Raw genomic sequence first — 72089 nt, 5'->3', positions numbered from 1 at the left:
GTTTTATCGATTTAATTTCATTCCGGATGACCCGTGATTACACAAACGATTATATTCAAACATGAATGACCACACTTCACTAATTACTTTTTATTTCCAATTCTCTCATAGCAAGACTCCAGCTGGGAACTTTTTTACCTGGTACAGAGTATAATCCCTTTTGGCAGACTTCACATTTCACTTTCGCTCCGCGTCGCTTGCTCAAGCCACCTCGCTCATCAGCTGCACGCAAACAGGTTCGAACACAGCACTGCTGACTACCACAACACTGGACGACTGTTCTTTCGCTCGATTCTAGAGAAAGTCCGCCACTCACACAGTCAATTCACTTGGTGACTCCACAAAGCGAACTACTTACACTGATAACTAAAGCAGCGGCCTCACAAGAGCAACAACTCAGCAGTGCTAACCAGTAATACGATACCCCTCACCACAACGTAACTCCACCACTCTACTCACACCACTGTTCCGCACACAGACTCGATGTCGGTCTATAGTCCACGGTAATACACACGCTGTAATCCGCTCAGCATTCTAAGGCAGTACACACAGTAATCCACTCAGCGCTCCACGGCAGTAAACAGAGTACTCCAAGGCAGAAATCTGCCTGTCGTAGGAGGCGACTAAAAGGGGCGACCAAGGGATGCTGAATTTTGAACCATGATATTACCTGTGATTAGTACCATCACGCGAGAAACACCATGAGTCGACTTTTCTTGCAGTTAGGAGCACTATGTGAGAAATTCTCGTTGCGTCTTCCAGGAGAGGTCTTTTGATTTGACTCCCGTAGGCGACCTGCGCGTCGTGATGAGGATAAAATGATGATAAAGACATCACATACACCCAGCCCCCGTGCCAGGGAAAGTAGCCAATGATGGTTAAAATTCCCGACCCTCTCGGGAATCGAACCTGGGACTCCTGTGACCAAAGGACAGCATGCTAACCATTTAGCCATGGAGGCAATGAAATATATGATTTCATTTGAAAGGCAATGCCTTATTCCATTTGAATACACTTGAATCTGTTTTAATCATGTTATAAGAAAATAAGGCTTCGCAAAGTTGATCCACTGATTATTTTAATTTCGTAATGATTTTCTACATCGTCATCTTTTAAATTGTATTAAGTGGGTAAATTTTAATTATTATTATTATTATTATTATTATTATTATTATTATTATTATTATTATTATTATTATTATTATATTTCGTTTCATTTTGACCATTAGGGGCCGATAACGTAGTTGTTAGGCTCTTTTAAACAACACGCTTCTACATCATCAGTTGTCTGTATCTGTCGGATCTTGCGGGGTTTAAGTTCCTATGATATTTACAAAATAAAATTATTCCTGTGAATATCAACTTATTTCCTTCCTCCCGATGGACTTCTGCAAAATAGAAAATGAACAGCGGCGGTTGATAAGATTAAGTAGGGTTTAGCATTGTTCTGTTATTTATACATAATGAATAATTACCCCAATATTTTAAAATATTTCTTAAAACAAAACAATATGCACGAGATTAAATTCAGAATGCACATGGAGCATAAAGAAAAATATTATTCAATATTTATTTTAGGTATGAAATTTTAAATTCCTTGCTTGCTATTAAACCCTCTTCGTTCGCCATTGCGTGGTACTTTGGAGAACATCAACATCCTAGCTTGAGTTATCAATGGACATGTACGGAAGTAATGTCATTTATATGATAAAGAAAATGTGATGTAAAACGATGTGGACAGCTGATGTACTTTAGACACTCTTGAGATGATAACTATTTATTAATAATTGTAATATAATCGACAGTTAATGTATTTAATTTCAACCATATTTAACGCTATTCCTAGACTAAGATTGTACACAAATCGACTTACTTTGAAATGTATATTCGTCCAGTCTATAGAGGTAAATAAAAATATTTATTTTATATTTGAATCATTCACCCCAACAACGTTGTATCCAACAAAAAGTAAATTCTACAGGACACAAATAGTTTAATGGTTAACCACTATTATTTTTGAAAATAAACTCGATACATAAGGTAACGCCATCATTGAACAATGCAATGTAAAGTTGTCAACACAGTATGGTAAATTTACAACATGATTATTGGCAACATTAATATTTTCCAGCAGTAATAACTTTGTATGTGGGTAGTTACAACATTGTTCTTCTGAAATACACTCACAATATTCTCTGAAATCCCTTCAACAAAATAGAACACCGCAGTTAAAATAAACAGAATATCTGGATAGAGTAATATCAAACTTCTGCAGAAATCTTGTGTCACATTATCGTTGAAAAATTGGTTGCAATGCGCTATAACTTGTAAAGTCAGATAGTTATTGTTCCGGGGTATCTGTGGAACGCAGAGGTGTAAGAAGGTGCCGGGGTGAATGGGTCTAACTACAATGTCAAGAATTGAATTAAAACTTTAACAAAGGTTATATTTTTTCATTATAAAAAAAACTTAACAAATTTCCACAGGGGAAAAATAACAATCAGGGACAATGCCAAACTAGAAATCAGATCAGGAAAAATCCAAGATTCAGAACCTTAACACTTTGGGCTTTAAGCCCCTAGTTTTACAATATTACAAATGGAAGAAGAATTACTAGGTTAAGGGCAGAACTCCCCTAATTTACGGAGCACTTGCTCCCCAAAATACAATTTCTAGCCTTCTAGAGGCACTATTTACAATTACGAAACTAGAGAAAGAGCTAACCGGCTCTCCGTTTCTTTCAGCTTCCTCGAGGTAACCTCAAAAATCTTACACTCTCTGGCCTTCCATGGCCCAACTTACAATTTGAAACAGGCGCATCTTGTACCCAACCTATAGGGCCTATGTGGAAACGAACAGGTTAATTAAATGGACCGACACACAATCTGAATGGAGGCTTACACTGCGCTCCAATATATTGAGAACTTAAATTCCTAAGGGGCTCTAGGCCGACGAAACAGGGGCTATTCCGAAACTACTGAGGTGACTCGTATAGAAATTACTTTACCACATTTACAGAATGAAAAACAGTTATAAAAACGTAGTCACCTCAAACCAAGATGAAGGTGAGCTCGAGAGGGTAATTCACTCTCTATCCCCGATTTATAGTTAAAGATTTATGACATTTTTTACATTAGTCGAAGAAGATTTCCATTTTAGAATTTTTTTTACGTAACAAACAAGTCGGACCTTTCCCTCGGGTTAAACTCCGGAGGTAGCAAGAAGAAAGAAGTTATGTGGCCATTACCTTGTAGATGTTCTGTTGACCGACGAAATAGGCCGCCTGCCTCCTGCTTTGACACACACACTCAGTAAGATGACGATCAATTGGCCAAGAAACGAGAAAAGCCGCAGCTTATAAACCCTCAGGGAAGGTTCGAGATCATTCAAGAATAAACTAGCCACGCCCAAAAGTAACACTCAGAATCGAACAAGAAGCCTGTGATAGGTGGAAAATTAATAACAGAAATTAGGTATTGGCTAGATTCAAAACTGGCGGAAACAAAAAGGAAATATTGCCAACCCGAAAATAATGAACATCACAGTTACAAAAACCTAGAAATACAAACTTCTTTAAATTATAGGTTCTTTCACTTTGCACCAGAGGGCATGATCATAAAGTTTATGTAGTGTCATCTATGAGAGAATGTCCAAACTTCTTGATGAATGGCAAACAAAACAAGGACAAATTCTCTCAATTTAGGCAACTGCACAATGACAAATTTACATCATATTTCTGCGGTGACATCTTCTGATTATAGTTCCAAGTTGGTGTTGTTTCAGTTTCACTGTTTTACCAACAGAGGAGTTCATTTAGGCGTTGAATTTGAATGCGCGGCTCTGGGGTGTACCTCCCGATACAGTTATGATTGAATGCCACCAAGAGAAAAAACTTTTATACACCGGGGTGTAAAACATTATTCACTTAGTAAGTTTTCATAGTAACCTCTATTTTTAGCAGGAATATACTGACCCACGTCCAACAGATCCTGTTTTTTTTTTTTTTTTTTTTTTTAACTCTTGATTGGTAAAAGTGTTCCATATAAAACCCGAAAAGCTGAAATGTTCATAGGTTGCAAATTTATGTTTCTAGTTCCTCTTGTCTTCTTTGCCAAGCATTGATATACCCTGGGTTGTAAAGTATTATGATTTTTCCCCTCTAAGTGTAGTGGGATCATCGGACGATATTTGAAGCCATGCATATTTCGTTATTTTGGATGACCCTTTGCTTAAGCTGGTATCCAGTATGGTAAGATAATTGAAATCACTTTGCACCATTGCCATCATTTTTTGGCATTTGCAATGACAGGTACCCATTTGAATGGCTCAGACACGGAAGGCATTTTTGTTCCTCTCTATCATGGCGAAGTCACAGGGCAAGAAACTGTGCCCTGTGACAAGGAATGTTTGATCCACAGCAGTAAAATATTTGCAGACGATCAGATTCTGTTGCTAAGCAATCATTCACCTGTTATTATTCTGAACAATGCAACGATCAGACCAGACTATCAACTTATCAGTTTCACCAGCTTTAAGTGGCTTGAAGTGTGTAGCAACATATTTCAGTATGCAAGAAGATATTTCTGCTGACCCCCTTCTGGCAATAATTTCATGCCAGAAACACGTGAAAGCTGTATTGTTACCCTTATTATGGATTGCTTTGTAGCACCAGTACTAACGTTGGTAGAACATAAGAAGAATGGTGTAATTGTGGACAGAATAGCACTTGATGAAGATCCGCACACAAGGTCAGTACATTTTTGTTAGTTTTGCTATTATCAGAATCAACGGCAAGTATTTTGTATGCTACTTCAGCCCTAGTGTGGGGAATTGTGCTTTCAATTTCAGTTTGTTTACATTCTTCTTCAGATGGGGCTGTAGTCAGCTGAATGAACAATCTGTCACAGTACGAACAGGAATCGGGCCTAGCAATTCCAAATTTCAATTGAGAATCACTTCTAAAGGTGTCTCTATATGTGCTTTCAGTGACATTAACATTAGGATATACTTCTCCCGGAAAAGTTCATACATTTTCCGCACATAGTGTTGTGGACCTAAGAAACAGTTTACACTCTTATGCCTGGAGCAGTGACTTTCCTGTTTTGGAAATTATTCAATATGTCTTTTTACTAAGTTTTTGTCACATTCAGGAATTCTGTTTGGCCTGTTGGAATGCTTTCCTCTTTTGTCCTGTAGAGGCAAGTTGACTCCCATACCGAGCTCGATAGCTGCAGTCGCTTAATTGCGGCCAGTACCCAGTATTCGGGAGATAGTAGGTTCGAACCCCACTGTCGGCAGCCCTGAAAATGGTTTTCCGTGGTTTCCCATTTTCACACCAGGCAAATGCTGGGGCTGTACCTTAATTAAGGCCACGGCCGCTTCCTTCCCACTCCTAGCCCTTTCCTGTCCCATCGTCGCCATAAGACATATCTGTGTCGGTGAGACGTAAAGCAACTAGCAAGTAGTTGGCTTCCATTTTTTCAATCAAGATTTGCACTCTACGAGGTGTAATACTATATACATTGCACAAAGTCTTCTGACAAACCTGTACCACCCCCTGCGGGTGGGGGACGCACATGTAGAATACACCCGCGGTATCCCCTGCCTGTCGTAAGAGGCGACTAAAAGGGGCGACCAAGGGCTGACTGAATTAGAACCATGAAACTAATTTTGAATCGTACCATCACGCGGGGAACACCATAGGTTGCCTGTACTTGCGAGTAGTACCACTAAATTCGGTACGAAATAGGTTTGTGATTAGTAGCAGTTAAAGCCTGGCCTGGAGGATTCCAGTACCCGTGCGTCGTACCCATGTGTGCAACACCGCGGGTCTGGGCGTAGCCTGTGAGTTGTACCACTATATGAGCAGCACCGTGGGTCTGCGTTGCCTGTGATTAGTACCCACTATGTGAGGAACGCCACGGGAATACCGGCGCCCGTGTTTAGTACACCTAGGTGGGGAACCTTCTCGGTTTGCGTTGACTCTGAGTTGGGTCATTGTGTGAGACACACCATAGGTCTGCGTTACTTGTACGTATTGCAATACTTGTGAGTAGTACCATCTTTTGTGGAACTCCGTGAGTCTTCGCTACTTCTGATTAATACCCCAACATCACACATACCACGGTTCTATTTTACTCGCGACATGTACCATTCTGTGGGGCCTTAGACGTGGATTTTGCACCCCCTTTAGACACCAAGCATCATTGTGCTTTATAAGTGGTTCCTTGGTCGGTAATAATGTTATTTTCGATCTGTATTGAGTCCGATCCACTGGTTTTTGTTTGTTTTGTGTTTTGTTGAGTTCCTGTCCCTCCATTCAATCTTCATGCCATATTTTATTTTTATTTTGGTCAGTGGATGCCTTTCCAATTTTTGTTCTTTCATTTCGTACCATTAGGGGCCTATGACCTTCGATGTTAGGCCCCTTAAAACAACAAGCATCATCATCAAACCTGTACCCTGCCATTTTCCAGAGGTAAGTAGTAATGAACTTGTTGTAACCAAGGTTGAAGTTTACAGAACACAACTTTATTTGCTTCACTTTATGATATTTACACAAATAACTGAAATTTATTTTGAAGCAAAAAGGAATATTGAATCTTGAGAAAAGTCTGTCTTTATACAATATGTACAGGTTTGCAGTCTTTATATACACTTCTATCTTGAAAAGATAGTCTTTGTGAATTGACACTTTGATAGTCGAGAACTATCTGGCACACTAACATAAATGTTCATGAGAGTCCTTGTTTGTTGAAGTGCCTGAATTCCTAAAAAGCAAGTTCAATTGATTGAAGAAATTCCACCTAGCGAAACTAAGGGAGCTTGCATAAGTTAGGGAATGAAAATGGCTTGTAAAAGAATTACGGAACATAGGCAGCGGAAACAGGTAAGGGAGCGGTGACCAGAGGTGAGACCTCGTACTGCCAGAAATTCAGTCCACCTGGTCGAAGCACATTTTCAAGAGGAGTAGCCTCCGTGCTCGACGTAGGGTGTATTCTGGAGCTGGACACCGGGGCAAGTGGGCAAGTGAGCTGGCAGGGAGCTCCTATTTATAGTACACTCGATGGTCAGGCACGCGCACTGAGGGCTGCGCGTCGAAGCTAGCAGAATGATACACAGGCGCGCGTGCAGCTGGCTGGCGGAGCGAGAAGAGAGCGCCGGACATACAACAGAACTGAACACTGGCAACGAGATACTTCTTCTGGTGTAGTCCGTCTCTTTAATTCCCCTACTTCAATGCATTGGTGAGCCAAAAACGTTGTTTGGTTATCATATTTAAACACGTAGAACATCTGTAACAACTTATAGTATTCGCAGGTAAATTTCCACATAAAAACTTGCAGTGGCAAACATTTTCCTGAAAATATTACCAAACTTAGAAAACAAAATACTGTGTAGTATATATATGTACTTTGTCCTTGTGGCAGCCTCCTCATGGGGGAAGTTGTATTAATAAAAAATTAAAATAACAAAAGGTAATAAAAAATTAGGCATATAAAAGCTCATTTGTTGTTTGTGTACTTGAGGCCAATTGTTTTGATCATGAATATGAAATCATACAATCTGTACTTTTGCAACAACAGCTACATAACCTAAACATGTTGATGTGCCCATATTTCAAAATATAATTGCTCTGTAATCATAATATTATTCCAGAAGTGCATCAGGCTTATATAAGAATGGGTTCTAAATATTCCACATAGGTAACTTCAATACTGATCGATGATAGGGATCATGATAGGGATCGGTATCAGTTACAACGCTGTTCTACTTACCCCACTTGGTGGTAATGTTCCGGGAACAGGTTGCTTATTTTTCGAAATATATGGGTGTCCGCTATCCTTCATTGCCTTTCATCTGTTATATTTCCAATTAGCAAGATTAACTTTCCGTCTTTTACCTTTAATTACTCTTTTTTTGATCACTAAAAATGAAGTGGCGTATGGCTTTTAGTGCCGGGAGTGTCCGAGGACATGTTCGGCTCGCCAGGTGCAGGGCTTTTGATTTGACTCCCGTAGGTGACCTGCGCGTCGTGATGAGGATGAAGTGATGATGAAGATGACACATACACCCAGGCCCCGTGCCAGAGAAATTAACCAATGATGGTTAAAATTCCCGACCCTGCCGGGAATAGAACCCGGGACCCCTGTGACAAAAGGCCATTTAATCACGGAGCCGGACTTTTTTGATCACTGTTCGTTAGCAACACAACAGTAGAGTCAGCCATATTACTTGTAGTTACAACGTTTTTCTGCTAAGTGAGAACTTGAAATATCCATCATGGTGCCAACTGTTAGGCCTATTTCCTGCAAGAACAAAGTTTCCCATTGCATGCAAGATACCATATAGAACGTTATTCCATCTTCAACTCACTTTAAACAACACTGTTTGGATGAATGATTCATTTTTATAAATCTGAAATATTATCTTCAAAGAGACAATGGTAAATTAATGCTCATACAAGCAGAAAACTTTTTTTTTTTGCTAGGGGCTTTACGTCGCACCGACACAGATAGGTCTTATGGCGACGATGGGATAGGAAAGGCCTAGGAGTTGGAAGGAAGCGGCCGTGGCCTTAGTTAAGGTACAGCCCCAGCATTTGCCTGGTGTGAAAATGGGAAACCACGGAAAACCATTTTCAGGGCTGCCGATAGTGGGATTAGAACCTGCTATCTCCCGGATGCAAGCTCACAGCCGCGCGCCTCTACGCGCACGGCCAACTCGCCCGGTAAGAAGAAAACTATAACATACACAGTTTAGTTACGTAACTATTATTGTAATTATGTAAATTGGAATAAATTTTAAATACTACGAAGACTGAAAAGTGTTATGCTTTAAGGTGATATCAGACTCTTGTACCGACAATGCTAGTTTTTGACATTTTATGATTATCTTTGAAACTATTGAATATATAACACCAAATAACAACATTTCTTTTACGTCTGTATGGTTCGAATTCACTGACCTAGAACGAGGAAAGTACACTGTTTAGAAAGTGAGGTGCATGTTGTTTTTACACCTACCCTTCTCTTGGGAAAAGTATTTAGTTTTTATACAACACAGAACACATTTACATCTCACAAAGAAAAGCTTATTATAGATCCACGTAATAAAATATACCAAGTGAATATTATCCACAAATTGTAATTGACCTAAGAGTAGTGTGTCTCTCGGAAACTTTCCAGTACGTAGCAGGGGAGAGGTGATATTCCCATTTGGCGCGTGTCAGGTGGCGGATACGGGAATCCTAACCGCCTTGCCGGCGGACTTGAGCGAAATAAAATAGTTCTCGGGGACCAAACACACAACCCCCTGTGGGTGGGGACGCAGACGAAGAATTCACCCATGTATCGCCTGCCTGTCGTAAGAGGCGACTAAAAGGGGCGACCTAGGCGCGGACATGGATTGCGGTTTGGTATAATGTGTTGGACCTCCTGTGGATGGGAGGGGTTGAATACATTCACAGGAAATCCCTGCCTGTCGTAGAAGGCGAATTAAAGGGCCATGTGGCCATGGTCCCCTCTTTATTTTTTATTGTTTTTTTAGGGTTAGTTGTAGACCATTTCAAAATTTTTTATGTGCGTTCTGCTCGGAGAGGGAGCTTCTACGTGTGCGTCTACGCTCGAAAGCCCGTGTCAGCAACCACCCTGGAAGCGGCGGATGGGAGTGTCATGTACCCGGGCAGTAGTATCCGCCTGACAACACAGGTCCCCGCACAGCCGAATGCCAGAAGGACATATTCTTATTATTTTTTAAAACTTATATTTAGTGCTCTGTACACGCTATGGGATACATGTTATTGCGGGTGACTGGAGGAAGGGGGTCCTCTGCTCATTGCCTCAGTCCTCCCGTATTAGGCATCGTCCAACATCGGAGCTTGGGCAATAACGGCTATGTCCAGGTGGGTATTGCCTTGGCTGCTTGGTTCGGCTACAGAGACCCCTGATCGGAGTGGGTGGCATTCGGGGAGGATGATTTCGGTCATGGCGTCGAAACCACTTCCGCCTGCCACCTCGGGTAGTTCGCTACCCAAGTCTTTAACATCAGATTCCCAAAGGGGGTATATCCATTGGGAACAAGCGCAGCGTATTGGTCTGGGTTCCTGCTTCCCTAGGTTCCTGGTTTCTACCAGAACCGATGGAGAAGATTTCAAGCTGGTTACATCTATTCTTTTTAGCCGTCCCATCGAAGGTGTCTACGGTGAACTTGAGGATCTGAAGAAGATGCGCAATGGCGTTTTGCTTTTAAGGATGAGCACTGCGCTCCAAGCAGATCGGTTGCTCAAATGCGACCACTTTGGCGACATCCCCGTCAAAGTGGAAGAGCACAAAACCTTGAATCTGGTTCGTGGGGTTATTTTCCACAGAGATGTTATTCTAAACACTGACGATTAATTGATGGACGACATGAAGCGCCGTGGCATGACACACGTCCGGAGCTTTACACGCAAAGTCAACGGTGAAAACCTTGCACGGATGCGTTCATAGTCTCCTTCAAATTGTCAGTGTCGCCAGAGAAAGTCAAGGTAACAATCTATCGTTGTGATGTGAGGCCGTACATCCCGCCTCCTATGCGCTGCTATCAATGCCAGAGATTCGGACATATAGTACCTCGTTGTTCGCATCAGTCTGTGTGTGGTACATGTGGGAAAGTAGCTCACGGCGCGGAGGAGTGCACACCTCCGTACAAGTGCACTAACTGCCCCGGTCTTCATTCTCCTCGAGAGCGGAACTGTACGACTTATCTGAGTGAGAAGAAGATCCAGGAGATCAAGACCCTGGATTGTCTTTCCTACCACGAAGCGCGCCTCAAGTTTTATTCTCTAAATGCACCGGCCAAGACACTTGACTTCAGCTTGAAAGCACAGTCCCTGCGAGGTTCCTCATTTTCAATTGGAACACCGATCCAGAAGATCGCTGCGCCCAAGACAACAAGAACAAGCTCGAAGGTGGGTCCATCCCGGCCTTCGACCACCAATATACCTGTGCCGGCTAAGAAACAGACGCCGGCACAGAAGGGGAAGAAGACAACGTCTCCTTCCCCTACGTGGTCGGCGAAAGCCGAGCCTAAGCCGGCGGAGGCGGCATCGTCGACCAGGGCTGGGAAACCACCTCCCAGCCCGTCTAAACCAGAATTGACGGTGGGGAAGGAGAACGCCCTTACCAGGTGTTCTTCCACTTCTCCTACGAATGGGGCCTCACGCCCTCCAGCTGGAGGGCCTGATTCTGCTCCAGCGGGTCTTCTTTCTAGTCGAAGAACCTGAAGGCATGCATCACCTCTTCCAGTGACGGGGAGATGCACGAGGAACATAAATCTCCATCTTCGGATGGGGATGTGAGTGTAGGTTAGGTTAGGCGGCATTACGCTGCTCCTAACCTAAACCACAGTAGTCCACACTTACAATATGGCACTGTTACAATGGAACTGTAACGGTTATGATAGGCATCTTGCTGAGCTGCGCCAGCTCAATAAAGAGTATTCGGCGAGTAAAGTCTGTATTCAGGAAAAACTTTCCGACCACGTCATCATACGGTACTGAGAAATTTTCGACTATACTCGACAGAACGACATTATGCTCACCGGGCTTCCGGTGGCGTTGGCATTTTTGTCCGTTATGACACCTACAGCGAGGAGGTTCCAATAAGAACCCCGCTGGAGGCTGTAGCTGTTCGCGTTCCGCTGCCTGTCATAACTACAGTGTCTAATGTTTATTTTCCACCAGGCGAGACTCTTAACATCAATGATGTCACGGATCTTCTAGATAACTTTCCACCTCCCTTCCTCTTGTTGGGCGACTTTAACGCCCTTCACCCCATATGGGGCTCTGAGACGCCTTGCCCCCTGGGAAGAGAGCTGGATACATTAGTAACGGAACTGGACTTATGTATTTTGAACACAGGGGAACCAACACACTTCAGTGTACGTTACGGCACATATTCTCGCATCGACCTAAGTCTATGCAGCCGAACGTTGGTTCCGCTGTTTCGGTGGAACACACACGACGATCTTTGTGACAGTGACGATTTTCCCATAATTCTTACTTTGCTGAACCAAAAATCCGTCGAGGCTTCTCCTAGATGGATTCTTAAACATGCGATTGGCCAAAGTACACATCACAAGCTGCCTTTAACGATGATATCAGGCGAACTGTCGGCGAGGAAATAACTTACGTCACTCAAGTTATTCTTGCTGCTGCTGAGGAGTCCATTCCGTTTTTTCGGGGACTCTTCGCCGAAAACTCGTTCCTTGGTGGAACGATGAAATAGCACCAGCCATCAAAGAACGCCGTCGCGCTCATAAGCGTTACCGTAGACAGCCTACTGTGGCCAACTTGGTAACATTTAAGAAACTCCGCGCTAGGGCACGAATTCTTATTCGACAAAGTAAGAAGGCTTCATGGGAGAGATATGTGTCGTCTATGACATCACAAACTCCATCATCCCAAGTGTGGACTAAGCTGCGACGGATTTCGGGTATCCAAGAATCATCTGCTATACCGGGAATTTCCATTGCAGGCATTGTCGCCACTGACCCTCTCGCGATTTCTGACCATCTAGCTAGTCATTTCGCGGATGTATCTGGCTCCGGGAATTACCATCCTGATTTCCTCGCTCTGAAGTGGGAGGCGGAACGTCATAAACTTAGTTTTGCCTCTCAAGTTTCGGAGGACTACAACGTGCCCTTTACGAAGTGGGAACTCCGCAGCGCCCTAGCGCTTTGCAAGGACACGACTCTGGGACCGGCCAACATCCATAACCAGATGGTGAAACACCTTAGTGATGATAGTCTACTATATCTCCTGCGTGTGTTCAACCGAATCTGGTCAGAGGGTACTTTTCCGTCTCAGTGGCGAGAGGGCATAGTCATTCCAGTCCTCAAGCCTGACAAAGATCCTAAGTATGCAGGAAGTTACAGACCGATTTGCCTTACAAACTGCCTGTGTAATTTTTTTGAGAGGATGGTCAGTCGCCGACTCGTGTGGTGTCTGGAGAAACAAGGACTATTGTCCGAGCACCAATGTGTTCTTCGAGCCGCTCGCTCGACTACTGACCACTTGGTACGCCTGGAGAGCTCTATCCAGGATGCGTTTCTCCGTAAACAGCACTTGGAAGCTGTTTTCTCTGACTTAGAGAAGGCCTATGACACCATTTGGCGATACGGTATCCTTTCAGTCCTGCATCAATGGAGGTTTCGAGGTAACATGCCGTCATTTATTGCGAATTTTTTGTCCCTCCGTTTATTCCGTGTTCGAGTAGGGAGGACCTACTCGCAATACCACGTTCAAGCAAATGGAGTCCCACAGGGATCGGTGCTTAGTGTCACCCTGTTCGCGCTTGCAATAAACGGTATTGTCGCTACTGGTGGCCCAGCAGTAATTCCGTCGCTATATGTGGACGATTTTGCTCTGCACTATAGCTCGTGCAGTATGGCAGTCGCAGAGCGACAGTTACAGCAAGCTATTAGGAGGGTGGAGCAGTGGACTTTAGAACATGGCTTTCGTTTTTCCGCCGCCAAGACCTCTGTTGTCTTCTTTTGTCGTCAACATACTCTTCACCCTCATCCTGAGCTTTATTTAGGCAATGTCGTTCTTCCAGTTGTTGACACTTACCGATTTCTTGGTCTCCTTTTCGACAGTAAATTATCGTGGGAAGCACACGTGCGGCAGCTAAAAGTGCAATGCACTAAGAGGCTTAATCTGTTGAAGTTTCTTAGCAGCACTAATTGGGGAGCGGATCGCACGGTGCTCGTACGATTCTATAGGGCGCATATTTTATCCCGGTTAGACTACACTTTGCAGCATATAGCTCAGCAAGACCAAGTGTTCTTGCGAATCTGAACAGCATCCACCGCGGCGGGGTTAGGATTGCAACGAGAGCTTTTCGTACAAGCCCAATCGCCCCCGTTGCCTTTCATTGTTCCTGCAAGTGATAATCGCTCTCAGCTGCGACATCTGGTTATGTCCCATTGGAAGATGGAGTGGCAGGCCATTCCACTTCCCAATAAGCTGAGAGCGATAAAAGGAACAAGGAAGGTATGGAGGACTTCCCCTCGGGCTTCGCGGAGGGAAGCCGTGGTGTTATGTCGTCTTCGGATCGGCCACGGTATCTTGACTCACTCGTATCTTTTGAAAGGAGAACCCCCTCCGGTGGGTACCTGCGGTTACCATCTTACCGTGGTACACATCCTTACGGAGAGTATGGACCTGGTCGATCTTCGGCGTAGTCTTAATCTCCCGGGTACTATCTCCCTTATCTTGCGAGATGACGAGCAGTCAGCAGACCTCGACATCCAGTTTATGAGTGGTAGTGGTCTGTTTTATCGTGTCTGATGATGTCCTTTGCCCGCGTGTATTTCTGTCAATTGCGTTTTTATCCCATTGACTTCATTTTAGTTTGTGTTGCGTATTTTAATGTGTTATTTTACCTCTCGCGGACCAAACACACTACCCCCTGCGGGTGGGGGACGCACATGTAGAATACACCCGCGGTATCCCCTGCCTGTCGTACGAGGCAACTAAAAGGGGCGACCAAGGGCTGACTGAATTAGAACCATGAAACTAATTTTGAATCGTACCATCACGCGGGGAACATCATAGGTTGCCTGTACTTGCGAGTAGTACCACTGAATTCGGTACGAAATAGGTTTGTGATTAGTAACAGTTAAAGCCTGGCCTGGTGGATTCCAGTACCCGTGCGTCGTACCCATGTGTGCAACACCGCGGGTCTGGGCGTAGCCTGTGAGTTGTACCACTATATGAGCAGCACCGTGGGTCTGCGTCGCCTGTGAATAGTACCCACTATGTGAGGAACACCACGGGAATACCGGCGCCCGTGTTTAGTACACCTAGGTGGCGAAACTTCTCGGTTTGCGTTGACTCTGAGTTGGGCCATTGTGTGAGACACACCATAGGTCTGCGTTACTTGTACGTATTGCAATACTTGTGAGTAGTACCATCTTTTGTGGAACACCGTGAGTCTTCGCTACTTCTGATTAATACCCCAACATGACACATACCATGGTTCTATTTTACTCGCGACATGTACCATTCTGTGGGGCCTTAGACATGGATTTTGCACCCCCTTTAGACACCAAGCATCTTTGTGCTTTATAAGTGGTTCCTTGGTCGGTAATAATGTTATTTTCGTTCTCTATTGAATCCGCTCCACTGGTTTTTGTTTTTGTTTGTTTGTTTTGTGTTTTCTTGGGTTCCTGTCCATCCATTCATTCTTCATGACATTTTTTTATTTTTATTTTGGTCAGTGGATGCCTTTGTAATTTTTGTTCTTTCATTTCGTACCATTAGGGGCCGATGACCTTCGATGTTAGGCCCCTTAAAACAACAAGCATCATCATCATCATTAATGTGTTATTTTAACGTCTAGTGTAAATTATGGCAATGCGTTATTTCTTTTGTTCCTGTATTTTCTCTTATTTATTAGAAATAAGGCATTGCGAATTAGATCCACTGCTGTTTTAATCTCATACTCATTTTCTCATCACCATTTTTTTAACTCTTGTTAGTGGATACATTTTACAATTTTAAATATCATGTATCATGTCCGTCTCTTTCCATTAGTGGGCGATGACCTTCGATGTTAGGCCCCTTAAAACAATAAGCATCATCATCATCATCATCATCATCATCATCATCATCATAATAGTAGTGGGCGATGTAACTACGTAAAATTATAGATGGCGCGCATAGTTGCTTGCAAGTACATTGAATGCTGCTATTCTCACCCTAAAATGAATGTGAAAGAGAGATGTGTTTAATACACTTGCCAGGGACCAATACACCTACCTCTAGAAGTGCATTTACTTTTATATCAAAACATACTGTTTCAGACGCCATACTCCATTGCTTATAACGGTGATTGGTTCACGCACTGCCTGCGTGCTTCACGTATGATAGAGGATGACGTCATTAACACCTAGGTTGAAGCCGAGATTTTGTTATCTACTATTGCAGAAGAATAAATTATGAAGCGGGCAGGGAAGTTTAAAAGGCCGAGGCGCATACTGTCCACACGGCAAGAAGAAAGGTAGTTTAGTAGTTGTAACCTATCTTTGCACATCCAGGCCAATCTCTTGTCATGAGAACAGTGGCCCCTTCAGGGCCACACTCCCTTCCAGATGCTCTTTCCTATCGCAGCGGCGCATACTGTCCACACGGCGAGGAAAAAGTATTGCTTCTTCAAACCAATAACCAACAGTTGGCAGCATTGTCGTTCCTCTCGGCGCTCCTTCAATGCGCTGCTAGTGCGACAGTCAAGAAGAAGAAACACTCGCGTGCGCCACCTAGTGGTAGTGATGGCAAAACTTTTCAGAATGTCGATATATCGGTTTCTCGATATATCGGTATTATAATATCGATGCCATTGATATATCGGTCTTCAAAATATCGATATATCGCCGATATATCGATTTTTTAAATATTGGTGCTATTATCCATTATTGTAATTCTAGTTTTACATTCAACAAAATGTTTAAAGGATTCATTATTAGGTTTAATCTTGACACAGATCAGAAAACAAGCTTAAAACAATGACCAAGTACAATAACTTGGTCACTACAGTGACACATTATAAAACATTTACAACCGTTAGATGTTATGATAAATAGAGAAACAGTATATGCAAAGTGTCTAGAAACGAGCTAATAACTTACACCGTAAAACCATATGCAAAAACTACAAACGTATTAATTTGTGTACGAAATACACCTAATAATAATCAGAGCTCTATAAAATAATACAACATTTTCTTCCAACTTCTTTCTCAGCACAGCAATTGTATTTGTTCGTGAAAAAAAAAAGCATGATGATGATCTTAGGTAAGCCATTTAGAAAAAGCAGCTTGGATAACAGTTTGCCACTTAATCGGTTTCTCTTTTCCGTGATGGTGTTACTGGCCTTTGAAAACAGTCTCTCTGCTGGGACAGAGGTCGCTACAATGCTCAAGTATTGCCTAGCTAACGTGTAAAGCTTAGGATAAACTGGTTTTAGGTCTTCCCACAACTCGAGTGGATTCGCCCTGTGATTTACTGCCACATGCGTTGACAAGTACAGACTTATCTCCGACTGTAACTCAATGAGGATTCCGGTGTTGCCATTTTTCTTGTTGATTTAAGTGCTAAAGTTTTATGGTGAACCCATATGTCTATCACATCTACATCAGATTCCATCTCAGCCTCGGATTCTGAAGATGATGGTTGCGGTGCTTCTTCTGACAAAATAGCGAAAAGTTTCTTAATGTGATTTAGGGCTCTTGAGGCTGCCATTGGGTCCATGAATTGGATATTTTGGAATCTAGGGTCCAAAAACATAGGTAGGGCTAGTAAATGCGCCTGCTCTCGATCTTTAAACCTAGTATCAAATTCTTTGAGAATGCTAGTTTTCAAGCTGTTTCCAATGAGTTGTTTCGGTGATGAAGAGGAGATTGACTGGAACAAGCAATTCAACAGTGGAATAGTCATACTGGCTGTCACATAGGTCTCTCCTGAAATTTCCCTTGTTAAACGTTCCAAGTAAGACAACATGATTTTTACTTCTCTGGCATTTTCTAATTCTACTGCAGACAGCATTGGTGGAGAATCTGGTCGACTTACTATAACGCTGCTTACAATGTTGGACAGAAGTAGAAATCGTTCAATCATGTAATATGTAGAATTCCAGCGTGTCCTGATGTCAAGAACTAATTTAAGCACTTCTCCTTCAGAAATTCCTCTTACTTTTGCTCTTCTCGGAATTGATCGCTAACATTCACTGACCGCTTGATGTATTTAACGACTTCTCTTATCTTTTGTATTATACCATGTAGCCCCTCAGTGTTCTGGATAGCAGATTCTGCTAATAAATTAATGGAATGAGCCAAACATCTCATGTGCTTATTTCTCCCAAATAGATCACCCACTGCCTTCACCATTGCTGATTCATTGTCTGTAACAACGCGCAGCACCTTATCTATGGGGATATCCCACTCATTAATGCAGAAAAAAATTTGGCTGCTTAAGTAAACAGCAGTATGGGATTGCTGTAACTGAAACACGCCGAGTGCGATTGATTCGACTGACGACTCTACAATGAAATGAACGGTTAAGCCAAGAAAGCTGGTGGTTGTCATCATCTCAGACCAAACATCCGTTGTGATTGTAAAGTATTCCACGTGTTTGGTCATCTTCTTAAAATTAGAGCTTAGCAAATCATATTTTTTGTTAATCAGGCTCTTCACAGTGTTTCTGGTGGGCACGTTATAGAGAGGAGTTGCTTCCTTTAAGACGCTGGAATCCTTCTCCTTCAACCACCGACAAGGGCATACCATCTTTACAAATAAAGTATAAAAGTCCTTCAGTGATGTTACAGTGCCGCGAACCACCCTCTGTAACAAAACCAGAAAAGTATTGCTACAGAGAACAGAAGGGTGGATTTAAAATAGGCAATTAACGGCTCTTTAAAGAAACAGGCCTACTTTCTGCTCAATAGGTCTAAAAATAATGTACATTAATTATTTATAAAACACGGTAATCTCGTAAATGGATAAAAATGAAATCCCGACTGTGTAGCTACAATAAAGGGTCAAAATATTTAGTAAAACTAACCTGAAAATTTCTTAATATCTCCTAATGATTGCCGGATAGATGGCTGAACAGCTGTAGACGTACTCGGCGACGACAGCTCAGCGTTGGTCAGCGATGTAGTGGATGTAGTAAACTTCCCAGTACCGGCAGCAGTTCCCGGTGATGATACAGACGCAGACGCTGCTATGGATGTTGTAGGAGGGGCTTCAACCTCACCAGATTTAAAGAGCGATTTACTGTACCCTGCCACTGTATGAAGCATTTCATTCGTGCTTGAAGTTCCCTTAACAGGCGACGAATATAGTATTTCATGTTTTAATGTATGCACTTTCAAATGAGCCTTCATATTTGTAGTATTGCTGGAACTTTTCAGAATTTTGGCACACGTATTACACTTCACTTCAGTTTTATTGATTTTTGTGGAGTATCTCCACACATTTATATTTATTGAAAATATATCTGCATAACTGAACAACTGCATTCAATGTGTGTGTAAAAGCTAAGAATGTTTCATTACTAACTTTATCCTCATTGTGTGAGGTGCTGCTATGCCATATATCAACATATGTCTTAATAGTTTCTAGAAAGACAAGCTTAGCATCACCAGGGCCATTAATTGGGCTAGCATCATCATTTCGTGTGTATTTCCCTTTCATTGGGTGCTGAACATTAGAAATAGTCCACCACTTAGAAACTAATTTTAAAAACTGGACAGTCCCCTCAGAAATAGTGACACCCTCACTTTTAAGCATATCCAATGCCACTGTGTTTTTGGTATCAAATATACTTATAGCAAGAGCAACATTCTGTCTCTCTATAGCAGTGGGATACAGTGCCTTTCTTGATAAGTTTGGAGCCAGTTTTAATATCATATTTTTTCAGAATGGATCAGGTCTCTAATATCAAATAACTTTGCCTCAACACCTGTGTACTGAAAAGTAGATTGGTTTGCAGTAGAGTGTAGCAAGCTTTCTATTTTTTGAAATATCTGCTCAGTGTTAGGAATGACAAAAGTTTGACTGGGTTGATTTAACCAATTGTTTCTTACACATTTCAGCAAATGTACACTGTCAAACAGAAGAAATAGTGACCTGCAAGGATTAGCTGGGTTTGCAATGCAGGATTTTAGAGTACCACCACCCAAAAGCTCAAACATCTTGCGATTCATGCTATGGTTATCTGATATCAAGCAGACTACATCAAATGAAGCTTAAGACACCAATAGTTAGAGTCAATAGAGTTTTTGCATTCATGTTTCTCACAGGGAAAAGACCTATTACATCTTTATTGTCTGAATGTAAAGAGGACAACATGAAAGCCTGAATGGTAAGTGGCAGAGTTACCTCCTGGGCTATTTTCAGCCATTCCTGTTATTTTCCCTGCTTTATAACTGAGTTTGGAATTGACATAGATCTCATCCAGCAAAATAGCGACAACTTTCTCATCATATTTCAGGAGTTTACTTTTTTCTCTTAAAAATGACTTTTGCAAAGGGCCGATACCAGAACTGTTTGGACCTATTTTGGACAAGAACTGTCTCAGATAAACATGGTGAGGTAGTGTCATTATGTTTGTTCTTCTCAAAGATTGATAAGCCCCTGGATGTGAGTAAGAAATACTTGCAGCCCATATTAAAAGATCTGCTGAATATTTAATTTGACAAGAAAGAGCAAGTTCCAACTGTTCTAATGCAAACTTCATCTTTCCAGCCCTCTCTACATTCACATCAGCATCGAGTAGCAAGCCCTCCTTTGTAACATTTATCAGTGCAGTTATCCTTTCAGAGAGGGATACATTTTCCTCATTATAATTAGCAAGACAACTCCATCTATCACACTTGTAGGTTTTGTTTCCATTAGACTCCAAGATCCAGGCAAACTTTTCCACAGGCAAGCACAGATTCTTGTAAAATACACTTACATCTAAATCGCTGGACACTTTAAAGCACACAGACACTGATGGAATATCTCGATATCCATTATCATCTATTTTAATGAAACTAACATAGTCTTCCTTTACAACCGTTGTGAATGGATTTACCTGCTTATTTTTAATTTCACATAAAAAAGAATCAAAATCTGGAATAGTATCCTGTTCACACCATTGCTTAAAATTGTCCTCATCTCTCTGTAATATCTTCTGCACACGTTCTTCAGGATCTTTTCTTCCTTTACTTAACCTGACTGTTAGATATGATGGTTGATTAGGGAAAATTGTGGGGTAAGCATCATTACTTAGTTTTGGATATTTTCGAGGAACACGAATAGGTTCTCCATTTAGAACTGGAAAAACATCTTCCCTAACCACAAACTTATCCTCAAAGTGGTGTATGCACACGACTGTTTTATCATTTACTTCAAAATTGTCACGCTGTATACTCCTAATCTTAATGTTTTCTCCTTAGGAAACTTAAAAATACTAGTACGAGAGGCATTCGTGTAGTTTGATTTACAACCCGGCACACAGCATGAGCGACCCATATTAAAATAAACACCTTTTCACATTACTACACATAATTACATATCATGAATATCCACTGATTCATATACACACTCCCACGCTAAAATTCTGCAAATAACCTAACGTTTATCCTCAACTTTCATGAAAAAACACCGACTGAACACGATCACAACAAACCAAAACAAACCCGTTTCCAACAAATTCGGCTTCTCGATTCGCTATCTTTGAGCAATCGAGAGTAGCATTAAGGTCTGAGGATTGGAGTCGGTCTTGGAACAGCACTAGCCGCCAAGAATATGCCACAACTTTCCTGTACTTGACCGACAACAATGACAACATAGTTAACCACTGGGCTTGCTGTGGGTGGCCTGTGTTGGCTGGCGGCTTTATTGAATTACAAGGAATGCACGATGAATGAGTTGATATTATCACTGTATTATTATCGAAGTGAATTGAGAAATAAACATTGAAATCCCGTAACTGTAGTATGCAGAAATTGAAGGGGCCTGAAAGAGAATCAAATAGCAGCAAAAAGTATTACATTAGACAGAAATATCGATATATTAGGCACAAAATATCGATATCGACAATATATCGGACCTCAAAATATCGATGTCGATATATCGATATTTCCATCTCTAAATATCGATATTTCCGATATATCGATATTCGTTTGCCATCTCTACCTAGTGGTGTCTTGTGTTACTAAACCTCGAGGCCCGGTTGCGATGGGGTATTAGTACAGCCCGTAGACCGGTGTAATTTATAATGTTACAAGTGATTGGAATTAGTGAAATCTTACTTGGAGAGCGTCTCAGAGGAGAGATGTGTTCTTTGCGATGTCCAGGAACCCACCATCCCGCCCCAAGAAGTACATTTACTTTTATAACCTAATAAAGATTATTACAGGCCATGTTCATTTGTGAAGTAGGTATAGTATGCGAACTTTTTCTTGAGCCCTGAACTCCATAGTGCTGAATGGGAACTAGGGCTCAAGAAAAAGTTCGCGTACTGTACTTGTATTCTTATAGGCCAATGTAAAGTGGCACGTGATCTCCTTCCGGTTTTGTATGTTGAAGATAATCCGTACCAACCGCAGCACAATAAAAGCGCAAGTAAATGTAACATGTGAAGAGAACAATGTACAATACAGAACAACAATAAAGATACGTGAAACTTACCTTAATGTAGAGGAGGGTAGAGGGTTGCTGCAGCCTTGAGGAATTCGTGCACCCGGGCGTTTAAGGGGAACGAGCTCTTAAAGAGAGATTCGGCAAGATAACCGTGGAAAAATCGTTTTCTCCTACCGAATCCTGGAACCGAGTAGCTCCCGTGCTTGAGGTAACGCCACCGGTTTTCAATATTTTGAGTGTGCACGGTAGGGCGATTGATGGGCATGACCCTCCTGTTTCCCCTATTCACGTGACCACTCTTCTTAGTGTCTACAAACTGAAGAGAGTGGTTCACGCGGAGGTGCACGAATCCCTCATCCTCCAGGCAGTCGTAGGCCTTCCAGCAGTCCGATATGATTATCGTGCCTGGGAGGATCCAGTCTTTAATGACAGCAAGTAACGTGGCTTTATCCCTTTTTTCCACTGGATGTACGAAGAAGTTTCTGAAGTTCTCCCTCTCCACGCCTCCAAAGAGCCACTGCCGCCCTTCTATCCGCCTGCCTCGATTATACTTTCTCTTTCCGAACTTGCTTTCGTCGATTTCGACGATTATGCCGGGTCCACCCTTGTTTTTTTTATTGTCGTCAACCCAGGCAATACACACCTCCCTACAAAAGTTGGACCAATCCACAACAGTTGTGTCAGAGAAACCCAACTCAAGCTTCGCAGTTGGACCCCGGGGTTTCGGTGAAAGGCACCGCAGGATCGCAAACTGACCTATTTGATATAAGCTCAAATTGGAGCCTTCAAAGAAGGTATTAGTCCTTCCACTAACTTTCCAATTACAGCTGACGCCCCGTTCGACTCGTCGACACCGAAAAACTATAATTTCACTTTTTTTCCCTCTCTTTATCACACGCAATAGGGATGTACTGAAACACTACCGATAGATGTCTCACGGGTAGTACCCGGTATGCGCTTGTCGATCGTCATTTTTTGTATGTGTTTTTAATGGAAGTTACCTATTTATATGCTGAAATAAAATTTAATATATCGTTACGACAACAAAGACGACAAGAAAATTGTGATGCCTGACTATTGCTGTGTCCCAATGTCCCAAAATCAAGTTCGACCGTATTCATACCATCAACTTCCTAAGCAAGAAGCTTTCCGTAAAAAATGGTTGCATGCGATTCGTAGGCAGGACCTACGAAATAAACATATGACTCCTAATATCAAAGTCTGCTCGAAATATTTTACGGTTGAAGATTATGTCATTACTGAAACTGGTAAGTAAGCTAATCAGTACTAATTAAGAAATAATCTTATAATAAGGTAGTACATTCTTTAAAGTTAATATGACCTATTTCAATAATTTTAGGCGAAAGACGAAGACTTAAGGAGAACGCTGTACCTTCGATATTTTCATGGTGTGGCACCGGTACCTTGGAAATAACTCCGAGAACAAGAAGATATAGAAGTAGGAAAACAGCCATAACACCGTGTGCGGTACGGTACCCTGAATCACACAGTGACCTATAATTTGACACTGGAGCACCATCAATTTCAGACTTCCTGAACAGGAAATAACTCATTACTTCCAAATTTGAAATTTTTATACCGGTATTTGTCTTATGGTCCGAAACAAGATCCTGAAACTCGTGCGCTACACGGAAATGAAGTTCAGTGGATGTAGCCCCAGGCACTGCTGTCACACCAATGTCGTGCCTTATGTACGCCTATAACCGACAAAGAAAAGAAAAAATACCGTATTAGGAATGTTGTACTTTAAGAATTCAATCTTAACAAAAACACTAAAAGAAGGAGTTGCTGCATTTATTCCTTACTGGTACCTTTCAATACTTTTTCTCCCCTTTTCTTTAATATTCTGCTTCCAAATCCTCAATCGTCATTGCACCTATACCATTTCCCGTCTTGTAAAAAAACATTAGCTGAATATGGTAACTCCATCTTAATGCAGTTAAAGCAAAAGTTTCGTTTCGATGATCGCAAATGTAGGAATACTCCATATAAGTCTCATGTAAAACAATCGAGCAGCGGAAAGCGCATACCGGGTATTACCATTACGCAGCCTAGCGAACAAGTTTTGTGTGATACATCGCTATAGAGCATCACGTCCGTACTTTCCACAAACTGTGCTAATAGATAGCAAACCGTGATGTTGATAGAACTCGAGTAAATCGCTTGAATTGTTATGATATTTAGTTACAAAATCAGTGTGACAACACAACCACCGCAGTCAGCCATTACATCAATAATGAAGCAACAATTATGGAGGGAAAGTGTGTTATCAAAAACAATCGATTAGCTATATCACAGGTCTAGTCTAGCCAACTTCTATTTCATATTCCAAACACTAGAATTCATAGAATGCGCTGCTGTCGCCCAGTCTAGACATCAGGAAATTAGGGGCTTCGCGGCTTCTAACCGTCCAGGCCAATGGTCTTGTCCACGGCAAGAATCCTAACCGTCCAGACCAATGTTCTTGCCTAGATCCTAGCCTAATCGTATACGAAACTAGGGGCCTAACGCCGCTTCGCGGCTTCTAATCGTCCAGGCCAATGGTCTTGTCCACGGCAAGAATCCTAACCGTCCAGACCAATGGTCTTGTCCACGGCAAGAATCCTAACTATCCAGACCAATGGTCTTGCCTAGATCCTAGCCTAACCGTATACAAAACTAGGGGCCTAACGCCGCTTCGCGGCTTCTAACCGTCCAGACCAATGGTCTTGTCCACGGCAAGAATCCTAACTGTCCAGACCAATGGTCTTGCTTAGATCCTATCCTAACCGTATACGAAACTAGGGGCCTAACGCCGCTTCGCGGCTTCTAACCGTCCTGACCAATGGTCTTGTCCACGGCCAAGAATCCTAACCGTCCAGACCAATGGTCTTGTCCACGGCAAGAATCGTAACTGTCCAGACCAATGGTCTTGCCTAGATCCTATCCTAACCGTATACGAAACTAGGGGCCTAACGCCGCTTCGCGACTTCTAACCGTCCAGGCCAATGATCTTGTCCACGGCAAGAATCCTAACCGTCCAGATCAATGGTCTTGTCCACGGCAAGAATCCTAACCGTCCAGACCAATGGTCTTGTCCACGGCAAGAATCCTAACTGTCCAGACCAATGGTCTTGCCTGGATCCTAGCCTAACCGTATACGAAACTAGGGGCCTAACGCCGCTTCGCGGCTTCTAACCGTCCAGACCAATGGTCTTGTCCACGGCAAGAATCCTAACCGTCCAGACCAATGGTCTTGTCCACGGCAAGAATCCTAACTGTCCAGACCAATGGTCTTGCCTAGATCCTATCCTAACCGTATACGAAACTAGGGGCCTAACGCCGCTTCGCGGCTTCTAACCGTCCAGGCCAATGGTCTTGTCCACGGCAAGAATCCGAACTGTCCAGACCAATGGTCTTGCCTAGATCCTATCCTAACCGTTTGTAAGTCCGCTTCGCGGACGGCAAGAACGGGGAACAATTCGAAGCATAGTTCCTAAGTACAGAGGTTGGCAACACTGAGCACTGCTGCAGGACATCCTTTCCAAGCAGGCCGCGAGCGAGAAAACAAACGACAGTCATTACGCGTCTAATGTTGTAACTATTCTAACCAAAGAAAAACGTTTTTTCAAGCACTAATAAATCATAACGTTCCTCTACCAACTAGTGTCGCTTGTCTTATTCATGCTCCTACGGAACCATTAGTAAATATGCTCACTAATTTCCTTGATGAATGTAAAATCGCCTTATAAGTCACCTTTAGTAGCCTACACTTGTCACTAACGTTCTCACACTTACATTACATAACCTGACTATTCCTTTAAACTACACATGTTAACAACAGTACAAATCAGCTCACCGATAATAGAAGAAATTCCATATCTATCATGGATATCACATATCGGCGAATATCATCTTTTCATTACAATCTAACATAGGGTCCAATTAATAATTTAATCATTCTTTACCAGCACAAGCCTACTCCTCTGATTCTTCCTCAACCACGCAAAACAACTTCCAAACCTTGCATTACCCAGGATTACCAACCTAGAACTTACTGATATTCTTTCAACACAAATAAGTGCATTAACAAACGGTGTGGTTATTGGGTACAGAGTTAAAACTAAGCCCAACAACATACAAGAAGAAGAAGAATTACGCGTCTGTGTGAATAGCGGTCCACGGGCTGGACTAATGATAAGTGAATTTACAGCTCAGTGGAAAGAAAGCCTCGAAAATTCTTGCCAGGTTTTTTGATGTTAAAAACCAGGATCTTCATGGCTAAATACTTCAATCAACCAAATGAGAGCTGTGTATGTGAACTGTGCAAGGAACACTGTGATCGGTATCACGCCTAGATTCTTCGATCAAGTTTTGTAGTTCTGATTAGCCAATATTTAGCCAACGAACTACTGTGATCCTGTGAGCCTTGATTGTGATATACCTCAATGGCCATTGGCTGCATTTAGTCGTTATTATTAAAATCAGGAATTATATCATATGAAAGTAACGTTTCTTCATCTAGCTGGGAGCTGGACAATCACCTTATTCTTAGGCCTATATTACACTATCATAGCCATTTCAGTGTCACGGAAGTTTGATGATATTTATGTGATAAAATATTTTACAGTGCAATACAGCATCTTTGTTCATATCTAGCTGTGACAGTTCTGTGATAAAAGTTACGCTCACCATCATACATTTGATCAAATGTGCGACAAGGCTGAAAGAAAATGGCCGGTAATAAGTATTAATACTAACATTTTAGGCATTCACCATGCATAGAAATTTGATTTTTGTTATCTCACACCAAGCATTAAACAAAGTAAAACAGTCACACTTAACAAATCTTGAATGGGATAAAATAAATGAAAATACTCTTTTACACTGCTTTTGAATTACTGCTTTGAAATAATTCTAATAATGCTTTTGCACCTGAATTAACATTTCTGCTTTAGGACCATGTTATGTGTCAATTTGCATTCTTTACACTAGTCACACCACGAACCTACTATGCTGGAGTAGCAGGGGGAGAGGTGATGCTCCCACGTGGCGGATAGGGGGGTCCTAACCGGCTTGCCGGCGGACTTGAGGGAAATAAAATACCTCTCGCGGACCAAACACACTACCCCCTGCAGCTGGGGGACGCACATGTACAATACACCCGCGGTATCCCCTGCCTGTCGTAAGGGGCTACCAAGGGATGATTGTCTTAGAACCATGAAACTACTTTTGATTAGTACAATCACGCGGGGAACATCATGGGTTGCCTTTACTTGCGAGTAGTACCACTATATTATAGTACCGTGTTTATGAGTTTTGTATTGACAGCCGGTGGTGCCAAACTGCTACGAATACAAACAGCTGATTTATGATACACAACACGAACAGTAATGTAATTACTGGAATATAAGTCCATAATCGGTTATTCTTTGTAGCAACATACATGATTCACATAAGATCAATAATACACAACGCATTTAGGATAAGGCTACAAGAAAAAAATATGTCAATGCTCGAACAGGTAAAACATGAGAAAATTAAATTAAATTTCTACTCGCCATGTAGATCTCGCGTTGCTGTTAGATTCAGTTTCCCGCAACGAAAGAAATAATCCTACAAAGCGAATATACCATTCATTTCTGAGTCACTATTGGCATTGTTATCGTCTGTTGAGGTTTCACTCTCGCTTGACCCTAAGGAGATAATAAAGTCTTCAACATAATCGTCTGTGAGACTTTCTTTCTCCCAAGCTTTAATCATCTCGGATTTCGTGTGTCTCATGACGTTGCTCCAGTCCTCCGCACTTATACGGCCTACGGCTTTGAAAATAAGTCTTTCATCTTCCAAAACTTTGAAGAGTCGGTTATTCTCAGCTACTTATCCTTCACTTGGGCCCACTTATGCCCGTTCCTTCTGGCTATTCACCACATAAACTGGGCACTGGGGCTTGTTTTGTTTCAATAGCTGCATAAGCTTCCCCATGTCATCGCGAACTGAAATATTGTGCTCCTTCAACCACTTATTCAACTCATTCTTTCTAGCCGCCATTGTTGGTGCTTTGTCAAGAACGACTCCCTAACATTATAATTTCCCGGGCCTGACTCCGTAGTGGAGTACGCGTCCGAAGGGCTTCCTTCTCCTGGGAGCTTCATCCTTAGACTTAGGCGTCGACATGACAGACCTATCAAATTAACACACGTGTCTAAAATTTACGTACTATTTAACTACCGAACGAAATATTAAACTAAGCTACTGTATAAAATAGATCACTTGTTAACACACTATTCACTACAATATAACGCGCTATACTATTAAAAATACTACACAATACATTTATAAACTCTACACTACAAAATACACTGACTGAGCAAATGTCATGGGATAGCGGAGCACTGGTGCGCAGGTGTGTTGTCTGTGCATTACAAGCACCCTGTGCCAGCGGCAGTTGTATAGGATACCTTGTGAGCAGTGGCTGTGCATGTGACTGGTGTAACATGGAACTTCGTGAGCTGAAACCGAACGGCATATGGTGGTCGGTGCCCGACGGATGGTAGTGCGATTTCGGAAGTGGTGCGGGAATTCGGCTTCACACGATCAACCGTGTCCAGGGTGCATCGTGAATGGTTGAATGTGGGTGTCACCGCCCACAACAGACGAACGACCGGCCGTCCAGCCACCCTCGATGACCATGACTGGCGTCATCTGAGACGGATTGTCAATAGTGACACACGGCAACCGATTGACAATAGTGACACACGGCAACCGTGCTCAAATCACGGCTCACTTCAACACAGGTCGTGCTAGACACGTCTCCCAGTGGACAATCCGTAGGAACATGGATTCTTTGGGGTATGGAAGCCAGAGCAGCCGCACACGCGTGCCACTGTTAACCCAACGTCATCGGGCACGACGACGCACATTTGTCGCCAGTCACCAGTGAAGGACACTGGAAGAATGGCGCAAAGTGATATGGTCGGACGAATCACGATTTCAACTGCACCATGCCGATGGGAGGCACCGTGTATGGCGCAGACCATATGAAGTGATGGATCCCGCCTGCCTCGAAGGTGTGGTCCAGGGCGCTGGTGTCTCTGTTATGGTCTTGGGTGCATTTTCCTGGTATGGTATGGGCCCCCTAGTTGTTCTGGAAGAGACTTTGAATAGTACGCTGTATGTTGAGCTGCTCGGAGACCACATCCACCCATTTTTGGCCTTCCAACACCCGGACGGTTCTGCGGTGTTTCAAGAGGATAACGTGCCGCCACATCGCTCCCACGTCGCCCGGGAATGGTTCCAGGAACATGCAGCGGAGGTCCAGCGACTACCGTGGCCACCCACGAGCCCCGATATGAACCCTATCGAGCATATCTGGGATGTCCTGGAACGCAGGCTCTGTGCCATGGATCCTGCGCCCACGAACAGACCAGTATTGGTGGCCGCTCTGCAAACGATTTGGTGTCAGCTGCGTCCAGAGGACTACCAGGGACTTGTCGACTCTCTTCCACAGCGTCTCACTGCAGTTCGCAGGGCCAGAGAAGGCCCCATGCGCTATTAGGTGACTATCCCATGACGTTTGCTAAGTCAGTGTATAAACGAACAACCACCTAGCACAAAGACACAAAAAGACCGCGAAAATAACTGAACACAATACAACACACAACTGATAGCATGTGGTTACAGTAAACAACAGATTGGCAACACTGCTAACCGGAACTGGAGTCTAACGCGCCCTGTCGGAGCGATTGGCTGTTGATTAATTCACTTACCCTCCGCCAGAAGGCAGCGCTCAAACGTCAACTCGAAACTCATAATAACTGAACTGTAAGTACACAGTAGGTTTGTGATTAGTAGCAGCAGTGTGTGTGGACTGTGTGTTTCCAGTACCCGTGAGTCGTACCCATATGATCAACACGGGTCTGGGCGTTGCCTGTGAGTTGTACCACTATCTGAGCGACACCGTCGGTCTGCGTTGCCTGTGATTTGTACCCAGTATGTGAGGAACACAACGGGAATGCCGGCGCCCGTGATTAGTACACCTAGGTGAGGAACCTCATCGGTTTGTGTTGGCTATGAGTGGTGCCATTGTGTGAGAAACACCATAGATCTGCGTTACCTGTATGACGTACCGTACAATACTTGTGATTAGTACCACAATGTTCGGAACACCGTGAGTTTACGCTACCTCTAATTAGTACCGCAACTTGAGAAATAACATGGTTCTCCTTTATTAGCGATAAGTGCCATTATGTGGGATCGTTGACATAGATATTGACCCATTAGACAAAGATCATTGATTCAGGATTGGGCTTTGGAAGCAGTCCCTTGGTCGATAGTATTGTTTCTGGGAATGTGAGGCATTGCGCGTCTTATCCACTGATTGTTTTAAATTCATATTCATTAATTCATTCCTCATCATCACGTTTTGAATTCTAGTCAGTGGATGAATTTTGTACTTTTAAATTGTAATCGCATTTTGTCTCATTTCGTACCATAGGGGCCGATAACCTAGATGTTAAGCCCCTCTAAACAACAAGCATCGTCATCATCATATATTATTCACATAAAAAAGAGCCATTTTCTTGTCAGTTCTCTATCAAGACCACTACCAACCTTCATAGTTTTTGACGTGACATACAACACAAAAATACATGTTCTGAACTTCAGTTTACTGTATCCAAAATTCAGTGGGAGAAAAGAAATCCCTCAATGAGGCAAAGCAGCAGAAAAACTATGCTAAGATAATCAACAGTCTGTTGTGCCCAAACAAAATTCTCACACAGTTTTCATAAAGAAATATATGGGAAATGAATCTACACATTAAAAATGAGCAGACAATGCAAGGTCAAATAAAAAATTAAATTTAATTATAAAATGAATGAGTTAAACACTTACTTTGTTAACTTTCAATACCCCACACGAATAAAATTAAGTTCTTCCTCAGAGCATGAAACAATGTAAGTCAGCTGTACCTGAGCACTGTAGACACCACTCAATTATATTCAGTACTGAAATAAACTAAAAGGCCTTTGAAATCCACTCTATTCCCCAAACCATAGGTTCTGCTACGCAGGTGTAGCAGGGGGGAGAGGTGATACTTCCAGGTGGCGGATAGGGGGGTCCTCACCGGCTTGCCGGCGGACTTGAGGGAAAAAAAATACCTCTCGTGGACCAAACACACACCCCCTGTGGGTGGGGGAGGCAGATGAATAATACACCCACGGTATCCCCTGCCTGTCGTGAGAGGCGATTAAAGGGGGCGACCAAGGGTTGATTGTATTAGAACCATGAAACTACTTGTGATTCGTACCACCACGCGGAGAACACCAAGGGTCGCTTTTACTTGTGCGTAGTACCATTACATTAGTTACGAAATTGGTTTGTGATTAGTAGCACACAGGAGCACCGTGCGGTCGGCTTTTGCAGTAGCTGTGATTAGTACCACCATATGAGCAGGATCATGGGATGATAGCTACCATGGTTCTGCCTTGCCTATGATTAGTACCCACTATATGAGGAACACCACGGGATAGGGAGAGGTCCCTGTGGTTAGTACTCTTATGTGATGAACACCATTGGTTTGCGTTGCCTGTAAATGGCGCCGCAAAGTGAGAAAAACATAGGTCTGTATTCTATGTCGAATTTCGTAACCTCTGAGTAGTACAATAATTTGTGGAATACCGCAAGTCTCTGCTACTTTTGATTAGTACCGCAACAGAACAGATACCGTGGTTCTACTTTGCTAGCGATCAGTACCGTTATGAGGGACCGATAACTTCGATTTAGGAGCCCCTTTTGACTGCACGCATAATCGATTGTGTTATGCTATAGCAGTACTCCCTTGGTCAGTAATACTCTTTTGTCACGTCAGTTTATGTGAATGTGAGACATTGTGGGTGGCATCCACTGATTGTTTTAAATTCATGTCCATCCATTCATTCTTCGTTCTCACGCTTTTGAATTCTGGTCAGTGGAGAATTTTAATATGTCATTCCATTTTGTCTTATTTCGTACCATTTGGGGCCGATGACCTAGATGTTAGGCCCCTTTAAACAACAATCATCATCATCAAACCATAGGTTCATGAAGTTTATCATAATTCTCCACATCCTGAGATTCTGCAGACCATTGTTGCAGGATGTTGTATCTACTTTCAAGGTTTTTCCCAAGAGTTGCAAGTAAGGCACTGTCCTTTGTAAAGAATTTGCTAACCATTTCACTGTTACAGCGATAAAATTCTAGCCAAGGTGGCTACAAGTTTTTTTAGCATATATATGATAAATTATTCTCATTGAGTTGAGCACAGGAAATATTTTGAAGGAATTTCTTTCACATATTTTCACAGTTCATTCCATACCCATGAAGTTCATCAATGGGAAGGTATTTCTCTGCAGCATTCATTGATTCTATGCAAAGAGCAAATATATTATGGAAGGTTTTGTCGGAAACCAGTCAGATGAGAAGTAATGAGAAGATAATTTTTTATTTCCTATAGCCTATGCACATTGTGTGCTATCTTAGTATAATAATAAGTATTAATACACATGGTCTGTGGTAACCACAAAACTTTGTATTTCACACTATAAGTCACATGGAATGCTGTATAGTTTGAAACTTAAAGTTTATAAACACAGGAACAAAAGACTGGAAATTTACTAAAATATTGTAGAAGCCATAAATATCATACAATACGCATGTACAACGAATGACATACGGAATAATATAAATGGACCGAGGAGCCAATATCTAGGAGAGAAAATGAAAGTAAGTAGCCTAATTATTACAACAGTTTATTAATTACTGTTCTTGCTGCTGTTATAGTTCGTAATAATGATGAATTTGATAATTAGCCTTCATTGCCTAATCTTCGTTTTCTTTGAGGTTACGTGAAAAGCAAGTGGAACATGAATGTGCCATAACATGAATCCAATGCCTAATGATGGCACACAAAATAGTACAAATTCAATTTTTTATTACAATATGGTTTGTAAAGAATCACTTTTTTCTGGTTACTTTTTTAAATAAACACTTAGGCCTGTTGTATGTAAATCACATACATTACTGTGAAATGTAATTGAAGTGGATTACAGGCTTATTTAGATGTCTATATTGTTTTACAGATACATAATAGCAAAGGAAGTGGACAAGGTAGCAGTGACATTTATACTCCCACAGCCTGTTGTATCCATTACTGTCATTTTTGGATGGATCAACTGCTGCTGACAAATGTGTTTCAAACCTCGACACTTAGAACCTGGGACACAAAACGGTGATTTTGAAAATTCGGTAAGTAGGCCTACAATACACTTAAATATATATTTATTTTCCTATGGAACTCTCCCTACGCCATAGTAGAATGTTTTTAATTCCTCACGAATCCCTCGGCCATGACGCCTGTATCGTGAATTTGTCATTCTATGGCTTACATCTGCTGAATTTCTTCATGGGTTTGCATTTCCAAATACTGGTAGCCATTATCTTGAAATGAACTGAATAGGTTTACAATAGGTGTGCAAAGATCTTTTTCTGTTAGAAGTTTGTGTAATGTACATGCTGCTAGATTTACTGTTGTGACCTTGGCAGGAAATAGATTATGGTTAAGAAAACACGAATCCGACTAGCCACAACACCAAATGTGCTGTCAATCATTCTTGTTCCATGAGACAATCTATAGGCCTAATTGAATACTTTTTCATCTTTCGTTATATTTGCTAAAGGATAAGGCTTCAGGACATAACTGAGCGGGAAAGCATCATCAGCGAGTACTAAATATGTTACTGAAATATTAGAGTTGGGCAACTGCTTGTCACCTGGTATTTTCAAAATTTCCCTATCAGTCAGGCAGCACCGAAGAGCACTTTTGGCAAATACTCCACTGTCACCTATTCGACCACTTGTTCCAATGTCCACATATGTAAATTTATAGTTTGCATCAGTAAAGGTAAATAAAATTATGCTATTGTACGATATATAATTGAAGTGATGGGATCCGCTATTATGAGGGCAGGTAATGCGGATAGGCTTTCTACAAAAGAAACGTGATGCATATGCCTCATATTACCTAAGCCGTAACCAAAAGTCAATCTTTTTCTGGATGGAGTGCTAACAAAGCGTAGGTGCGGTGTATTACCTGCAAAGTGTTTTTGTGTTTACAAGATACTCGCAATTATTTCCAGCTATGTCATGAAAGAATTTTGAATTACTAGATAATGAATGTCAAACTGCTTTTGAGGATTTGAAATTTCATTTTGATGATGTGCAGCTGATTTTTCTTGTGATTTTTTTTCTTCACTTTACAAGATCACGTTATGTTAGTGTTTATTTATTGCATGCAAAGTTGTTCAAATCTAGTTATGTACTATTTCTGTACCAAATAATCACAAAATATAAAGTTAAATAATAAACTCAAATCAAAAATATAAAGTTAGCATAGGGAGGCCTTGGTAAAAAATAAAAGCTTTCCATGAAATGTAAGCATGTTTCTGCTGTTATTTATAAAGTTTACTCAGAACATGGCACTCTACCCTGTGAGTGGTCTCGACCTCACATCTCAAAAGCGGGGAAAGAGAACTGCAACAAGGAGAAAAAATTAGAAGACCTTTTTCTGGTACAAAGGCACAGGTTTGATGTTGGACCAGTTGAAATTCCAACCACGTGTACACTATCAAAAATGTTTGTCGAGGACAAAAAAAAATCAGAATCTGTTAAAGTTGTCAATAAATTATTGGGGGTGTGTGTATTTATAATATGATCAAGTCCATTTCTACTATGGCCTAAAGGTTAGCGCTACTAATTGCCTTCTTCGGGGGCCTGGGCTAGATCCCCGATACTGCCGGAAATTTAAGGTTGACAGGAGGGCTGTTATGTGGTTAAAACTGTACATGCCACTAATTTTTGTTACGGTTGTGGTTAAAGAGTTGCACCACACCAGGGCAAGGACAGGAGTTTACGTATATAAAAAGCGGTATTTTGTGAGCTGTTGATATTGTGTAATGGAGGCCTGTTTGTGTAGTTATATTTGTCTACTGCTGTAGTGTTTACAGTGCACTATGTCTTCTGGTATGGGCTATATCAAATTTGTTACTTTCATTGACCTGTCTGTCTCATCCTTGGCTTTGACAATATGAAAGTGCCTGAGGTATGAGTGATGCTAGTAATACCATTCCTTATGCAGCCAGTCCCTATTATGAATGGTGTGAAAATATCGCTCATAGGGTCGATTGGTGCATGCATTTCAGTGGGCTTGGCAGTTTTACAATTTTACAAATGGAAGAAGAATTATTTAGTTAAGGGCAGATATCTCGTAATTCATGCAGCACTTGCCCCCCAAAATACAATTTCTAGCCTTCTAGAGGCACTCTTTACAATTACAAAACTTGAAAAATTGCTAACCGGCTCTCGGTTTCTTTCAGCCTCCTCGAGGCAACCTCAGAAATCTTACACTTTCTGGCCTTCCATGGCCCAACTTACAATTTGAAACAGGGGTATCTCATATCCAACCTATAGGGCCTATGCGGAAACGAACAGGTTAAGTAAATGGCCCGAAACACAAACTGAATGGAGGCGTATTGCGCTCCAAGATAATGAACATTTAGAAAACCTAAATGGCTGTAGGCCAATGAAGCAGGGGTATTCCCAAACTACTGAGGTGACTCTTATAGAAATCCAGTGGGAAATACAGTAAGAAAAACAGAGAAAAACGTAGTCACCCCAAACCAAGATGAAGGGGAGCTCGAGAGGGTACTTCACTCTCTATCCCCGGTTTACAGTTAAAAGATTTTATAAGTTTTTACATTAGCCGGAAGAGAGTTACATGTTAGAAAAGTTGTTACATACTAAAGAGTCGGACCTTTCCGTCGGGTTAAACTGCGTAGTTAGCAAGAAGGAATAAAGTTATGTGTAGATGTTCTAGCTGCCGATGAAAGAGGCTGCCTGCCTCCTGCGTAACACATACACACTCCAATAGACGTCGATCAATTGGCCAAGAAACGTGAAAAGCCACAGTTTATAAACCCTCAGGGAAGATTCGAGATCGTTCAAGATTAAACCGGCCACACCCTCTCAATTTAATTGGTCAATTTCATAGTTACACTCAGAATCAAACAAGAAGCCAGTTATAGGTTGAAAATTAAATACAGAAATTAGGGATTGGCTAGATTTAAAAACTGGTGGAGAGGAAAAGGAAATATTGCCAACCCAAAAATAAATGAACATCAGTCAGTTACAAAAGCCTAGAAATACAAAACTTCTTTAAATTATAACTTCTTACACTTTGCACCTGGGTGCATGATCATAGTTTTTTGGTAATGTCATCTGTGGAGAAAAGTCCGAACTTCTTGATGTATAGCTAACAAAACTAGGAGAAATTCAGTCAGTTTAGGAAACTTCACAATAACAAAATCACTCAATATTTTAGTGGTGACATCTTCTGATTAAAGTTCCAAGTTGGTGTAGTTTCAGTTTCACTGATTTACCAATAGAGGAGTTCATTTAAGCGCTGATTTTGAATGCGCGGCGTTGAGGTGTTCCTCCCGGTACAGACCTCCCCCCGCCCAAAAGTCCTTCCTTGGGGTGACACAGAAGAATTTTGAGAAAATATTTTCAGTTGAAGAGAAAAAAAGAATGTTTTTTTTGTAAAGTTGATCGGTAGAAACATGTTTAACTCCAGCTTTGTCCTTGTTGTAGAATATGAAATACATGTTGATAGATTTGAAGGCAAGGCCTGCCACCGCTTGCCGATACCCAGGAGAAGGTATTCCAGACCCCCTGAGTACTCTGAGATACACCTCTCCCGCTACTATGAGAGGGGTAGTCGAGGTGATGGTCGCCGCAGATTAGATGTATATGTACAGTCCCCAGATGAGTTGGTGGTAGGGTCACCGCACTTCATCCTTTGCCAGGAAGATGCGCTCTGGCGCGCCGTTCAGAAGGAGGCCTTACTAGAGCGAAGAGGGCCCTTTTTTCTCTCTTGTGTCCCTCACAAGATGTTACAGTACGGCGGCAAACGGCTGAGGGGGCACTGAAACAGTAAGATCTAGGCGACAGAGAAGTGTTGTTGCTTGAAATTAGAGAGTACGATCTTTATTGGTGATGCAGGAGTGCGGGCGGCGTGGAAAGTGCTTTAGTGCCAATAGTGCGGAGATGCGGGATGGTAATGGCTACTAAGGAATTGACAGCAGGAAACCCAGAGGGGAAGATAGTACATACAGATCATATACCAAATTTAATAACATAATCGGAACAGATGCCTCGAATAATAATAAAAAAATGTAACCCTCAAACTCCTCCCAAATTTAGCGGCTAACAAAAATAAGAAAACCAATTAAGCCTATACACGTTTCACCTGGGAGAGGTAGACTCTAAAACATTTTCTCTGTCGCTGGATTGCTTACTAATAAGGTAACTGGTGTCAAAAATCTAAACTAATGCACGGCCCATGAAATCTGGGGGGCAAGCTTGCCTGCGGGAACAAAGTTCCTAACCATGACTTAATCTCCAAGTTAAAATTGAAATAATAAATAAAGAGGTTCATCCTATTCAATACAAAAGAATAAGAAATGCAGTGATTACATTCTTATTTAATAATAAGTAGAAGTGGTACCGGTTTTGACCCTAGTCAAGGTCATCATCAGCAGATTAAAACTTGAAAAACAATGCATAGGAAAAACAAAATAAAAGATCGAGTTCACTCCAGATCAGTAGAAGAGGCGAAATAAATGACGGGGATAGATACTGTAAAATTCAGAAGAAGTTAAATGTAAGTCACTTAAAAGGAACTTAAAAGAAAACAGTGCGTAACTTTCTGAGCGGCAGTATGACACGCGTAGTGTTAGGCAAAGTCTTATAATGTTTATGAAAAGCGGAGAACGGTTAAATGAGTTAGCTTGTATACACTGTCAGGCACAAAGTGGCCTCCGTCCACGATCATATTTTCCCCTAACCTTTTCATGGGACACTTTAAGATTGGCCTTAGCTTCCTTCCATAGATATCTTAATATTATCGGGATCTATTGTCTCTGGTAAAATATCATTAAGTGACCATAGATTAGAGAGCGGCGTGTTAGGCACAAATTGAAACATCAGAGTAGCCGGAGTGAACTTATGGGACTTATGAACCGCCGAATTTAAAGCAAAGGCCAACCAATGGAGGGACGTATCCCACCTGGAATGATCTCCATGATGAAATGCAGTGAGAGCCGATTTAAGATTACCATTGACCCGCTCAGCCAGAGATGGTTGAGGATAAATGCCGAAGTAGTTACATGTGGTATGGACAGATCAAAACAGAATTTACGGAATAGGTTGGATGTAAAGGCTTTAGCATTGTCAGAAACTATATATTGACAGGGACCAAAAGAAGCAAATATGGTATTTAAACAAGAAATGGTGGACTGAGCGGTTGCCAGCTTAGTCGGAAATAACCAGGAAAATCTCGTGAAACCATCTACGCACACCAGAATGAATTTGTTGGTGTTCCCCTTTGATTGGGGGAAGGGTCGGAGGTAGTCTATATAGAGGCGTTCCATGGGGCACGACGCTTGATGAGATAATAGACCTAGCTTAGTGGACAAGGTGGGTTTACTAAGCAAACAAGATTTACAAGCCTTTACCAATTCTCGAATTTTGCCGTCCATACCTTTCCAAATGAACATCTCTCGGATCTTTCCCACCACGAACTTGCTACGCAGGCGTAGCAGGGGGAGAGGTGATACTCCCACGTGGCGCGTCCCAGGTGGCGGATATGGGGGTCCCAACCGGCTTGCCGGCGGACTTGAGGGAAATAAAATACCTCTCACGGACCAAACACACACCCCCTATGGGTGGGGGAGGCTGACAAATAATACACCCACGGTATCCCCTGCCTGTCGTGAGAGGCGACTAAAAGGGGCGACCAAGGGATGATTGAATTAGAACCATGAAACTACTTTTGATTCGTACCATCACATGGGGAACACCATGGGTTGCCTGTACTTGCGAGTTGTACCACTATGTTCGGTACAAAATGGGTTTGTGTTTAGTAGTAGTAATGAGCGTGGCCTGGTTGTTTCCAGTACCCATACGTCGTACCCATGTGAGCACCACCGCGGGTCTGGGCGTAGCCTGTGAGTTGTACCACTATATGAGCGACACCGTGGGTCTGCGTTGCCTTTGATTAGTATCCACTCTGTGAGGAACACCACGGGGCCCGTGGGACCGGCATCCGTGCCTAGTACACCTAGGTGAGGAAACTCATTGGTTTGCGTTGGCTATGAGTGGCGCCACTGTGTGAGAAACACCATAGGTCTGCGTTACCTGTACGAAGTACAATACTTGTGAGTAGTACCGTCTTGTGTGAAACACCGTGAGTTTCGCTGCTTTTGATTAGTACCCCAACATGCCAATACCATGGTTCTACTTTACTCGCGACATGTACCATTCTGTGGGGCCTTAGACATGGATTTTGCACCCCTTTCAACATCAAGCATCATCCTGCTTTATGAGTGGTCCCTTGGTCAGTAATCAATTATGTATGATCTTTGAGTCTGATCCACTGTATTTTGGTTGTTTGTTTCCTTTTTTTTTTGTTGGGTTCATGTGCATCCATCCATTCTTCATGATGACATTATTATTATTTTTTTTGGTCAGTGGATGAATTTGACATTTTTGTTCTTTCATTTCGTACCATTAGGGGCCGATGAACTCGATGTTAGGCCCCTTTAAACAACATCATCATCATCATCGGATCTTTCCCAGAGTTTTGAAGATGCTTAAATGCCCCCCTAATGGGGCTCATGATAGTACTTGAAGATCATAGGTACACGCATGACTGGAACCACTACTTTTATCTTTTGGTCATGTCTCGACAGGCAACATAAAATCCCGTTCCTCAACACGTAAGGAACAACATGTTCCCCAGAAGAAAGGGTTTCAATAATAGGGGCCAGCACGAAATCTTCACGTTGATATTTTTCAATGTCCCGAATCAACATGGGGGCATCAATTGGAATGGCATTTACACCCGAAGGTATGGGCGCGGGAAGAGTAGAACTATCTTCCTGTTCAGTGGTCTCCACGTCCTGAGAAAGATGCGGCTTTGTCCATCCGCAACAACATTTTCAGATGCTCTGATATGCCTAACATCAAACTGGAAGGCAGAAATCCTAATGGCCCAGCGGGCTATACGACCAGTACGACGCTGCCTAGCTAAGACCCAACTTAAGGCTTGATTGTCTGTTTCCAGGTCGAACTTAACATTTTTCAGATAGTCGGAACTTCTCTAGTGCAAATAAGACTGCCAATCCCTCAAGTTCATAGATGGAATATTTGGCTTCTTGAGTCGATGGTGTCCTAGACGCATAGGCGATGGGTCGCCTTCTGAGTTCAGTTTCCTGAAGAAGCACAGCAGCCACGGCCGCTGATGAGGCGTCGGTTTGGACAATGAATTTCTTCGAAAAATCGGGCATAGCCAGGACAGGGGCGTTGCAAAGAGCTAATTTCAAATCTTCAGAATCGGCTTGTTGAGACTGTCCCCACTCAAATTTGACGCCTTTCCTACGGAGTACGTTCAAGGGTACTGCTCTGTTAGTGAAGTTAGGAATAAATTTCCTGAAGAAATTCACCATGCCTGTGATGGCAATACCTTTGATGTCCTTAGGTGGTTTGAAATCACGGATGGCCTGTGTTCTGGAATGATCGATAGAAACATCATGGGGCGACACAATATGCCCTAGGAATGACATGGAAGGTTTAGCAAAAGTTACCTTAGATAACTTCCTAGTCAACCCTGCCTTACGAAGGCGATTGAGTACTTCCTTCAGATGATCTAGGTGTTCTTCAAAGGTCTCAGAAAATACGACGACATCATCAAGATAGTGATACAAGTATTCAAACTTGATGTCGGAGAAGACCCTATCTAGCAGTCTAGTGAGCACAGCTGCCCCCGTGGGGAGCCTGAAAGGCACGCGGTTGTACTCATACAAGTTCCAATCCGTGGCAAAAGCTGTTAGATGTTTCGTTACTTCAGCTAGAGGGATCTGATTGTATGCCGGATTGAGATCAAGGGTGGTAATGAACTTAGCTTTCCGAAACCAAGAAAAACAACAGATTGTAACACCACCTTCTGATTTAAAGCCCTATAGTCAATCACAGGCCTGAAGCCACCTTGGGGCTTCGGCATCAGAAAAATGGGCGATGAATGCGCCGACTAAAGAGGGTTGAATAATACCATCTTTTAACATTTGGTCGATGATCTCTTTAAGAGCCTTGATTTCTTACATATTACTTTAATAATTAATTCCAACGAGCCAAAGGCTCATATACAGGAATTGTACCGTACAATTTGTTTAGCGTCTGAAATTAATATGATACATATACATTGGCTGCAAATAAATATATAAATTTGTTATAATGAACGTTACTCTAAATATTTCCTTTACGTTGCCATTACACAAAGTCTTATCAAGAAAGTCATCTACTTAGGTACTGACTCCATAGCACTTTCTTTAATTTAATTTTGAAAGATGACAGATTGGAAACTGATTTTAAATCTCTTGGAAGATGATTATATAATTGAATGGCTGAGAACTTAAAAGCTACAGTTGCCATACTTATGAGTGTATTTGAAAGAGCTATGTCACCTGTTTGTTGCGTGTTATAATTATGAATACCGGGCTAGTTGGCCGTGCGCGTAGAGGCGCGCGGCTGTGAGCTTGCATCCGGGAGATAGTAGGTTCGAATCCCACTATCGGCAGCCCTGAAGATGGTTTTCCGTGGTCTCCCATTTTCACACCAGGCAAATGCTGGGGCTGTACCTTAATTAAGGCCACGGCCGTTTCCTTCCAACTCCTAGGCCTTTCCTATCCCATCGTCGCCATAAGACCTATCTGTGTCGGTGCGACGTAAAGCCCCTAGCAAAAAAAATAAAAAGTAATTATGAATGTCTGAATTCAGGGTGTAGTTACTATCGTGCACGACACTGTTTAGTTTAATTTCGTGAATTAATATTGATGATCTAAAAGCAGTGCACATAGATAAGGGCGTAATTTTACTATTAGCGTATTGAACTCGAGCGGGTGTGTCAAAAGGAAGATTATAGATATTTTTAATTGCTCTGTTTTGTATTACCATATGTTCATGAAGGACTCTCTTTCTGCAACGAGACCAAATTACGTTTAGGTATTGTAAGTGACTGTGGATGAGCGAGTAATATACTGTAAGTAGAACTCTCCTATGGACAATATATCTTAATCTTCTCAAAAGCCCAGATACTGGAGCTATCTTCTTTGCAATGTAATCAACATGCTCAACCCGGCTTAAATGTTTATCTATTATTAGACCCAGATATTTAAAGTGATTGACCTTACCTATTTCCGTGTTGTTAATATATATCTTTGAATGATTAATATTTTTTTTACTCGGCTTAGTTATAATCATAATTTTGTTTTATTGATGTTCATAGTTAATTTATTGATACTGAGCCACTTGTTTATTGCGATGATGCCTTCTTGCATATTATTGATCACCGAGTCCACTTTGTCACCCGTGTAGAATACATTTGTGTCATCTGTGTAAAGCATAATTTTACCCTTTAAATTTAGAATATTTATATCAATCATGTATATCAGAAACAAGGTAGGGCCCAAGATAGACCATTGTGGAACCCCACCTCCTTGTCCGTGCTCTGATAACCATTGACGGAAACAAATTGCTTTCTTCCGCTAAGGTAGCTGCGAAACCACTCTAATGCAACACCACGAATTCCAGCATCTTCTAATTTAGATAACAGAATTTCGTGATTTACCGTGTCGAAAGCTTTAGCGAGATCAATAAACAATCTGGCCACAATCTGGTTACCGTCAACGCTTTCCTGAAGCATCGACACAAGATCAGTAACTGCGAGTTCTGTGCTGGAATTCTCCCTGAAGCCATACTGGGATCGATAAAAAAATCTTACCTTTATAATGCTTTCTAATATTTTGGAAATGATGGGTAGTATGGATATAGGTCTATAGTCCCCTGCATTACTAGTGTTCCCTCTTTTGAAAATCGGGATAACTTTTGCAATTTTTAAAGCCTGCGGTATGACCCCAGTTGACATGGATTCATTAATTAATGTAAGAAGCTTAGTTATTAGCTGTTCATCAATACTTTTGATCATAGCTGTAATCCCATCTAATCCACAACTTTTTTTACTTTTTAAATTCTTAATTATACATTTGACTTCCATGTTATCTGTTGGATATAAAAAGAAGGGATTCGAGCTGGCGGTTACTATTCAGATCTATGATATTATGTGAGGTTATCTGAGATGCAAGATTATCGGCTATGCATGTAAAATACTTATTGAATTCGTTAGCAATTTGTTTATCGTTAATTACCACATTCCCTATTGACAGAGTTTAGCAAGTTTCTGAGATGTGCTTTTTGTTATATGTAATTTAATTCAAAATTTCCCACGTTTTCTTAGGATTTTTTCATACACGTTTAATTTTTCCGAATAATAATTTGTCTCAAGTTTTCTTTTTAGGAATGTTACTGAATTTCTACATATAATGTATTCCTCTCTCAAAAGAATATTATCTTTGTGTTGCTCAATCTTAAGTTTAGAATGAAGAGAGTTCTGTCACTTAACGAGTTTTATCAATTCATATGTTATTCAGGGAGTTGCCACATCTATTTTGAATGTGTTTTTCTGCTTTATGGTTTGGTGATTCCCTCTTTGTGTTTTTTTTTTTTTTGGATTTGAGTAATGAGGGAGTTGTACACGTGGTTCATCTTAATTTCCTGGGCAGAATGTCTTGCATTCTCTGGCAGGAAATTAGTGTTATTTAAATTAATTTTATCCATGCATTTTAAGCGTAAAGTCAAAGTGTTGTTTTAGATACAGGTTCTCTTATGTGGCCATACAGTATCTGTGATAAGGATGTTATGATCACTTATGTCATTATCTACATTCGAAACTGTGAAATATATTTTATCTGTGTTAACTGCTACATGATATAGAAGAGTTGATGATTTGTCACTCGTGCGCGTTGCATAAATTTTGTTACACAGTATGAACCCATAGCATGAAAGGATATTTATATACTGCTTTTTAAAATGATCTTCAGTAAAAGTGTCAATATTTGTATCACCAATAAAAAAACAAGGAGTATTATTAGTCTGAGAAAGGAAATTTTCCAAAGATGACGTTGCATTTCCCCTCACAGGATTGTATCCTCCAATTATATGCAGACTATCTGAATTGGAATTACCAGCTGAGATGTCTCCCCAAATCTCAACCCAGATCGAGCTATGTTTCTGTTACCGGGCTTACCCATGGACCAGCAGAGGTGAAAAATGTGCCGGGATGAAAGGGTCTAACTACAAAGTCAAAGTTAACTTAAAATTATAACAAAGGTTATATTTTTCGAAAAATAACAAAACTTTAACAATTTTTCACATAGTGAAATAGCAATGACATGGCAAATTAGAAACAAGATTTAGAAAGATCCAAGATTTCCGAACTTAAACATCCTTGGGCTACAAGCCCCTAGTTTTACAATTTTTGGGTTTCCAGCTCGATTTTACAAAGAATATACATTTACCCAAAGGGCAGAAATCCCCTAATACGTGGAGCACTTGCTCCCAAAATGCAATATCAGGCCTCCCAGAGGCAATTTTACAACGCTTGAAAAAGAGCTCACACGCTCTCAGTTCTTAAGCCTATTCCAGGCAACACAATATGAAAATCTAATAATCACTATCTACAAATAGCCATCTTATTACACAGAGGTATCTAGTACCCAACCTACAGGGCCTAATCCCAAACTACTGGCGTAGCGCGAATGGAGATAACTTCAATACATTGCAGAAACAAATTCAGTACCTCAAACCAAGATGAAGGGGAGCTCGAGAGGGTATCCCCGGTTTACAGTTAAAGATTTATGAAATTTTACTTGAGCGGACAGCAGATTTACATTTTAGAGAAGTTAGTTACATATTTAAGGTTTCGGACCTTTCCCTCAGGTTAAACTGCGGGGCAGAGAAATAAAGATGTTAACTGGCCATTACCTCACTGAACAACGGCTGCCTGATGAAAGAGGCGCCTCCCACCCCCTGCTTCACACACACACTGTTAGACGATGATCAAATGGCCAGGAGACGAGAAAATCTGCAGCTTATAAACCTTCAGGGAAAGTTCGAGACCTTTCACGAATAAAACAGCCACACCCTCACAATTTTATTGGTGAATGAAAAAGTTACACTCAAAATCGAAGAAGAAATACGGGATTGGTTGAAAGTTAATTCCAGAAATTCTTGATTGGCTAAATTCAAAACTGGCGGAAGGAAAAGATAAATATTGCCAACCTAAAGATGAATGAACAAAATTTAGTAAGGAAAAAACTTAAGAATACAAAATTATTTCAAAAAAAGTTCTTTCACTTCGCACCAGGGTGCATGATCATAGTTTTTGTTTTAGCGGTGACATCTATGAGAGAATGTCCAAACTTCTTGATAAATGGAAAACAAAACAAGTTGAAATTCACACAGTACTGGAAACTTCACAATAACAACATTTTAGTGGTGCCATGTTCAGGCAAAATTTATAAGTTGGTCCAGTTTCAAGTTCACTGTTTCTCCTGTAGAGTAGTTCTTTAAGGCGCAAGATTTAAATGTGTGGCGTAGAGGTGTACCTCCCGGTACAGTTTCATTTCACATTTGTTAAGAATTTTAAATTTCCACTTTTTATGGATAAATATCCCTGACCCACCACCCCCTTGTGTATCTTTGTGAGCAAACATACATGAGTAGTTACTTAAATTGTAATATTTGGCCTCGTTGCTTTTAACCCAGGTTTCGGATATAACCAAGACATCGACTTCACTTAAGATATGGGGCAGTATTTCTAATTCGTCTAGCTTATTTTTAACACTTCTACTGTTAATATGGAGTATTTTTAGCTTATTACAGTCAGGAAGAATGATATTACTATGAATAGTGTAGTCATGCACACTCACAAATTTTATTTCCCTTCAGTCGTAGGCATTAGTGTAGATAGTGTGGTCTACCGGTATCGTCCTTGTCGTCATTGGCGTTATACTGCCAAGGCCATCTTGAATGTCCACGGGGATGTTGTTTCTAGTTGCTGCTAATACGGCTTCCATTGTCTTGGTAAGATGTCTTGTTCGTTATTTCGTGTTGGAGTTTGTAGATGTCATCTATGCTGGTAACGCGTAGTCCTTCCACTGTCGTCGTTTTTAACATAAATTTTGCAGTCCTTCGTCCAAACGTACTTAAATCCGTGCTGTCGAAGATCCCTGGCCTTTTTGTGCAGATATTTATTCTGGGATGTCAGGTGTTCGTTGATATATATATTCCGTGACTTAGCTTGAATCCCGGCATCAGTGGAGGTCAATCTTGGTTTGCTTCTCTTTGCTGTTAGTATTTCTTCTTTCTTCAAGTGACTGCAAAATTTTACCAACAGAGGGGGCGGTAGTTGGTTTTTTATTCTGAGGAAGTCTGTGGCACCATCAATGTCATTGGTGTGTATGTCTACTCCTAGACACTTGTCAACATCTTTCACCATATGGACATTCTTCTCATTGATAACCACAGGCAGCTCATGAATTTCTAGGTTATTTATGCGAACATATTGCTGGAGCTTGTTATTTTCAGATCTGAGCCACTGTATCTCGTTAGTTACATCACACTAGTTTTGAAGTGTTTGAACATGGTTTCGCAGAACATCATAGCTTTGTTGAAATTATCACTCATTTTGATTAGTACACCTTTCATTTAGTCAAAACTTGTGCCACAAAACAATACAGAGTTTTGAATATCTTTCTGTTCACACTCAATAGATTCAATTTTAGTGAGTCTTTGTTGATTTGGTTAATCACACTAGCCAGGTCCTTGAGGTTAGGATAGTCACTATTGTTTCTGTTGCTAACACACTCACTGTCGTCACAATCACCACAATACAACTTACTGGTTTTAGAGGAAATAAGTGTTTTAAATTCTCTTCTGTTAAGTTCGACACAAGTTCTATGATAAGACCACAGCCGTCATATATGATAAAGTCCTCTTTAAGTTGAATATTTTCATTGCAGCTCCCGCACACCGACTTCTGTTTAGACGCCATCTTCCCAACTTGACAGCCTATAAGGCAGAAATATAACTGGGATCGAGTCCGTAACCTCAATCTTGTATTCAATAAGGTCAGTAACACCAAGAGTATCGGAAAATACATCTCGAAACGACGAATACGTTCAGCCTGCTACTCAGGTAGATGTCTAAGGTCTAACATCATCTCATCCTGGGTAGGTGAAACAGATGAACATGACACAGAATTATACTTAAGCAAAGGAATTTTACAATTGTTAGCAAATTTGAAGGTGCACGACTTGCTTTGAATGTCGAGCACCAGACCAGTGGAAGACATAAAATCCGCTCCCAATATTACAGGGCAAGACAAGTGCTTAGCCACAAATAATTTTATTTCCAAGTGAATTTAGAAATACGAATTTTGGCAAAGATGAACCCTAAAATTTCTAATGGAGAGGAATTAGCCGAAACGCATTGAACCGAAGACGAACAATAATCAGAAAATTTACAAACAGTCTTTAATTTTGTGGAATTTACTGAAAATTTTGAAATTCCCCTAAGCAACATAGCCAGTGGATGGGGAAGACTACTAAAACAGGGTGACATAATTGGTGACGGCCTAGATGGTTGAGAAGCTTCCGATACAGCATTATTCTAGAAGAAAGGTGGAATTTGTTTGGGATGACCATACTCTGTTTCTAATGGGGCAGATGTTTCTTGCGTTGCTACAGATTTTCTACTTTCTACAGCTTGGAAGAATCCTCCGCACTCACAATGTTTATCACAGGGACTTGTTCGGTTTTGGGAGCAGTTGCCCCAGTCAACAATTGACTAACTCTATTTGATATTTTAGAAAGGTGTTTAACAAGATTACTAGCCTCCTTAGCATGATCTTCCTTTAACTTTAGAGACAATAGATTGCTAACCCTGAAAAGAAAAAAAAAAAAAAAAAAAAAAAAAAAAAAGGAACAATCTCGTCTGCACTCTTTTAAGTTGATTAGGAGAAGGATCACATACATACATTATCATTATAGACTGTTATGCCTTTCAGCGTTCAGTCTGCAAGCCTCTGTGAATTTAGTAAACGTCGCCACAATCCTCGATTTGCAACTAGTGTTGTGGCGTCATTTAGTTCTATACCTCTTATCTTTAAATCGTTAGAAACCGAGTCTAACCATCGTTGTCTTGGTCTTCCTCTACTTCTCTTACCCTCCATAGCAGAGTCCATTATTCTCCTAGGTAACCTATCCTCCTCCATTTGCCTCACATGACCCCACCACCGAAGCCGGTTTTTGCGTACAGCTTCATCCATCGAGTTAATTCCTAAATTAGCCTTTATCTCCTCATTAAGAGTACCCTCCTGCCATTGTTCCCACCTGTTTGTACCAGCAATCATTCTTGCTACTTTCATGTCTATTACTTCTAACTTATGAATAAGATATCTGGAGTCAACCCAGCTTTTGCTCCCGTAAAACAAAGTTGGTCTGAAAACAGACCGATGTAAAGATAGTTTCGTCTGGGAGCTGACTTCCTTCTTACAGAATACTGCTGGTCACAACTGCGAGCTCATGGCATTAGCTTTACTGCACCTTGATTCAATCTCACTATATTACCATCCTGGGAGAACACACAACCTAAATACTTGAAATTATCGACCTGTTCTAGCTTTGTATCACCAATCTGACATTCAATTCTGTTGAATATCTTACCTACTGACATCAATTTAGTCTTCGAGAGGCTAATTTTCATACCATACTCATTGCAACTATTTTCAAGTTCCAAGATATTAGACTGCAGGCTTTTGGCACAGTCTGCCATTAAGACCAACTCGTCAGCATAGGCCAAACTGCTTACTACATTTCCACCTAACTGAATCCCTACCTGCCATTTTATACCTTTCAGCAGATGATCCATGTAAACTACGAACAGCAAAGGTGAAAGATTACAGCCTTGTCTAACCCCTGTAAGTACCCTGAACCAAGAACTCTTTCTACCATCAATTCTCACTGAAGCCCAATTGTCAACATAAATGCCTTTGATTGATTTTAATAATCTACCTTTAATTCCATAGTCCCCCACTACAGTGAACATCTTTTCCCTTGGTACCCTGTCATTTGCTTCCTCTAAATCTACGAAACATAAACACAACTGCCTATTCCTCTCGTAGCATTTTTCAATTACCTGGCGCATACTGAAAATCTGATCCTTACAGCCTCTCTGTGGTCTGAAACCACACTGGTTTTCATCCAACTTCCTCTCAACGACTGATCGCACCCTACCTTCCAAGATGCCTGTGAATACTTTGCCTGGTGTACTAATCAATGAGATACCTCGATAGTTGTTGCAATCCTTCCTGTTCCCTTGCTTATAGATAGGTGCAATTACTGCTTTTGTCCAATCTGAAGGTACCTTACCAACACTCCATGCTAATTTTACTACTCTATGAAGCCATTTCATCCCTGCCTTCCCACTATACTTCACCATTTCAGGTCTAATTTCATCTGTTCCTGCTGCCTTATGACAAAGGAGTTTATTTACCATCTTGTCCACTTCCTCAAGCATAATTTCACCAACATCATTTTCCTCCTCCCCATGAGCTTGACTGTTTCCAACACCACCAGGATGATTTCCTTTTACATTGAGAAGATGTTCAGAATATTCCCTCCACCTCTCCAGTGATTCCCTGGGTTCTATTATGAATTCACCTGAATTACTCAAAACACTGTTCATTTCGTTTTTCCCTCCCTTCCTAGGATTCTTTATTACTGTCCAGAAAGGTTTCCCTGCTGCTTGACCTAGCCTTTCCAGGTTATTACCAAACTCTTCCCATTACTTCTTTTTGGATTCAACAACTATTTGTTTCGCTCTGTTTCTTTCATCTACGTACAAATCCCTGTCAGCCTCGGCCCTTGTTTGGAGCCATTTCTGATGCCTTCTTTTTACTTTTACAGGCTGCTCTCACTTCATCATTTCACCAAGATGTTCACCTTTTCCCATCTCTACACACAGTTGTTCCTAGGTATTCCCTTGCTGTTTCTACTACAGCATCCCTGTACGCCACCCATTCACTTTCTATATATCCTGAACCTGCTTACTGTCTACTGTTCGAAACTTCTCGCTAATCATATCCATGTACTTCTGTCTAATTTCCTCGTCCTGGAGATTTTCTACTCTTATTCGTTTGCAGACAGATTTCACTTTCTCTACCCTAGGCCTAGAGATACTTAGTTCACTACAGATCAGATAGTGGTCTGTATCATCGAAAAATCTGCGAAAAACTCGTACATTCCTAACAGATTTCCTGAATTCAAAGTCTGTTAAGATATAGTCTATTATGGATCTGGTACCCTTAGTCTGGCATGTGTAGCGGTGAATAGCCGTATGCTTGAAGAATGTATTCGTAACAGCTAAACCCATACTAGCACAGAAGTCCAGCAAACGCTTCCCATTCCCATTAGCTTCCATATCTTCCCCACATTTACCAATCATCCTTTTGTATCCTTCAGTTCTATTCCCAACTCTCGCATTGAAATCGCCCATTAGCACTATTCTATCCTTGCTGTTGACCCTGACCACGATGTCACTCAATGCTTCATAAAACTTGTCCACTTCATCCTCATCTGCACCCTCACATGGTGAATACACGGACACAATTCTAGTCCTAATTCCTGCAACTGACAAATCTACCCACATCATTCGCTCACTTACGTGCCTAACAGAAGCTATGTTGCGTGAAATGGTATTCCTGATAAAGAGCCCTACCCCAGACTCTGCCCTTCCCTTTCTAACACCCGTCAAGTTCACTTTATAATCTCCTCTCTCTTCCTTGTTATCTCCCCTTACCCGAATATCACTTACTCCTAGCACATCCAGATGCATCTCCTTTGCTGAATCAGCCAATTCTACCTTCTTTCTTCCATAAGCCCCATTAATATTGATAGCTCCCCATCGAATTCCATTTCGTTCGCCAAGTTGTTTCCAAGGAGTCCGTCGCCTGTCAAATGGGAGTGGGACTCCATTACTCCCATAGGTCCAAGGCTTGTTTAAAATGTTCTGAGCTCGGTAAATTCATGAAGCAGGATGCTACCCTACTTGCACATAGTCCAAGTGAGGATCTCTTCTCTAATGGGTTATGGACCACCGGTGAATTGTATAGTCCTAGCCGCCTGAGCGCAAGGAGGGCCATGACTGAGAATATGTCAGAGATGCCCACTCCCATTCCATAGCAACTGGTATCCCGACTCTCAGGACCACTTACTAGGCCACTCAGCCGTTGCCCATGGACGTGACTACAGTAACCCACAAACATGAACTATAGGATCACTGACTTTAAAAAAAATACTAACTAGAGATGCTAGCTCAGTGGAATTGTCAGTGATAGTGGAGAGAGCCTCATCAATTTCTTTCTCCCCCAAAGTTGGGATACAAATGGGTAATTCTAACGGTTTTTAAGTTTGGTATCAGCCGCAACCGTGCCTCCAGATTGAACATTTCTAATAAGTAATTCATAGATTAATTCCTCCTTGCGCAAGTACCCGGGATGGAGGGATGATAGAAAATTCGCCAAGATTCAGTGCACCCCCAGTCCCACAAACGAGCCACATATAACTGTCTAGTTCACCGAGCCTTTAGCATACCTATGTCCAAGAAAGATCTAAAGAACGAACTCAACACAATCCGCTGAATCCCAAAATTCGACGACTTCATCAACCATTTTATAGAAAGGATAATCAATAAACATAAATATCGCCCAAAAACTACCCTCAAAAAAGAAACAACTAAACCTCTAACATTTTCCACCTTCACGTTCAACAATGATATCTACAAGTTAACCAATATCTTTAAGAAACAAGGCGTTAAAATAGCCTTCAAGATCAACTATAAGAACATGAACATTTTACGCAATACTTCACACATCAACAGGACTAGCAGTTTTTTAAAATCAGGAGTTTATAAGATCAAATGTAACACCTGTGGAAAAACCTACATCGGGCAAACCGGTAGGAACTTCAATATCAGATACCACGAGCACACTAACGCAATAAAATACAACAAGTTTTCAGCCATCGGCCAACACATGCAAGATTATAACCATAATTTCACCAATATCGAACAAGACATGGACATCCTCGTATTAGCAAACAAGGGCCCTTTACTCGACATAATGGAAAATTACTACATACACCTAGACCAATACTTTAACGCCAGTCACAATCTCAATGAAATCTCAGAGAAACCCAACATACTCTTCGATCTATTTATCACTTTACTCAGAAACAATAATGCAGCCAACCAAAACTCAATCCTAAATTTAATCAAAGGTACTTTTCCGAGACAATTACCCTTTCTCCCGCACCCTTCAGCCCCTCCTTAAGCCCTCTTCCGCTCCTAAACCACCTCCACTCTTCCTAAGCCATATATAATTTTACATGTCATTTCACATTGCATTCTTCATTAGAAGGACTTACTGTTTTCCGTGATTATATAATTTTTACAACACTAAGCCCCTTTTATACTTTGTTCCAAACCTCTTATGTATATTTATTAGCTATTACTTACCTGTCCCATACTAACATCTCTTTTCATTTACCACATTCACTTGTTATTCCATAATAATCTTACTGTTAAAATTAACATGTTCTTAGGATTTCGTCAAGAGTGATCTTTGCTTTGATGTGGCTGGTGATGACCCCTAGATGGATCGAAACTAGTTCCATGTAATTTTAAAATATTGTGAATATATTTTGTATTGAATAGGTGGAAACCTTTACTGTGTTGTTACTCATATGTTATTCTCAGTTCAATACGGACCAACAACATGAAATTTATAACCCTTAATCTAAATACAATGTCAAGAATTGAATTAAAACTTTAAAAAAGGTTATGTTTCTTTCATTATAAAAAAAAAAAACCTAACAAATTTCCAGAAGGAAAAAATAACAATCAGATACAATGCCAAACTTCTAGAAATTTTTTCTTCTTTCCTTAAGTCTGCTATAATTCTCAGACCTTACATGAATCAGAATTTCTTCCTCTTAATCCGTCCAGTTCTTCAGTTTCATCTAATTTATCCACAAATTAAAGTGAAGTAACACTGATCTGAACCAAACAATATGTCGTCCTTGCTGCCGATGATCTTACGGGGCTAGCATAAATATTTTAACATAGTGGCTAACTTTATAGGTGTTTTTTTATTTATTTTTACTAATGGAAACTATTTTACGTATTTTAAAGCGTTTTACTAAATGACAAAATAAATGTAAATTTGGACACGAAGAAACATTTTATTCTTTTTAGATGTAAATAAGGACGTAAAATTAGCATATAGTGATTAATTTAATAGATTTTATTATTTATGATTTGAAAATTCTAGTTTAAAGTCTGTAACAAGTGACATAGTAAGTGAAAGGTAAAACACAGAGAAATATTGTAACTATTTCAAGATTTATATATAATCGTTCTGTTTGTACCAATGTACCAAGTCCAACGATTAATTGATGTTTTGGCACCGCTGAAGAAGAGAGTAGTTGGCTCTTCGAAACATGTACGGTAATTAAATATTAATAAAATATGTAAAGTATTGACAAGGCAGAAAGTGTTCTATAGAGATCATTCCATCGTTACGGACGGACATTCAGAGATTAATTTAGAGCTTTAAAGTTTGTTTGTAAGAACAAAATCATAGTGAAATGGATGTACCTGATTTTACATGTTCGTACTACTTACTCAAGTATATTCCTATAAAATATTTTCTCTAATTTAAAGTTATTATATGAGGCGTCCGGAAGCAAAACACTCTGAGTGCACCAGAACATTTTTTTCAAGAAACACGAAAAACGTCTTACTTCCTTTGGTTTAAATTTAAATCTAAGAATTTCATTTTTATCCGTATTGAACTGAGAATGGAAGATAGGAAACTTAAAAGGGTCCACCTTTTCAATGCAAATAAATGTTATAGTTTATTTACAACATATATTTACACTTGGAACTAGTTTCGACGCTGTTTGGCGTCATCTTCAGCCAAAATGTGGGAAATAGGCTAGCAAGTAGACATTTATATTACACAAGGTGTTACATCAGTGTGATTAAATGAGAGAACATGAAGACGCGAAGTACAATGTCAGTTTCAAAGTGGTCATGAAGGGTGAGTCAAGATTGTATAAACATGAGATAACATAATCACTTAAACAATAAACATATAAACTGTAACAAAACCATGCGGAAGTACGAGATGATTGGCATTGGAGATTCAAATTATTTCAGACACTCTTCCATTGAATGTGTCCTGCTGCGAGTGTAGTACAAAACATAGGTTAGATTTCAGTGAACACAATATTCTCAACAATGCACATAACATTTTAAAAATATTTGGGTTGAGATGAAATTTGGCAGTTAGGGATTGAAATCACTTATTCATTAAGCGTCATTTCAAAAAACAGCTGTGCAGGGTGAGACAAGAATTGCACAAGCGTGAGTTTGGACTCGATAAATGCAAAAAAACACATGAAACACACTCGAAAATGTAGGTTCGTGATTGATTTGGCACAAAAGGTCTGCGTTATTCCTTTTCCCCCTGTATTATCTCGTACTTTATTAGAAAATAAGGCATTGCGAATTAGATCCACTGTTATTTTAATCTCATACTCATTTTCTCATCACCATTTCTTTAACTCTTGTCAGTGGATACATTTAAAGTATAGATAAGAAATGTGTTTTTCCACCATTCAATACAAAATTTATTTTAATAGATTAAGCTAGTACCGGTTTCGGCCCTTTAACGGCCATCATCAGCTAGTACATGTTTTGTTTTAGCCATTAGACTATACACAAGTTGTTATTGTATTAGGCATCCGGATGTCTAATGGGGGATGGAATAATAGCATATAATTAAAATATCAGTGGTCAGGTTAAAAAGTTATAAATAGAGCATGAGTATGTAAAACACATTAAAAACACACAGGTCACAATATATAACATTTAAAAAGTTTCAACACATTAAAATTGTACGTATAGGTAGACACTTGTTAAAATGTTCAATTTATGTTATATGGATTCCATTCTTCTGTCTTCTGTGCAGATCCTTCTAAGTAATGTTGATTTTAGTTGCGTAGGGTAATCTTCGAGGACATTTTGAAACTAGTGTACGTCTTATTGATGTGGGCCTTTGTCATGATGAAATTTCGTTATGTTATATATCCCAACTTGTGATATACTATGGCAAGTTTCAATACAGTAAACAGCAGGTCTCGAGCATGTATTTAGAAGTAGTCGGTGGTAACACTTCTCTCGTCTATGTTTGTTCTTGTAGTCTGTAAAGATAAAGTGATATAAGTATGCCGGTAGTGTGTGCATGAAGGAATGCCTAGTATGTGTATGGAAAGAGTACTTACTATAGTTGTTGTGGAAGTCTTGTGCTGATGTGTTTGAAAGCTTGTTGTGTTCTACTGTGAGTGAGTCTGGGGCTCATATTAGCTGTGGAGGGGAATGTAGGTGGAGGGGAAGAAGGAGTGGCCGTTGGAGAAGTAGGGGCGGGGTCAGGCTTGTGATTCGTTAGTTTGTTAGAGCGTGTGTTTACTATTTTGAGATAATCATTCTTTAATATCGGAATGGCTTTGTCAAAAATAATGCTGGTTTTTTCATTAATATCATTAATGTTATGATTGGGGTTGGCGTATTGGTCTAAAGAAATGTAGAAATCTTCGGTTATGTTGAGCAGGGGGCCCTTGGAGTTTATATTTAGTATTGTCATGTCGTTATTGATGTTTGTGAAACTATGCTTGGATTCTTCTACATGTTGGCCTATTGATGAGAAATGGTTATGTTTTACTGCATTTATATGTTCATTGTAGCGGATGGTGAAGTTTCTGCCTGTACGTCCTATGTAACTTATGTCACAGTTGTTACATTTGATACGGTAGACACCTGATTGGTTGTATTTATTGTTATTATTGACTGTTTTAGTGTTATGTATAATGTTGGTACTATTGTGTGTAGTTTTGAATACTGTTTTTATGTTGTGCTTCTTGAAAATATTAGTTATAGTATATATGTGGGTGTTGTTGAAGGTAAATAGAGCATAGTCTTTTTTGGGTTTGGCTGTTTTTGCTAATTTAGTTTTAGGTTGTGATTTTATTTTGTGAATGATTTTGTTGACCATTTCTTTGCTGTATCCGTTGTGTTTAGCTATGTCGTGGATTAACTTCAATTCATTATTTTGGTCTTCTGTTGTCATCGGGATGTTAAAAGCTCTATAAATCATACTATAATAGGCTGCTCTTTTATGTGTATTGGGATGAATGGAATCATTTTTTATGGTATTTGAGGTGTGTGTGGGTTTCCTGTAGATCTTGTAAGATAAGTGGTTGTCGTGTCTGGTTATTGTTAAGTCTAGGTAATTTAGTGCACGGTTATTTTCGGTTTCTTTGGTGAATTTAATTTGGGGATCTAGAGTGTTAAGCTTATCTAGTATAGTTTGTGCGTCAGTGGATCTATTATCTAAAACTACGAAGACATCGTCAACAAATCTGCACCAAAAATGTATATTCTCTATTTCTTTGATTGACGTGTATTCTAGGTTATCTATGTATATTTCTGCTAATATTCCGGAGGCAGGAGACCCCATAGGTAGGCCTTGTTGCTGATAAATGGTATCGTGAAATCTGAAATAGTTATTGTTTATGGCGAATTCAAGTAAGTTTATGAATTCGTTTATTTCTAAGGTGCTCAAGTTGCTATTGTTTTTTAGGTTAGATTCTATTATTTTGATTGTTTGTTTAACAGGAATGTTAGGGTACATATTTATTATGTCAAATGAAGCAAGGGTATGGTGTTGTTCGATCTTTAGCTCTTTGGTTCTGTTGCAAAAATCTATTGAGTTTAGTATTGTTTTGTTTGCTAAAAATGTATAGTGCTTTTTTAAAAATTTTTGGATGAATTGCGATAATTTGTAGGTTGGACTGGCTCTATAGTTTATAATAGGTCTCATAGGTACGTCTTCTTTATGTATTTTTGGGTAGGCTTTCGCGGTCGGTAATTGAGGGTTCATTGTTATGAGTTTAGCAGATTCAGTTTCGGTGAGAAGAAAATGTGTGTTTTTAAGTAAAATTTTTAAATTCCTTTGTATGTTATTGGTTGGATCTCGGCGTTTAATAGAAAAAGTATTGTCTTGGAAACATTTTTTAGTCTTTGTTATGTATTCATTTTTATCCATAATGACCGTAGTGTTGCCTTTGTCGGCCTTCGTTACTAGTAGATTGTTCTGTTTTATTTTATTTTTAAGTTTGTTTAAGTTCGATCTATTGGTGGTATTCATGTTTGGGTTATTATTGTGGACGCTATTGATGTATTGCGGGATCTTTCTACTGATTTCGTGTCTTGCTTCGTCTCGTATGTCATATGGGATCTTTTGTAAAGCAAGTTCTGTTTCGGTAATGGTAGTTATAATATTCTGGTAGGATGATGCATTACCCCAGTTGTGTTTGGGTCCCCTGTTCAATATATCCGTTTCTACGTCGTTAAAAACGGTTTGCGTAAGATTTTTTATAGGCGGATGGAATTTATGTTGGGAATTCTTGTTAGGAAGAGAGGGATCTTTGTTTTGGATTATGGTTAGTGGCTTTGGTTTACTTTGTTGTTGTTTCAGTGTTTCCAGTTTTTTGTTTAGTGTGTTTTGTTTCTTTATGGCTAAGTCTTCTATTTTTTCTCTGGAAATTCGTTGAAAGTAATTCCAATAGCTGTGTGGGAGTTCATGGGATGCTTTCAGGTGTGTTGAGTAAAGTTCATTATTAAGGTGTTGTTTCTTCCGATATAGGAATTTTATTTCTTCTTTTAACCAAATTTCATTAGTCCTGTTTTGTGTTTTGCGTGTCTACATTTTACAATTTTAAATATCATGTATCATGTCTATCATGTTATATTAGGGGCCGATGGCTTTCGATGTTAGGCCCCTTAAAACAACAAGCATCACCTCTTGTTCATTTTCAGAAGTAAGTTCACTGTCACTTTCACCACTTGTGCTATCATTGCTATCCAAAGAGTTGTCATCTAATTCGTCATCTGAATCAGTGAGATGAAGAATAGTTTCATCATCCAAACGAGCGCGCTTAGCCATTATGTACTGAATATAATACAATGAAATATTGGTGCGCATTCTATCGCAGCAAGTGTCATACCTACTGACGTCCACGAACCTGCTACGCAGGCGTAGCAGGGGGAGAGGTGATACTCCCACGTGGCGCGTCCCTGTGGCGGATAGGGGGGTCCTAACCAGCTTGCCGGCGGACTTGAGGGAAATAAAATACCTCTCGCGGACCAAACACGCACCCCCTGTGGGTAGGGGAGGCAGACGAATAATACACCCACGGTATCCCGTGCCTGTCGTGAGAGACGACTAAAAGGGGCGACCAAGGGATGATTGGATTAGAACCATGAAACTACTTTTGATTAGTACCATCATGCGCGGAACACCATCGGTCGCTTTTACTTGCGAGTAGTACCACTCTGTCAGGTACTCCATAGTTTCGTGATTCGTAGCACTCGAGTGGGGTTCAGTGTGGGTTTCCAGTACCCGTGAGTCGTGCCCTTGTGTGCAACACCACAGGTCTGGGCGTTGCCTGTGAGTTGTATACGAGTGACACCGTAGGTCTGCGTTGCCAGTGATTAGTACCCACTCTGTAGGAACACCACGGGAATACCGGCGCCCGTGATTAGTACACCTAGGTGAGGAACCTCATCGGTTTGCGTTGGCTATGAGTGGCACCATTGTGTGAGAAACACCACAGGTCTGCGTTACCTTTACGACGTACAATACTTGTGAGAGGTACCTTAATGTTTGGAACGCCGTGAGTTTACGCTACCTTTTATTAGTACCGCAGCTTAAGAAATGTCGTGGTTCTCCTTTACTAGCCATAAGCACCATTTTGAGGGGCATTAGACCTGGATTTTGAACCCCTTTCGACATCAAGCATACTCGATTCTGTATTGTGCTTTATAAGTGGTCCCTTGGTCAGTAATACTACTATATATGACCTTTCTTGAGTTGAATCCACTGTTTTTGTTTTGTTTTTGTTTTTTGTCGTTTTTTGTCTTTGTTTCTTGGTTCATGTCCATTCATTCATTCTTCATGATTTTTTTTTTTAACTTTGGTCAGTGGATGATTTTGTACTTTTTGTGATTTCATTTTGTACCATTAGGGGACGATGACCTCGATGTTAGGCCCCTTTAAACAACAAACATCATCATCATCATCATCCTACTGACATCTATAATGCGATCACAGAACAGTTCAATACGGATAAAAAATTAAATTCTTAAATTTAAATCACAGAACTACACTATACAACAATAAGAGAGAGGTAGCATGTCCTGCCCAGCAGATACCGGTAACAATTTTCTAAGTCTCTAGATAAGTTATCTCGTCATTACCCGATTGAGTAACTACTATTGGTAGACGAATTAACTCGTCACGCCCGGCTAAGACGTTAATGTAACTCTGTAAATCTTCGAACCAGGGTCTAAGACCTTAATCAAACCTAGGGAATAAACAGCGCATACCTCATTTATTTCTCTTCAACTTGGTATTGAGCTGACTTTGATTTTGTAGTCTTTAAAAAAATCTATCTCATAATTTTGTAACTTAATTTCTCTCCATCTATTCACCTCCATGGCCTAGGTTTAGCCTCTGTAACGTTGGGCCATGAGCCGACATAGAATGTTCTGGTTAATTTCAAAGGAGTGCAAGAGTTTGCCTCCTAACACTTTGATTTTCGGCCAATAACATTGCCCTTTTTTTTTTTTTTCACTAAGGCCATGTAGAATGGGTACTTGCTGCCCCTGTTAAAGTTAACTATTATTTTTCAGTTTGCTATATAAATTCAACTGTTGAGCAGATAAGGCAGTGATTACTGTTTAGTTTTGGTAAAATGTAGATTTTGCCTTTAAGAGGCCTGGGTCTTGTAAATTGTGGAGAATAGTCTCTTAGAGTGTAATTGTGTGGAGCAAAGATGCTCCATGTAAATGTAGTAAATTTTGGTGCTCAGTTTCCTCATGGATTATTGAAGGGAGCAGTGGTGCTCTTGTTAAAATTGAGGAATTTGATGGAATGAGGGCGTAGGTCAGAGGAGTGCATTCCTGGTAAATGTGAGTTTAATGTTTGAATATGTATTGTCTTATTAAAAACAAAAAATGACCCCTTAACTTGTAATAGTTAGATGGAAAATACTTTCAATATGACACATCATTGCGTACAACTGATGATAATCATTTAGTTTATGATACATGTGCCAGAATACGAGGATTGGTTTACGCCCTTTTTGCATAAAACCGAGAAAGTCAAAACAAATAATGCAATGTTAGTTGAAATTTTGCATTTAATTTTTAACTAAGGTACCATCTGAACTAGAAATTACTTAAGGATAATAAAAGACATCATATCACATAATATATCACACTAAAAAATTTGCACTGGTTTTTTCCCCAATAACACATCAGTTTATTCCTCTTGTTTATTTTCACTCCAGGTCTCGTTCGTCAGAGTCCTCAGAATCAGCTGATTCATTAGTCTTGACACACTCCAAAGTTCTTCATACCAGGCTTTCACTGTATTAGGAAGAAAGCGCAACAGGTCCTGAATGTCTTTTCACTTTGCTGCTGCCATAGCTGGTTTCTTGATTGGTCCAAGGAAAGATATGTGTCTAGGCAGAATGTTTGATTTCTTTAGGAATACAAAAGGAATGAAAAGCTTGAAATATGTTTTTGATGCACTTATTGTACCATCTATACCAAATTGCATTCTTTTATAAGACTGGAGTTGAAAGGGATATTTCCCCTTAGGCTTTGGATAAAAGAAGTCCATTAAATTTGTCTTCCAGTCCTTAATAATCTCACTTCCATCACAGACTTGGAATGGTTGAGGCTTCTCCCTGCACTGCTGAAGAACTTGCACATACTCTTTTGAATGGACATTTACTATCTTCTTTAACTTCTTTCCATAAAAGCCAAAGTTTCTATCACACTGACTGTAAGTGTGGTCACGCACTGGGAAAGTGTGTTCTGTTGTAATACTTTTTGTCTTTGCTAGACAAGTGCAGAAGGCACTCATAACAAAATTTTTGTTTTGTCTTCCTATTGCATCAGGAAAGAGAATTATTTTCTTAACATTTGGTGACTCTTGAAGCTTTTTGAATATGAAGTTATGGAGGAATGATCATAGAGAATTTGGATCCTTTTTACCCTCAAATTCCATGAAATAGTACAAAGTACTTTTACCATTATTATGGCAGTGTATATTGAAAATGTACAACCGAAGGAGTCTTTTATGGAATTGTGCATTAACCACAAGTTTCGGCAATGGCCGATTTTGGGCATAGTCGAAACTCCAAGCACAGCAAACTATCATCTGTCTTACACTGTGCAATACTATCCTGTTTTTCTTTGTAATAAACCTCAACAGATATTTTGTGAAGTTGTAACTTAATATCAAGCTCCTTATTTTCTTCCAATTTAAGTCTTGTAGTTGCTTCACACCAAAAGTCACAAATGTCAGATCTTGGTTCCTGAATGCATAGTTCAATGGCTGGTATCCAGATTCATCGTCGTTTGCATGGTTGGATCAAGGGTGAAAGCAAAAGTGGGATGTACGTTCGTTGTCAACAATGATTGGTTTCTTTTTCCTCTTCCGGAAGTTTGTAGTGTGTATGTACACTGCTGAATTTTATGCTATCTGTGGATCTCTGCGGTACAACACTTTCTGCTGTGTATAGTTTCCTTGAGCTCGCTACAATCTGTTGATATATGTTTTCCTCCCCTCCCTTTGGTTTAGTGGATCCGGAAACCTGCTGGCTGTGTGTTCAGATGCTGGCATCAGAATCATTTTTATGTGGCCTTAAAGTGACATGAATGTAGAGGAAAACGAATTAGCTGTTAACGCTTCCATGGAGGCTGTTACATTGCTCCCGTAGCCTTACAGTGTTCCTGAAAGTGATATTTGCTCTCAGCTGAGACATTTTGTTATATCCCATTGGAGATGGAGTGGCAGGTCAGTTCACTGCCAAATAAGCTGAGAGAGATAAAAGGAACAACAAAGGTGGGGAGGAATTCTCGGAGGGAAGCAGTGGTATTATGTAGTTTTTGGATCGGCCACAGTGTAGTAACGCACTCCTATTTGCTGAAAGGGAGCCCCCTCCTGTGTGTACTTGCGATCATCTTACCGTGGTACACATCTTTACGGAGTGCGTGTATCTGGCCGATCTGCGCCGTAGCCTAAAACTCCTGAGTACCATCTCCCTTATCCTACGAGATGACGAGCAGTCAGCAGACTTCGTCATGCATTCTATGAGGTATAGTTGTTTGTTTTAGTGTTTCGTATTAGTCTTTCTATTATTGGTTACTATATTGACTCTGTTTTATTTGGTGTTTGTGTATTTGAATGTGTTCTCTAAAATATTAATTAGCATGATATATTATTGCATTTTAAGGCAATATCTTATCCTTTAAAGTTAAAAACTTCATCACTGATCCGTATTGAACTGATAATTACAGTGCCAAAAAGTGAGGGATGTTCCACTTATTCAATACAATAATAAATTGTTGAATAAATTAATGGCATTTTTGTATCGGCTGATGATGACATGGATATGTGTCGAAACCGGTCCCAAATCATATTAAACATGTTGCAACATTAATTTGTGCAACAATTTATTATTGTATTGAATAGGTGGAACATCTCTCTCTTTTTGGCATTGTCAATATCTTATCCTACCATAATGTGTCAATCATCTATCATTTTACCAAAAATAATTAATTTTGAATTGGATCCAGTGATTATTTGAAACTCAGAATCATTGTTCATCATCATTTGTTTTAAATTCTTATCAGTGGATATATTTTCAAATTTTAATCACATTTCGTTCATCGCGTTCCATTAGGGGCCGATAACCTTGATGTTAGGCCGTGTTAAACATGAAGTATCATAAGCCGCGTCTGCGATTCATCGTCTCTCGAAACCATCTTTAACTTGTTGTCTAAGTTTCAGGATGTTGTGGAGTGCAGCTTTCTCCCGTCTTGAATCCAGCTTGCTGAGTTATAAGGAGTTGCTGCAGTATTCCTGATAGTCAATGAAGTATAAATTTCTCTAGCACCTAAGAGATGGCATAACAAGGATGCTGTTTATTTAAACTGTCATTATTGAATGCTAGGTTCTGGAGATAGCTGTTTCTCATTGAACTCTTCAGTACTGAAGTAAGTGGTAAATGCAGTCTGGGAAAATACTCATGGTGCATTTGGTGGGTTTTCCCTGTCAAGAATCGGTCATGGAGTAGGGATTTTGTGCTTATTTTACTGTAAGCCTATAATGAGAGATATCATTACAAATTTGAAGTCATTTGTCAAGTACGTGAATAGGGGCCCTACTGGCCAGCAAAGAATATATAAAACAGAATAAATCAATATCCAATACAGTTCATCAGTATTCAACGCAGGACAGTACGGCAAATCCGACGACTTGACCCAGTGTAAAGCAATACAACACAATGTGTGGCATTAACAAAATCAGACTGTTAGTGAATCGTCCTTAATATACCCTTCACAAAAGTCATCATTGCCTCCAGACTCGTCGGTATTAACATTTGTAGTTTAATTTATTCTGGATAGAGCCTTCATCTAGTGTTTTCCAGTCTTCTTTTTTTTTGTTTGCTAGGGGCTTTACGTCGCACCGACAAAGATAGGTCTTATGGCAACGATGGGATAGGAAATGACTAGGAGTTGGAAGGAAGCGGCCGTGGCCATAATTAAGGTACAGCCCCAGCATTTGCCTGGTGTGAAAATGGGAAACCACGGAAAACCATTTTCAGGGCTGCCGATAGTGGGATTCGAACCTACTATCTCCCGGATGCAAGCTCACAGCCGCGCGCTTCTACGCGCACGGCCAACTCGCCCGGTGTTTTCCAGTCTGATCCAAAGTCTGTGAATAATAGCTTTTTAATGTCTTCTCTTACTTAGTCAGTGACAACTTTACAAAACTTAAAAAAGACCCTATTCTTAAACAATCTGCTAATGATTGGTAAAATAAAATTATCTGTTTCCTGACTGATTTTCTTTCTTACAGGTGGCGATGGAGTGTCGCTAGAGTTTCCCATTAGCAGTGAGGTGTTCCTTCTTCAGCATCCTTGATATGAACCATGCAACAAACATTGTGAAGAGAGGTGTTGCTTAATCATGAGACTGAAGTACTTCGTGTTGTAGTCATCTATGTGAACAACTGGTGTTATTGGCACAGTCAGTGTCAATCCATTTCCTTAAAAATCAGGCCTTGATACTGGCTGAATTTAGTGGCATTTGAGAGGTTTCAATGTGAGAACTCTGTCAGAACAAGCAAAGTGTAATTGCAAGAACAACTGCGGTGTGGTGTTTCTATGTCGGGTTGCCATGAAGGGAGGCTGTAGTTAAACACTTGATCTCATGTTGGTGATGACGAGACTAGTGATAATCTTGTCATTCTCTTGATGGGAGCGGATGGTCTGTTTAAGTGTTTCTGATATCAAAGAGTCTGGTTACCCAGGTGCTAGTTGCCTTTTGACATTTTATTTCCTGTTTGGTTTTACAATTAAATTTTTTTTTCCATTTCCTTCTTGTGTTATTTTTTATTTCCCTTCCTGCTTTATGTGGATGAAATCCATTGATAATTATAATCAGGTGGAGAATATGAGAGAACATTTATGCAATATAAAATAAATATTTCAGAAATGTTACATTATCTGTATTTTGTCATCAACCCAGAGGCAGGGTTGTTGTATGGAAACAAAAAAATTGATCACAATGCCAAAATAAGGCATACTGGGAAAGTGAAGTAGTTTGACATTGCTTTCCTTGCTGGGCCTGAAGTGGTATTGGAGCGTGACTGACCCTATTAGTCGCACCTTTCAGATCATCTGGTTGCACTAGTCATGCTCCATACATCATTACTCAACACCACCCATACCTAAGCAGTTCCTTGCTGTCTCAACCGTTTTGCTTTTGCCTGTGCTAAGAGAGACATTATCTGTAGATCTGAAATCTAGTTACGGCTCATTGCAAAACTGAAACAACGCAGCCTGCAGGTCTGTTAAAATAAACTGAAGTCGCTAAGGATGTTTTCTCATGAACAGGTCTCTGACTTCCAGATTTATATAGGGTAGAGTGGTGTACAAGTGGACAAATCATAAAGCTTATTTTTCTGCAGTGTAATGATTGGATTTCAATATTTGAGTGCGACTTTGAGCTATCTCATCCTAATGGAATCATACTGGTTCTGGCATGACGTATGTGAACTATTTCAGATTAAGTACAGAATAATGGTAGTAATTTTAAGGAACTGATACATACAACTAATGGAAGCAATATAGTATCATCAGGGACCAGTGATGTTTCTGTTATGCCCTTAAAAATGTTCTCCAGATGTTTAATGGAACAAAATTAGAAAAGTGATAGTGATAATCCCTCATCAAAGAGAAAAACATCCTTCAGGAGACATTTAACTACCTTTTAGTTCAAAACTAGATACATACTCAAAGTACAATTACAGTAGTTTTGTTTATTTTGAAACAGTTGGGAGCAACCATTCTATCGTGCTACGTATCACAGCATAAACACAATATTTTGGTTATATTTTTCTTATATGGATTGAAATTGTCCTGCTGTGTATAAGAACTTCTAGAGCTGTTTGTAGGCTCTTTACTGGACCTTGCAAGACACAAACCTTAACTGTAACTCTCCTCAAAAACATTCTGGTTAGGTCTGCTCCCAACGTTACACGACAATCTTCTGTGAAGCTACAGGGGTGTCAAAATTATTGGACTCAACAGTAGATTTTTTAATATTTCCATTGTAACAGTACCTGTTACTCCATTAGTCTTTTTGTGCCCTGTGGAGCACTTTTAAGTGTTTGAGTCTGTTTAAAGTAAATTATAGAACACAACTTAAATTTATTTCAATTACATCAGTGACGGTATTATAGTCAGTGGACTCCTCTACCAATATTAAATTCTAGTGTTGAAGTTTTTAATTTCTCTTTTGAGCGTGATTAGATTAAATGGAATTATATGAAGTGGTTCTGTGATATTTTGCTTTACTTGAGTACTGGTATAATTCAATGTGCTTTGTACTATAAACTCTTGGAAACTGATTTTGTAGAATTAGCAACAGACCAAACAAATATTTAATCTCAATGTAATGTTTAAAAAATGAGGAATAGTACTGTATTTCACATAGTTTAGTAAGTAGGATGAACATTGGACTGAAAGATATGGAGTTCCATCGGTCAAATTATAGAGACAAATGAGGGGAAGAACCAAGAATTGAGGCAATTTAATTTGTGTCTTCACCTTTGAGTCTAATAATTTTCATACCTCTGTAATTATTAAATTCATTTTTCTGAAAGTTAATAATTCTTTTTCACTTTTTACATAATGTGACTGAATAACTCAAACAGTTTGGTCTGCAGATCTGAAACACTATACAGTTTCTGAAAAAATGTATGAGGAATGGCTCAAACAAAAATTCACTGTTCATAAAGTTGTTAAGTTTCACTTATCACTATAGATTGAATTTGTAGCTTGTTTTACACCATTATTATTAGCTTTTGGTACACTATTACTTGGACTCATATTGTTTCTTCATGCAGTAAATTTTGGAGCATGGCTCCAGGTGCAGTGCAACACCGCACTGCTCACACTTGTAGTGTGTTTCTGTACAAGAAGTTCCTGCTTGATTTCTTACTATCAAGCTGCAAACTTGGCATATCCTAGCAGCATTCTTCTTAATTATAGATGGATTGTGTTGTATAATGTTGTTCTGTTTGCCTTCCTATAGTTCCAGTTAATTTGACTGTGTTAGCAACAGCATCTTAAACAAGCTATCCTGTAAGCTGGGTGATGATCTGTGATAGGTACTGCATCTTCTTCCTGTGCACTGAATTGGATAGCCAAAGTACATTGGACATAGCAAGAAGCATCTGGCATACTTTGGGGAAGCCATAACAAGGACTGGCAATATGCATAAGTCTGGAGTTGATTTGAGTGATCATCATCATCAGAACCTGCTTTAACACGCATCTGTGTAATAGTGGAGGAAATTGTGCCATTTTGTGAAATCTGTATAATGTCGTGTCATCTCCTGTTGTGTTGTTAATAACATACGATGCATGAAGGCCCCCGATGTCCAGACCCGTACGAACACTGCTTAGCAAAATAACATTTATTTGAATGAGCGACCCCGTAAGAACTACGGGCTTTGCAATTTTGGGGGAAAATGTGGCCTTTAAAATATATGGCTTGGTTGCGAGTGTGTTAAACATTAGATCTTTGGTTTTCTGATATTTCTCTTTATTTCCGTCTGTGAAATTACAGTCCGGCTCCATGGCTAAAGGGTTAGCATGCAGGGCTTTGGTCACGGGTCCCGGGTTTGATTCCCGGCAGGATCGGGAATTTTAACCATCATTGGTTAATTTAGCTGGCACGGGGTGGGTGTATGTGTCTTCTTCATCATCATTTCATCCTCATCACGATGCGTAGGTCACCGACGGGCGTCAAATCGAAGGACCTGTACCTGGCGAGCCGAACCTGTCCTTGGACACTCCTGGCACTAAAAGCCATACGCCATATAATTTTTGTTAAATTGCAGTCAATCTTATTAATAGCTTTAATTCACGTACCGTCTCCCGTCAATTGGATTTCTTCAGTCAACCATTCCTTCTTTTTTCTTCGACCAGGTTTGAGATCTTCATAAGTTGTCTTCCAGTGTTCTCGCAATGTTTCTCGCTACCCTTCGCGTTTTGTAGAAAAATGGCTTGATAGTCCGATCAGTTTCCGATGTCTTCGTTTGCTTTTGATTGTCTCATCTTTTAAGAAAAGTGTCTACTTTCTTGATAGTATCAACAGACTTCATCAGTTCCTTGAGCTTCATCTTTTAAGGAAATAGGTGAGACAGATCCAATTTCAGTACCTGGGTGTATCTTAATGGAAAGTAAGCGATTTTGTTGTTGACCGGGATGAAATCGGTTTGATTTCTCGCGATGCTAACCTCAGTATCAGCTGGTGATTTCCAAATACGTAGTCGACGAAATGTTATCGTAAATCATGCACCATATTTAAATAAATTTGAAACAATTAAGTTTATTGAAGTGGTCAACCTATTTAATACAGTACATTCGTGAGAATGTTATAACTTAAGCATGACACTTAAATAGGGACATGTTTCGTCCTTGTGGGCATCATCAGCCTATCTCTCAGCCTCAAAATTAATTGTCATCGGGATCCCGATACATTCATATTAGACCATCTTATAACTAAAATAGTAGTTTAGTTAAAAAATACAATATGATGGTCTTTTACTGACAGGTAAACAAGATTTGGTGGAATTCTTGAAAGTCTTTGAAACAACTGGTAAGATATGTGTTTTTGGCACCTATTAAAATAATTATCGTGTGGTTAGCCACTCTTAGTCTTATGAAACAATGTTTAACATAAGAAAACATTAACACTTAATACAAAATAAAACACACATTAAGACACTATGTGCAATATATTAATACTTGCTGTAAAATCAATGCCATGTTAAGACACTGTGTGCAGTCACAGGATGAATGTGTAAGTGGAAGTTGTCTGGATGTTAATTACAATGTTTGATGTCTGATAACATCTGTTAATTGTTCTCGAAGGATGTTATAAAACCTCTTTTTCTAAGGGTGGAGTCTTCTTTACAAAAGGCATAAAAAATTGACAGATAGTGGAATTGAAATAGGTGTGGATTATATTGTAGCCTAACCCTTGGTTCATGCTATTTAAAAAGCGGTCTGTTGTTGACTGGCAACCTAATTTGCACGCTGTAATGGTTTAAAGAATAAGTTAATAATAAGGATAGGTAGATCAACAACGATAGTTCAAAAGTGTTTGAGATGTGGTGGCGGCCCTGTCTTGATGTTGGTAGGATGGGAGATTCATGAAATACTAACTTTTAGACGGAAGAATGATATCCACTGAGGAATGGAGTTGTTAGAAGTGTCCGTAACATAATTGAAATTTTTTTTTTTTTTTAGAAAGACGGTGTTGTTTATCGCTTAAAGAGCTAAGTTATGGAGCTTTTTGCGTACCTCCTTGTGTTGTCTGTGGCAAGATTGTGTCATTTTTGTCGCCAGCTCGACTGACAGTTACAGCTCTCGTACTTCGTGTGTTGTAGCGGTGTGACTTCTTAGGTGGAGGGAGGGTAGGGGTAGGAGGGGTGGGCGGAATGTCACGTGTCTGGTTGGTCAGTGGGGGAGTGTTAGTGTGGGGCAATCACGAGGAAGTCAGATTATTGGAAACTATAGGGGTATTTGAAGGAGGAATTTTAAAGATATTCTTGACCATGCAACCCTCTATATTTAATAATTGCAGTAATTTAGGTAAAGTTCCATAAGTGGGATTCTTGGTATCTGAAACATCGTTTAAATTACAGTATTAAAATACTGATCTAGAAAAATGTAAACATTCTCATATTCATTCATTAACCTTCCTTTGTTCAATTTCTTGAGGATTGTAATAGCTTGATTTATGGCTGTAGCCTGTATCCCTCATATGCATGGTCATCGCAGAAAATTTATTATGTTCACTTGCGTTATAACGCTCCTGGTATCTAGTGTAGAAGCTACGGCCTGTTTAACAAATATATGAACAAAAATATTCTGCACATGTTAGTCTGTAAATTCCTGAGCTTGTGAAAGGATCGTTGTTGTGGTTTACAGTATTGTGATTTAAAAATTTACTGTAATTATTGATCTGAGATTTGTATGTTATTTTAAATATTTTGTTTTTTAAGAGGGTTTGAAATGTGGTGGATGCGTGGATTATTGTATGTGAAAGATGCGTAATTAGCCGTATCTGGTTTATCTGGGGTGAGGTTTGTCATTGACTTTGCTTTTACTTTATTAATGATCCTGTTAATCCATACGGTGTTGTAACCAGTAAATTTGGCTAAATTTCTAATGTATTCTTATTCATTCTTTCGGCTTTCTGGTGAATGCTCGATAGACTAAGCTGTAGTATGCAGCCTGTTTTTGAAATGTCGGGTGCAGTGAATCATTTTTAATTGTTATGGGGGAAGTAGTTGGTTTTCTGTAGATTTGGAAACTGAAACTATTATTTGAGCGTGTTGTAGTTATGTTACTCTCATCGTATTTTGTAAATTTTATAATTATCACTATTGTTTATTTCGTTATCAATATTAACAAACGTGTCGTCCACATAGCGTAACCGTAGTTTGATGCCTTTTATCTTATTCAAAATTTTATTCTCTTCTAAGAAATCCATGTATATGTCTGCTAATATACCTGAAAAGGGATCACCCATTGCCAGGCCTTTCTGATATATTTTGCCATTAAAAGTAAAATCGTTATTAGTTGGTACAAAGTTCAATAACTTCATTTTCGATTTCGAGTTTGCTTAATTTGCTGTATTTGTTAAGATTAATTTTTATAATTTTGATAGTTTCATAGACTGGGATGTTGAGATACATGTTTGTTATATCGCACGAGCGCATTACATGATTAGGTTGTAATGTGGACTTATTTGACCTGTTGCAAAAATCTATTGTTTCTTATGGGTTTGGTATTATGAAATTTGTAACATTTTATGAGAAATCTATGTATATATCTAGTGGTATTGTAGGTTGGGCTGTTTGTGCAGTTTATTATGGGTCGTATGGGGACTTCTTTCTTGTGAATTTTCGGTAAGGCCCTTGCTGTGGGTAGCTTGGGGTTCATGTTGACAAGTTTTTGCTGTTCTGTTTTTTTTTTTTAGTAGGGAGGTTGACATTTTTAATAAAGATTTTAGGCTTTGTTGTGTTTGGTTATCGGGTCTTTATTGATAATTGTGTATGGTTTATAATACCATTATATTGGTATTATAAATTTACTCATTCAGGACAAATATTTTAAGTTCCCTATGGGAATCAACATCTGTATCATGTGTATGGGTCTGAGAAGAATTCTTCCGTTTTGCTGATGTATTCACTTTAGTTCATCAGTACTGTGGCTCCCTCTTTATCTGCTTTGGTAACAATAAAACTATTAGTTTCTGTCTTAGTTTTTAGTTTTTGGGTTAGCTTCTGTTTAGTATATTCTGAATTGATATTTATTTCTTTGGCTAAGGTAGGTAATTCCTTTTTGATCTCGTATCTTATACCCTTCTAAGGGAGTTTGGTTATGTTTGATTCAATTTCGGGTATAGTATCAATAATGTCCTCTTTATGTCTACTAGGCCAATTAAATTTATGTCCTTTGTTGGGAATATCAATTTCATTTTCTGAAAACTGTATTTGTCAAATAAATGGTGAGTTGGGTATTATTACTTGAATGTTTGCGTTATTCTGATTGTTTTTGTTACGGTTAGAAGCGTTTAACTGTGTGAGTTGACATTCTGTTTTTCTTTGTTTAGCACTTATAATAACTGTCAATTTATTATTAACATGTGTTGATGTCCACAAGTGCGAAACATGTCTGTGTTTAAGTGTCATGCTTAAGTTATAAACATTCTCACGAATGTACTGCATTGAATAGGTTGACCACTTCAGTAAACTTAATTGTTTCAAATTTATTTACAATTTTCAATACAGACCCACCATGCAGTGTATTACATGCAATGCACAGTATTTGTTGCTACAAATATTGATGTATCTCACATAACTGTTTCAGATGTTCACCATGGTCTCAGCATGTATCTAATGATCAACATCTATGATAAAATCATGCTTATTTTCATGGAGCGATTGTTGAACGTGGTTAGAAGTTTTTCCCAAATCTCCATAAAAATACTCAGAATCTGAACCACTTTCAGTTGTTGGTGTATA

The 72089-nt window shown here is 40.1% G+C and overlaps 1 long non-coding RNA gene across 3 annotated transcripts; it reads left to right on the top strand.

The window, feature by feature from the left end:
* The first annotated feature begins 26498 nt into the window (after window positions 1-26498).
* LOC136871740 (uncharacterized) lies at window positions 26499-64857 on the top strand. 3 transcript variants are annotated; one of them, XR_010859805.2, is made up of 4 exons: window positions 26499-26517; window positions 32807-32936; window positions 33293-33458; window positions 64339-64857. It is a non-coding gene; the product is annotated as an uncharacterized lncRNA (long non-coding RNA). The 3 variants fall into 3 exon arrangements; XR_010859804.2 differs by having other exon boundaries at window positions 26505-26594; XR_010859803.2 differs by lacking the exon at window positions 26499-26517 and having other exon boundaries at window positions 27215-32936.
* The last annotated feature ends 7232 nt before the right edge of the window (window positions 64858-72089 follow it).

Source organism: Anabrus simplex, chromosome 4, assembly GCF_040414725.1.
Source record: "Anabrus simplex isolate iqAnaSimp1 chromosome 4, ASM4041472v1, whole genome shotgun sequence".
Taxonomy (NCBI): domain Eukaryota; kingdom Metazoa; phylum Arthropoda; class Insecta; order Orthoptera; family Tettigoniidae; genus Anabrus; species Anabrus simplex.
Note: the sequence above shows the minus strand (reverse complement) of the source record. Positions and strands in the feature narration are given on the sequence as shown.